At 45.4% G+C, this 72,089-nt stretch overlaps 2 protein-coding genes across 2 annotated transcripts in view; one reads left to right on the forward strand and one right to left on the reverse strand.

The window, feature by feature from the left end:
• Positions 1-3,126: 3,126 nt before the first annotated feature.
• Positions 3,127-33,036, forward strand: LOC129846207 (protein tweety homolog 3-like; the record flags this gene model as incomplete). The annotated part of the gene is made up of 13 exons (XM_055914210.1): positions 3,127-3,353; positions 12,610-12,721; positions 13,894-14,114; positions 14,389-14,484; positions 15,319-15,391; positions 15,696-15,771; positions 18,627-18,682; positions 19,007-19,099; positions 19,344-19,436; positions 20,146-20,282; positions 22,456-22,638; positions 24,028-24,103; positions 27,517-33,036. Coding segments are annotated over 13 exons (1,578 nt in total), but the record flags the coding sequence as incomplete, so codon positions are not given.
• A 22,655-nt stretch (positions 33,037-55,691) lies between these two features.
• Positions 55,692-72,089, reverse strand: part of LOC129846206 (beta-1,3-N-acetylglucosaminyltransferase lunatic fringe-like) — a 28,976-nt gene continuing 12,578 nt past the window's right edge. The window contains exons 2-8 of the mRNA XM_055914209.1: positions 68,430-68,478; positions 67,361-67,463; positions 66,021-66,174; positions 60,521-60,606; positions 59,448-59,613; positions 58,967-59,052; positions 55,692-58,417 (exon numbers count right to left, since the gene is read on the reverse strand). Coding sequence (XP_055770184.1) covers positions 58,351-58,417; positions 58,967-59,052; positions 59,448-59,613; positions 60,521-60,606; positions 66,021-66,174; positions 67,361-67,463; positions 68,430-68,478 — 711 coding nt within the window. The 3' untranslated portion in view covers positions 55,692-58,350. The remainder of the gene's footprint in view (positions 58,418-58,966; positions 59,053-59,447; positions 59,614-60,520; positions 60,607-66,020; positions 66,175-67,360; positions 67,464-68,429; positions 68,479-72,089) is intronic.

A 72,089-nucleotide genomic window follows, 5' to 3' on the forward strand; every position in this document is an offset into this window, starting at 1 on the left:
GTAGACTATAATTAGTTTGATAGTCTATAGTTTAGGTTTATTAGTTTTGATAGTCTACAGTAGGCTATAGTTTAGGTGTATTAGTTTTGATAGACTATAGTAGACTATAGTTTAGGTGTATTAGTTTTGATAGACTATAGTTTAGGTGTATTAGTTTTGATAGACTATAGTTTAGGTGTATTAGTTTTGATAGACTACAGTTTAGGTGCATTAGTTTTGATAGACTACAGTTTAGGTGTATTAGTTTTGACAGTCTACGGTAGACTATAGTGTAGGTGTATGAGTTTTGATAGTCTACAGTAGACTATAATTAGTTTGATAGTCTATAGTTTAGGTTTATTAGTTTTGATAGTCTACAGTAGGCTATAGTTTAGGTGTATTAGTTTTGATAGACTATAGTAGACTATAGTTTAGGTGTATTAGTTTTGATAGACTATAGTAGACTATAGTTTAGGTGGATTAGTTTGATAGTCTATAGTTTAGGTGTATTAGTTTTGATAGACTATAGTAGACTTCAGCCTTGGAAGGAGGGCGAGAGGGAGGATGATTTTGGGAGAGAGGGAGGATGATTTTGGGAGAGAGGGAGGATGATTTTGGACGAGAGGGAGGATGATTTTGGACGAGAGGGAGGATGATTTTGGACGAGAGGGAGGATGATTTTGGACGAGAGGGAGGATGATTTTGGACGAGAGGGAGGATGATTTTGGACGAGAGGGAGGATGATTTTGGACGAGAGGGAGGATGATTTTGGACGAGAGGGAGGATGATTTTGGACGAGAGGGAGGATGATTTTGGACGAGAGGGAGGATGATTTTGGACGAGAGGGAGGATGATTTTGGACGAGAGGGAGGATGATTTTGGACGAGAGGGAGGATGATTTTGGACGAGAGGGAGGATGATTTTGGACGAGAGGGAGGATGATTTTGGACGAGAGGGAGGATGATTTTGGACGAGAGGGAGGATGATTTTGGACGAGAGGGAGGATGATTTTGGACGAGAGGGAGGATGATTTTGGACGAGAGGGAGGATGATTTTGGACGAGAGGGAGGATGATTTTGGACGAGAGGGAGGATGATTTTGGACGAGAGGGAGGATGATTTTGGACGAGAGGGAGGATGATTTTGGACGAGAGGGAGGATGATTTTGGACGAGAGGGAGGATGATTTTGGACGAGAGGGAGGATGATTTTGGGCGAGAGGGAGGATGATTTTGGACGAGAGGGAGGATGATTTTGGGCGAGAGGGAGGATGATTTTGGGCGAGAGGGAGGATGATTTTGGGCGAGAGGGAGGATGATTTTGGGCGAGAGGGAGGATGATTTTGGGCGAGAGGGAGGATGATTTCGGGCGAGAGGGAGGATGATTTCGGGCGAGAGGGAGGATGATTTCGGGCGAGAGGGAGGATGATTTCGGGCGAGAGGGAGGATGATTTCGGGCGAGAGGGAGGATGATTTCGGGCGAGAGGGAGGATGATTTCGGGCGAGAGGGAGGATGATTTCGGGCGAGAGGGAGGATGATTTCTGGCGAGAGGGAGGATGATTTTTGGCGAGAGGGAGGATGATTTTTGGCGAGAGGGAGGATGATTTTGGACGAGAGGGAGGATGATTTTGGACGAGAGGGAGGATGATTTTGGACGAGAGGGAGGATGATTTTGGACGAGAGGGAGGATGATTTTGGACGAGAGGGAGGATGATTTTGGACGAGAGGGAGGATGATTTTGGACGAGAGGGAGGATGATTTTGGACGAGAGGGAGGATGATTTTGGACGAGAGGGAGGATGATTTTGGACGAGAGGGAGGATGATTTTGGGCGAGAGGGAGGATGATTTTGGACGAGAGGGAGGATGATTTTGGGCGAGAGGGAGGATGATTTTGGGCGAGAGGGAGGATGATTTTGGGCGAGAGGGAGGATGATTTTGGGCGAGAGGGAGGATGATTTTGGGCGAGAGGGAGGATGATTTTGGGCGAGAGGGAGGATGATTTTGGGCGAGAGGGAGGATGATTTTGGGCGAGAGGGAGGATGATTTTGGGCGAGAGGGAGGATGATTTTGGGCGAGAGGGAGGATGATTTTGGGCGAGAGGGAGGATGATTTTGGGCGAGAGGGAGGATGATTTTGGGCGAGAGGGAGGATGATTTCGGGCGAGAGGGAGGATGATTTCGGGCGAGAGGGAGGATGATTTCGGGCGAGAGGGAGGATGATTTCGGGCGAGAGGGAGGATGATTTCGGGCGAGAGGGAGGATGATTTCTGGCGAGAGGGAGGATGATTTTTGGCGAGAGGGAGGATGATTTTGGGCGAGAGGGAGGATGATTTTGGGCGAGAGGGAGGATGATTTTGGGCGAGAGGGAGGATGATTTTGGGCTAGAGGGGGGATGATTTTGGGCGAGAGGGAGGATGATTTTGATACCTGGCTGGTCCTCATTGACTCGACTGCCCCTGCATGGAGAGAAGGAGAACTGCATGTGTATTAGTGAACGTATCTAAATCACGAGGCTAATTTGAATTTCCTGTTGCGCAGGAAAATGATCAGCGACAAAATGAAGATCTGACGTCTGTATGTATAATGTTTAGCTCTACACGAGATTGTACTGTAGGAGTTAGTGATGGGGGACGGGGTGGGGGTTCAGTTGAGGCTGCTTTGTGTTAAGTTACAATCAACTTCCTCTTCTCTTCCTGTACCCTACAATGCTCATTGTGACATCATATGCTCTTTCCTCCCTTTCCCGCCTCTTGTGTTTCTGTCAAAATGGTCCACAGAAAAGGGGAGCAACCCGCTGGGCACAGACGTCAGTTCAACGTCTGGTTTTTGATTTACATTTGATTGAGTTTGTCCACTAGCGTGAATTCAATAATGTGTTGGAACCTGAAGTCAGTTGATTTAGGTGAAAAGGTGAGAGCGAAAAACAGACAAACATTCCCCAGATTCCATTACATTGATGACTTTCTGCTAATCCAATCAGTTTTCCCACGTTAATTCAACGTCATCACATTTTAGGATTTATGTTGTTATTGAAATGACGTGGAAGCAACGTAGACTCAACCAGTTTGTGTCCAGTTGGAAAGGCTTGTTTCTGTACAGGGCCAAAATAGGATTATTGACTTGTCATTTTAGGATCCAGGTGGTTGTGATGTCATATCCTGTCTCTCTCTCCCCAGTCGGTGCTGTTGCTAGGCGGAATAGCGTTGGTGTGTCTGGCTCTGGACCTCCTCTTCCTCCTCTTCTACTCTTTCTGGCTGTGCTGCCGCCGAAGCAAGAACCATGACGACACACACTCTCACTCACACACACACCAGCCCCCCAACCCTGACTGCTGCTGTACCGCCTGGTGCGTCATCATCGCCACGCTCGTCTGCAGGTTAGTGGTAACATACGCACACACACGCACACACACACACACACACACACACACACACACACACGCGCACGCGCGCGCACACACACACACACACACACACACATACACACTCGGGGAGGGAGATTAGACACTGAGTGTGCAAAACATTAAGAACACCTGGTCTTTCCGTGACAGACTAACCAGGTGAATCCAGGTGAAAGGGGGTGGTGCAACTCAATATTAGGAAGGTGTTCTTAATGTTTTGTCCACACAGTGCATAGTATCCTCTATAAGGACATAGTTCAGCTCTATGATGACATTATATAGTATCCTCTATAAGGACATAGTTCTACCAGACTGTTGTAGATCAGCTCTATGATGACATTATATAGTATCCTCGATAAGGACATAGTTCAACCAGTCTGTTGTCGATCAGCTCTATGATGACATTATATAGTAGTCTCTATAAGGACATAGTTCTACCAGTCTGTTGTAGATCCGCTCTATGATGACATTATATAGTATCCTCTATAAGGACATAGTTCTACCAGTCTGTTGTAGATCAGCTCTATGATGACATTATATAGTATCCTCTATAAGGACATAGTTCTACCAGTCTGTTGTCGATCAGCTCTATGATGACATTATATAGTATCCTCTATAAGGACATAGTTCTACCAGTCTGTTGTCGATCAGCTCTATGATGTGTGTGTGTGTCTCTCTCTCTGTCTGTGTGTGTGTGTCTCTCTCTCTGTGTGTGTGTGTCTCTCTGTGTGGTGTGTGTGTCTCTCTGTGTGGTGTGTGTGTCTCTCTGTGTGGTGTCTATGTGTGTGTCTCTGTATATATGTGTGTGTCTGCTTCAAAGGCCCCTACATCTAAACTAAAAAGCGTAAATGTATTTTTGGGGGTAAATCTGTTGAAACCTTTTAAAGGCCTTGGGGGATATTGCCTGTATATAACCTGTATATAGCCTGTATATAACCTGTATATAGCCTGTATATAGCCTGTATATAACCTGTATATAGCCTGTATATAACCTGTATATAGCCTGTATATAACCTGTATATAGCCTGTATATAACCTGTATATAACCTGTATATAGCCTGTATATAGCCTGTATATAGCCTGTATATAGCCTGTATATAACCTGTATATAGCCTGTATAGCCTGACCTGGGAGAACTGGGGGACCTGGGAGAACTGGGGGACCTGGGAGAACTGGGGGACCTGGGAGACCTAGGAGAACTGGGGGACCTGGGAGACCTAGGAGAACTGGGGGACCTGGGAGACCTAGGAGAACTGGGGGACCTGGGAGACCTAGGAGAACTGGGGGACCTGGGAGAACTGGGGGACCTGGGAGACCTAGGAGAACTGGGGGACCTGGGGGACCTGGGAGAACTGGGGGACCTTGGAGAACTGGGGGACCTTGGAGAACTGGGGGACCTCGGAGAACTGGGAGACCTGGGAGAACTGGGGGACCTGGGAGAACTGGGGGACCTCGGAGAACTGGGAGACCTGGGGGACCTGGGAGACCTGGGGGACCTGGGAGAACTGGGGGACCTGGGAGAACTGGGAGAACAGGGGGACCTGTGAGAACTGGGTGAACTGGTGGACCTGGGAGAACTGGGGGACCTCGGAGACCTGGGGGACCTGGGAGAACTGGGGGACCTGGGAGAACTGGGAGAACAGGGGGACCTGTGAGAACTGGGTGAACTGGTGGACCTGGGAGAACTGGGGGACCTGGGAGAACTGGGGGACCTAGGAGAACTGGGGGGACCTAGGAGAACTGGGGGACCTGTGAGAACTGGGTGAACTGGTGGACCTGGGAGAACTGGGGGACCTGGGAGAACTGGGGGACCCGGGAGAACTGGGGGACCTAGGAGAACTGGTGGACCTGGGAGAACTGGGGGACCTAGGAGAACTGGGTGAACTGGGAGACCTGGGAGAACAGGGCGACCTGGGAGAACTGGGCCAGTTTCAGTAGCACAGTTGGAAGCTGAATACTGCTGAACTGTTACAGTATACTGTAAGGTAATCAGTTCTGTATTTTGGGGAAATTCCCTGGAATTTCAATGTTTATAGAACAGTTTTTACACCAAGGTCATTGACCTTGTAACCATAGTAACAGGGCCAGGAGGGGAGAGAGAGAAAGAAAGAGAGAGAGAGAGAGTCCCTGCAGTGACTTGTTTAGGCTCTCTCTCTCTCTCTGCCTCTCTCTGTCTCTCTCTCTTCTCTTTCTCTCATAAACAAGTGTACTCTGTCTGTTCCGTGTGAAGCAGTGTAATAGTGTGATACAGGGTGATGTCAGATTAGCCCAGTGTTTCTGAAATAGATTATTTAGGTCATATTGGACCCTTTGGCTGGCTGGGGTATATACACACACACACACACACACACACACACACACACACACACACACACACACACACACACACACACACACACACACACACACACACACTGACTTGCATCTCCCTTGGCAAACACATTTCAAACACTGCACTCTCTCTCTCTCTTCTCTCTGGTCTAGAAAGGTTGCCATGGAGACAGCAGCAGATTTGATGCAGATGGCATATTCATGATATAGTGAAGAGACAGGGAGCATGGTAGCGATGTGTTTAGCAGGTTTAAATATTTGATGATTAACTGTTATATTTGATGTTAAATATTTGATATTGAGCTCTTTCTCTCTCTCTCTCTCCTATCTCTCTCTCTCGGGCTGTATGTCTCTCGGGCTGTATGTCTCTCTGACTGTATGTCTCTCTGGCTGTATGTCTCTCTGGCTGTATGTCTCTCTGGCGGTATGTCTCTCTGGCGGTATGTCTCTCTGGCGGTATGTCTCTCTGGCGGTATGTCTCTCTGGCGGTATGTCTCTCTGGCTGTATGTGTAGTTCTTCCATTATTTGTTATTGTTAGTTGGTTGTCATGGGAGTTGTTTGCCAGGGCTTTCTGGGCCGATGTGACCAATCACATGGAATCACTGTCATTGGAAGACAGGATAGATTGACTCTGTAAGTCTCTATAGGACTATGACTGTAACTGTCCATGGGCTAACTAATTATATGTAGGGCTTGACATTAGCTTTTTAGCTTTCGGACAAGTAGGACAGATTTCTTACTTGTTCAAAAGCTTAAGTCACTTGTCCAGTCACTTGTAACACAATGTTTACATCATTGTATGATGCAAGAAACCACTTTACAAAATATAATGCATGACTATTTTATTTTTTTTACTATAGAGAATCAGACAGAAATGTAGGCTACACTCAATATGCAAAAAGGCCAGCCTCAAAATACATCACTGCCCCTTTAAGGCTCCCCTTGAGGGACTCCTAGAGTGTCTCCTGGACTAGAGGGTCTCCTAGAGGGTCTCCTAGAGGGTCTCCTAGAGGGTCTCCTGGACTAGAGGGTCTCCTAGAGGGTCTCCTAGATTAGAGGGTCTCCTGGTTTGTCACCCTTGGTAGCCTATAAAATATTGCAACATTACAGTTACAACCAAATACTTTTCATATCTTTATAAAATAATTCCAGGGTTTGAAACTAAGGATGCCCTGTCATCCCTGGGAAATTAAGGATGACCTGTCTTCCCTGGGAAACTAAGGATGACCTGTCATGCCTGGGAAACTAAGGATGCCCTGTCATCCCTGGGAAATTAAGGATGACCTGTCATCCCTGGGAAACTAAGGATGACCTGTCATCCCTGGGAAACTAAGGATGACCTGTCATGCCTGGGAAACTAAGGATGCCCTGTCATCCCTGGGAAATTAAGGATGCCCTGTCATCCCTGGGATGATTAAAAAAACATGTCTGTGGTTCAAAACAGACTCTGGGATGACAGTTCTGGGATGACAGATACACATGTCATACAACCAATGCACATTCACAAATAAAACAATAAGCAATGAGGCTGATGCAACAGATCAGACCGTTTTAGCTTGAAATGTTGATAAAGCTGTTTTTCTTCGTATTATAAGATCAACAATGCGCACGTGGCTGTGGGCAAATGTACCAAAATGCAATTAGCGGGAAAACACCTTCTCAGAGCGCACCGGAACACATCAGCGGTTTCATGTGGCAGAGATGGAAAATATCCATTCGAAATTAAGAAAGGCTAGGTCTAAAGATGCAACAACTAGCATGGGTTGCTAATATGACTAGGATTATCAACAACTAGCATGGGATGCTAATATGACTAGGATTATCAACAACTAGCATGGGATGCTAATATGACTAGGATTATCAACAACTAGCATGGGATGCTAATATGACTAGGATTATCATCAACTAGCATGGGTTGCTAATATGACTAGGATTATCAACAACTAGCATGGGATGCTAATATGACTAGGATTATCAACAACTAGCATGGGATGCTAATATGACTAGGATTATCAACAACTATCATGGGTTACTAATATAACTAGGATTATCAACAACTAGTATGGGTTACTAATATAACTAGGATTATCATCAACTAGCATGTGTTGCTAATATAACTAGGATTATCAACAACTAGCATGGGATGCTAATATGACTAGAATTATCAACAACTAGCATGGGATGCTAATATGACTAGGATTATCAACAATTAGCATGGGTTACTAATATGACTAGGATTATCAACAACTAGCATGGGATGCTAATATGACTAGGATTATCAACAACTAGCATGGATTACTAATATGACTAGGATTATCAACAACTAGCATGGGATGCTAATATGACTAGGATTATCAACAACTAGCATGGGATGCTAATATGACTAGGATTATCAACAATTAGCATGGGTTACTAATATGACTAGGATTATCAACAATTAGCATGGATTACTAATATGACTAGGATTATCAACAACTAGCATGGGATGCTAATATGACTAGGATTATCAACAATTAGCATGGGATGCTAATATGACTAGGATTTAAGCTTTTGGCTGCTGGACAACAAAATCACTTTGATTTGAAAACCAATAGAACATGAGAGAATTGCTGGTTTCCATGGCAGTGTTTCTGAAATCATCCCTTCAACATTGTTATGGTCGTATTTTGGCTAGGCTAGGCTACTTTGAGACAAGGTAAGACACGTCCAGGTTTTAAACAATCAGGTTTATGGTTAAATAGTTTCAAAATGCTGACCGCCTCCGCTCAGATTCAAGGTGGGTGATGTGTGGTGCTCAACAGGCCTTGTCCTTCCCTCTCTGGTCTTCTGACCATGTGATCTGACCGAGCCTCGAGCATGTGGACAGAATCAAGCCTTTAGATGTTAATGTGAATTATCCTTCACGATGTTTGTCAAACATGACTGGCGTTTAGCCTGTGTTTATGTCATGAACAGTCTCATTAAAGTTTGGCTCCATTTTCTGGCGCCTCATCAGTGTTGGGTTGGACATGAGGCTGTAGGCAAATCATCTCCACTTTGACATGTAGGCTTTTTTATTTACGTACCTGGAAAAATAGATTTGAATATTATTCCAATGTTGGCCTCTAATCCAATTTTGATCAGACTAATTGTTTGATATTGTGATTTATTTGTTTTTATTTTGGTTTATTTAAAAATCCTTCTTTAATAATAATATTTTTTCGGGATCGGTGTCCCCCCCACGGGACGGTTAAGCTAACGAAGGCTAATGCGATTAGCATGAGGTTGTAAGTAAGAAGAATATTTCCCAGGACATAGACATATCGGCAGAAAGCTTCCATTCTTGTTAATCTAACTGCACTGTCCAATTTACAGTAGCTATTACAGTGAAAGAATGCAATGCTATTACATTTCCACACACTTCAAAGTGTTTCCTTTCTAATGGTACCAAGAATATATATATCCTTGCTTCAGGGCCTGAGCTACAGGCAGATAGATTTGGGTATGTCAATTTAGGCAAAAATTGATAAAAAGAGGCCGATCCTTAACAGGTTGACTCCTCCCCTTCATCCACACTGATTGAAGTGGATTTAACAGGTGACATCAATAAGGGGTCATAGCTTTCACCTGGATTCACCTGGTCAGTCTGTCATGTTCCTAGTGTTTTATAAACTCAGTGTAAACATGTACACACACACACACACACACACACACTCCTCTGTCCACGTACACTTACATACACACTCCTCTGTCCTCGTACACTTACATACACCCTCCTCTGTCCTCGTACACTTAAATACACCACTACTCTGTCCACGTACACTTACATATACACTCCTCTGTCCTCGTACACTTACATACACACTCCTCTGTCCTCGTACACTTACATACACACTACTCTGTCCACGTACACTGACATATACACTCCTCTGTCCTCGTACACTTACATACACACTCCTCTGTCCTCGTACACTTACATACACACTCCTCTGTCCTCGTACACTTACATACACACTCCTCTGTCCTCGTACACTTACATACACACTCCTCTGTCCTCGTACACTTACATACACACTCCTCTGTCCTCGTACACTTACATACACACTCCTCTGTCCTCGTACACTTACATATACACTCCTCTGTCCTCGTACACTTACATACACACTCCTCTGTCCTCGTACACTTACATACACACTCCTCTGTCCTCGTACACTTACATACACACTACTCTGTCCACGTACACTTACATACACACTCCTCTGTCCTCGTACACTTACACACACACTCCTCTGTCCTCGTACACTTACACACACACACTCCTCTGTCCTCGTACACTTACACACACAGACTCCTCTGTCCACGTACACTTACATATACACTCCTCTGTCCTCGTACACTTACACACACACTCCTCTGTCCTCGTACACTTACACACACACACTCCTCTGTCCTCGTACACTTACACACACACACTCCTCTGTCCTCGTACACTTACATACACACTCCTCTGTCCTCGTACACTTACATACACACTCCTCTGTCCTCGTACACTTACACACACACTCCTCTGTCCTCGTACACTTACATACACACTCCTCTGTCCTCGTACACTTACAAACACACACACTCCTCTGTACTCGTACACTTACACACACACACTCCTCTGTACTCGTACACTTACACACACACACACTCCTCTGTCCTCGTACACTTACACACACACTCCTCTGTACTCGTACACTTACACACACACTCCTCTGTTCTCGTACACTTACACACACACACTCCTCTGTTCTCGTACACTTACACACACACACTCCTCTGTACTCGTACACTTACACACACACTCCTCTGTACTCGTACACTTACACACACACACTCCTCTGTACTCGTACACTTACATACACACTCCTCTGTCCTCGTACACACACACACACTCCTCTGTCCTCGTACACTTACACACACACTCCTCTGTACTCGTACACTTACACACACACACTCCTCTATCCTCGTACACTTACATACACACTCCTCTGTCACTGTTTCTGAGGCAGCAGTGGCACTGACCTCACAGACTGAGAGAACACGCTTTACCTATATCCTTCTCTTTCTCTCTCTAGCTCTCACGCTCGCTCTCAAGCTCGCTCCCTCTCTCACTCGCTCTCTCTCTAGCTCTCTCTCTCTCTAGCTCTCTCTCTCTCTAGCTCTCACGCTCGCTCTCACGCTCGCTCTCTCTCTCACTCGCTCTCTCTCTAGCTCCCTCTCTCTCTAGCTCTCACGCTCGCTCTCAAGCTCGCTCTCTCTCTCACTCGCTCTCTCTCTAGCTCCCTCTCTCTCTAGCTCTCACGCTCGCTCTCAAGCTGGCTCTCTCGCACTCGCTCTCTCGCTCTCTCTCTAGCTCTCACGCTCGCTCTCAAGCTCGCTCTCTCTCTCACTCGCTCTCTCTCTAGCTCCCTCTCTCTCTAGCTCTCACGCTCGCGCTCAAGCTCGCTCTCTCTCTCACTCGCTCTCTCTCTAGCTCTCTCTCTCTCTAGCTCTCTCTCTCTCTAGCTCTCACGCTCATGCTCGCTCTCTCTCTCTCTCTCTCTCTAGCTCTCTCTCTCTCTAGCTCTCTCTCTCGCTCTCTCTCTAGCTCTCTCTCTCTAGCTCTCACGCTCGCTCTCAAGCTTGCTCTCTCGCTCTCTCTCACTCGCTCTCTCTCTCGCTCTCTCAGCTAGCTCTCTTTCTCTCTAGCTCTCACGCTCGCTCTCATGCTCGCTCTCATGCTCGCTCTCTCTCTCTCTCTCTAGCTCTCTCTCTAGCTCTCTCTCTCTCCCCATCTCTCCTCTCTCTCTAAGCGGATGGAGGAAGTCATTAAATCCTCTGGTAGAAGGAGGCATTAGAACAGTGAGAATAAACAGAGTGAGAGCGAGAGCTTAAGAGAGAAAGACAGAGGGAGAGAATTTGTTTGATTCTCCCTCCCCCTTCCTTCCATTATCTAGCATACACATTGTTTCCTCCCTCCCTCTACGCCTCCCTCCCTCCCTCTCTCCATGCCTCCCTCCCTCCCTCTCTGCATGCCTTCCTCCCTCCCTCCATCTCTGTGGTATAACAATATGAGGTCCATCGTAGAACTCTGATTAAACCACAGAGCTCTTTTAATGGGTGGACACACACATACACACACATACACACACCCAGGGTTTAACAGGGGGTAGAGGGGATGGAGGGGGAAGTGTAGTTAATGGAGTAGAATAATGTGCTATGATGATGGTTCTAAATGTGTGTGGACAGTTAGCCTGTAGAAGACATTATTACAGAGACAAACAGAGGACTGGATAGTCCATGTGAGTGAGGCTGTTGTTTAGAGAGAGGGGGGAGAAGGGGGGCAGCGTGAGAAGAGAGGGGCACGGGATGGAGGGAGAGAGGGGTGTGTGTGTGTGTGTGTGTGTGTGTGTGTGTGTGTGTGTGTGTGTGTGTGTGTGTGTGTGTGTGTGTGTGTGTGTGTGTGTGTGTGTGTGTGTGTGTGTGTTCGTGTGTGTGTGCTGGAGCCAGAGCTGCAGAATAATCACATTATGTGTGGTCTGGCGACCCGGCCATTGTCCAGCCATAGTGTGATTCCTGGTAGTCCTATAGCCGTAGGGAGAGCCTCTGTCTGTCTGTCTGTCTACTCCACACTGTCCCCCGCTGTCCTATAGCCGTAGGGAGAGGTTGGGGACAGAGCTCTGTCTGTCTGTCTGTCTGTCTGTCTGTCTGTCTGTCTGTCTGTCTGTCTTACTCCACACTGTCTCCTGCTGGTGGGTGATAGAACAGCAATCACTCACACAGAGGCTGGACTGTGTGTGCTTGCGTGCGCGTGTGTGTGATATGGGCCAATGCGATAACACTTCCTGTAATATCGGCAAATGAGATAACACTTCCTGTTTCCTGTCTTTTCCGCAGTGCCGGCATTGCCGTGGGTTTCTATGGAAACGGGGAGTCATGTGACGGAGCCAACCGCCTGGCATATTCTCTTCGGCACGCCAACCGCACCGTGGCAGGGGTCGACAAACTGGTGGGACAGTCACACACACACACACCAAACACATACACACACACAAGCGCTAACATCCCTCCCCTTTCATCCTACCTCACAGAGCGCTAACATCCCTCCCCTTTCATCCTACCACACAGAGTGCTAACATCCCTCCCCTTTCATCCTACCACACAGAGTGCTAACATCCCTCCACTTTCATCCTACCACACAGAGCGCTAACATCCCTCCACTTTCATCCTACCTCAGAGCGCTAACATCCCTCCCCTTTCATCCTACCTCACAGAGCGCTAACATCCCTCCCCTTTCATCCTACCGCACAGAGCGCTAACATCCCTCCACTTTCATCCTACCACACAGAGCGCTAACATCCCTCCACTTTCATCCTACCACACAGAGCGCTAACATCCCTCCCCTTTCATCCTACCACACAGAGCGCTAACATCCCTCCCCTTTCATCCTACCGCACAGAGCGCTAACATCCCTCCCCTTTCATCCTACCACACAGAGCGCTAACATCCCTCCACTTTCATCCTACCGCACAGAGCGCTAACATCCCTCCACTTTCATCCTACCGCACAGAGCGCTAACATCCCTCCCCTTTCATCCTACCGCACAGAGCGCTAACATCCCTCCCCTTTCATCCTACAACACAGAGCGCTAACATCCCTCCCCTTTCATCCTACCACACAGAGCGCTAACATCCTTCCCCTTTCATCCTACCACACAGAGCGCTAACATCCCTCCCCTTTCATCCTACCACACAGAGCGCTAACATCCCTCCCCTTTCATCCTACCACACAGAGCGCTAACATCCCTCCCCTTTCATCCTACCGCACAGAGCGCTAACATCCCTCCCCTTTCATCCTACCACACAGAGCGCTAACATCCCTCCCCTTTCATCCTACCACACAGAGCGCTAACATCCCTCCACTTTCATCCTACCACACAGAGCGCTAACATCCCTCCCCTTTCATCCTACCACACAGAGCGCTAACATCCCTCCCCTTTCATCCTACCACACAGAGCGCTAACATCCTTCCCCTTTCATCCTACCTCACAGAGCGCTAACATCCCTCCCCTTTCATCCTACCACACAGAGCGCTAACATCCCTCCCCTTTCATCCTACCTCTCAACACCTTCCAGATTGTAAAAAACACTCACAAATGTGCCTCTGTCTCTGTCTCTGTAGGTGACGGACAGTGCCCTGTCTCTGAACCAGACAGTGGAGGGAGGTCTGGTCCAGTTGGAGACGGTCTACTCTGAACAGACTGACTATGTGTCCATCGTCCAGAAGCTCCAGGGTCATCTGGATGAGCTGGTCAGACTCATGGTGGACATCCCCTTCTGGAGTAATTCTGATATCTCCCTAGAAGACCTGGCCTTCCAGACTGAGGTCTTTGACTGGTACAGGTGAGTTACAGCTGTATACATGTACTATACATGGTTAATATCTCCCTAGAAGACCTGGCCTTCCAGACTGAGGTCTTTGACTGGTACAGGTGAGTGACAGCTGTGTACATGTACTATACATGGTTAGCATTACAGTTGTCTCTGCTGGACTAGCTGAAGACCTGCCTTCCTCTTATATATTGTCTCATATATTGTGTTATATTATATATTTGTACCTGACTCTGTTGTATATAGTGTTGTACATAGTGTTGTATATAGTGTTGTATATTTCCAGGTGGCTGGTATACCTGACTCTGCTCCTGTTTGATGTTCTGATCTGTCTGCTGGTTCTGTTCGGACTGATACGCAACTCTAAAGGCACTCTGATTGGGTGAGCCACACCATATGATGACCACAGAGAACTCTGGATGGGTGGATGGATGGAGAGAAAGAGATAGGTCTGAGAGAGAATTGGGAGAAGGAAAATGAGTAGAGATGCGTTACTAGTTGTAGGGGATGAGAAGGGGAGAGAGGAGTTTAGGCTGGTAGAGCGAGGGATGATTAGAGGGAGAGAGGAGTTTAGGCTGGTAGAGCGAGGGATGATTAGAGGGAGAGAGGAGTTTAGGCTGGTAGAGCGAGGGATGATTAGAGGGAGAGGAGTTTAGGCTGGTAGAGCGAGGGATGATTAGATGGAGAGAGGAGTTTAGGCTGGTAGAGCGAGGGATGATTAGAGGGATAGAGGAGTTTAGGCAGGTAGAGCGAGGGAGAGAGGAGTTTAGGCTGGTAGAGCGAGGGATGATTAGAGGAGAGTTGTGGAGTCAGGACATGATGAGAGAAGAAAGGAAAGAGAGAGATGATGAGATTGAAAGAGCGAGAGATGGTAGGAGAGAGAGAGAGGATAGGAGTGAGAGCGAGAGAAAGTGAGGGTAGGGTAGGAGAGAGCGAGCAGGAGAGAGAGAGATTGACAGAGTGGGAGTGAGGACACATTAAGACCATCTTGTGTGCATGACTCACATGTCACAGGTTGTGTGTGTGTTTGTTACATGTCTCTGACTCAACCCCACGTTGTTTTACACACAAACAGTGATTTCACAGCATTGAACATTGTGTTACTCTCTCTCTCTCTCTCTCTCTCTCTCTCTCTCTCTCTCTCTCTCTCTCTCTCTCTCTCTCTCTCTCTCTGTCTCTGTCTCTGTCTCTGTCTCTGTCTCTGTCTCTCTCTCAGGGTGTGTTTGTTGGGTGTTCTGACTCTCATCATCAGCTGGGGGTCTCTGGGACTGGAGCTGGCAGCTGCCGCGGTGAGTGTCTCCATGGAAACGTGTCGCTAGGACAACGGCAGTTTCCTGTGACATGACATCATTTCACTGCATTTCTATTGGCTTAGACAAAGTAGTGTAGATTAATGATTATGTAAAGTCAATCACCCTTAAGACCCAAGATACCTTACTTTTAATTTGCTCTGAACCCGATGTTTGGTTGTGTTTGTGTTGTGTTATGTTGTGGTTGTGGTTGTGTTGTGATACATTTTTTTTTGTGGTTATGGTTGTGTGTGTGTGTGTGGTTGTATTGTGGTTGTGTGATGGTCATATGGTCTCTCCACAGACGGCCAGCGACTTCTGTGTTTCCCCGGATACCTACATCACCAGGGTAACCAAGGAGAACGCTGTCATCGACCAAGGTAGGGGAACGAGGGAAGGACCACGCTGGATGGAAGGAGTTGGAGAAATGTGGGAACAGAAGGAGGGAAGAGGAGAGGCAGGGAAAGAAGAGACTGAAAGATAGATAGAACAACTACAGGAACACGGGCAGGGAATGAAGTAGAGGGGGAAGTGATGGATGGACGCATCTCTGTCCTCTGGGTTCCATCTTTCTGACAGACAGGTCAACATTGACCTTGACACACACACTCTGTTCTCCCCACTGTGTGTGTGTGTGTTCCAGTGGGGAGTGTATATGATTGACAGTTTGCTATCTGTCTCTGTGGCAACGCTCCAGCAACTCTTCTATCTCCGCCCTGCTTTCTCTCTCCTGACTGTGTGTATCCTTTATCTTTTCATTCAAGCTATTGTCTTATTAACGGTCTCTACCTTATTATCGGCCTCCGCCTTATTATCGGCCTACGCCTTATTATCGGCCTCCACCTTATTATCGGTCTCATCTTATCGGCCTCCGCCTTATTATCGGCCTCCTCCTTATTATCGGCCTCCTCCTTATTATCGGCCTCCTCCTTATTATCCGCCTCCGCCTTATTAACGGTCTCCGCCTTATTAACGGCCTCCGCCTTATTATCGGTCTCTTCTTATCGGCCTCCGCCTTATTATCCGCCTCCGCCTTATTATCCGCCTCCGCCTTATTATCCGCCTCCGCCTTATTATCCGCCTCCGCCTTATTATCCGCCTCCGCCTTATTAACGGCCTCCGCCTTATTATCGGTCTCATCTTATCGGCCTCCGCCTTATTATCGGCCTCCGCCTTATTATCGGCCTCCTCCTTATTATCGGCCTCCTCCTTATTATCGGCCTCCGTCTTATTATCCGCCTCCGCCTTCTTAACGGTCTCCGCCTTCTTAACGGCCTCCGCCTTATTATCGGTCTCGTCTTATTAACGGCCTCCACCTTATTAGCGGTCTCATCTTATCGGCCTCCGTCTTATTATCGGCCTCCGCCTTATTAGCGGCCTCCACCTTATTATCGGTCTCATCTTATCGGCCTCCGTCTTATTATCGGCCTCGTCTTATCATCGGCCTCTGTCTTATTAATGCAAGTTAGTCTGTTCAGTGTGATATTCTTATTATTCTACCCTCCCCTTCCTTCCTTATCTCTCTCTCATCTCTTTTTCTCTCTTTTTCTCTCCTCCCTCTCATCTATCTCTCTCTCTCTCCCCTCTTCCCTCCCCCCCTCATCTATCTCTCTCTCTCTCTCCCCCCTTCCCTCCCTCCCTCCCTGTCTGTTTTGAAGCTCAAGGTTGTTCTTCAGTGGTCAACCTTTCAGAGAACCTTCTCCATCCCTCCCTCCCTCCCTCCAGTCTGATGCAACAGATCACAACGTTTCGCTTCAAATGTTGACGAACTATTATTTATTCACATTAGAGAGACAGAGATGGAAAATATCCATTAGAAATGTATACAGAGGGGAGATCTAGTATGCAACAACTAGCATAGGATGCTAATATGACTAGGATTATCAACAACTAGCATAGGATGCTAATATGACTAGGATTATCAACAACTAACATGGGTTACTAATATGACTAGGATTATCAACAACTAGCATGGGATGCTAATATGACTAGGATTATCAACAACTAGCATGGGATGCTAATATGACTAGGATTATCATCAACTAGCATGGGATGCTAATATGACTAGGATTATCAACAACTAGCATGGGATGCTAATATGACTAGGATTATCATCAACTAGCATGGGTTACTAATATAATTAAGATTATCAACAACTAGCATGGGATGCTAATATGACTAGGATTATCAACAACTAGCATGGGTTACTAATATGACTAGAATTATCAACAACTAGCATAGGATGCTAATATTATTAGGATTATCAACAACTAGCATGGGTTACTAATATGACTAGGATTATCAACAACTAGCATGGGTTACTAATATAGCTAGGACTGTGCCTTTGGCTACTGGACAATGAAAGAAAGTTGACATAAAATAATTGCCTCCACGGATATGCTCTGATTTTTGGCTGGGCTACTTTGAAGCAAGACATTCCTCATAATATGTAGTAAAACGTTCAGGTTTAAAACAATTTAAAACATGTTTTCAAAATGCATACTGCCTCCAGCTCATTACAAAGTGGTGTGTGACGCGCTGATAAAGCCCGCCTCCATTGCCTAGGCAACGACTGTTTGAGATTCCTTAGCAGCAGCTGTCTGGCAGATTTTCCGCTCAAAGGCTCTGTATGCTGTGTGGTAAATAACATACATAAGGAATATACTGTCCACACACAGGCCAATTCAATTCCACTAGATGAACCTATAGACCAATAAGCCTGACCGGTCAAATGTATTTCCATCAATGAAGAGGTTAAAAAGACATTATTTAACAAGGTTTTTTTTCTTCTTCTCCCAGACAATTTTATTTATCGCTTTTCAAAAAACAAATATCTGCCAAAAGCCGGCTATTACCATCTAACAGAAGCCCTGGTGGGTGTGTTTACATTGGGGTTCATAGACTTGTTTTTTTGGGTCGCTCAGCGGCCTGTTACAGTTCATGTTTGTTTGTTCCTTATCAGTCCTAGTTTTAATTATTTACTGATTTAGGGTTTGAAGACCTAGGGTGAATGATCCTCTCTCTCTCTCTCTCTCTCTCTCTCTCTCTCTCTCTCATTGTTTAGACGTTCTTATATTGACTGTGTTTGTCCTCATTATCATACTCTATCGTCTATAGAATGTCTTTAGGTATTTTTGTAAATAAGAACTTTTTCCATTTGAATTGATCTACCAGATTCAATAAAGGGGGTAAATAAATACATTATTAATATCAATATGTGTCTGTTTCTCTCCAGATATCCTGCAGTATTACCTGAGGTGCAGCAGTGGCCAATCAAATCCTTTCCAGCATGTATGACTCCACCTCCTCCACACACATTCTAATCAGGAAGAATGAAGTCCTTCCCTTCACTAAAGTCCTGTGTGTGTGTGTGTGTGGTGTGTGTGTGTGGTGTGTGGTGTGTGGTGTGTGGTGTGTGGTGTGGTGTGGTGTGGTGTGTGTGTGTGTGTGTGTGTGTGTGTGTGTGTGTGTGTGTGTGTGGGTGTGTGGGTGTGTGGGTGTGTGGGTGTGTGGTGTGTGGTGTGTGTGTGTGGTGTGTGGTGTGTGGTGTGTGTGTGTGTGTGTGGTGTGTGGTGTGTGGTGTGGTGTGTGTGTGTGTGTGTGTGTGTGTTGCAGAAGCTGTCTGGCAGTCACAAAGCCCTGGTTGAGATGCAAGATGACGTGGCAGAACTACTACAGTCAGCTATACGGGATTACCCCAACACCAAGGTAGGGGTGTGTGAGTGTGTGTGCAGGTGTTCGTGTGTCTGTGTGTGCGGGTGTTCGTGTGTCTGTGTGTGCGGGTGTTCGTGTGTGTGTCTGTGAGTGTGTGTCTGTGCGGGTGTGTGTGAGTGTGTGTCTGTGCGGGTGTGTGTGCGGGTGTTCGTGTGTGTGTCTGTGTGTCTGTGAGTGTGTGTCTGTGCGGGTGTGTGTCTGTCTGAGTGTGTGTGTAACCTCTGCTGTGGTTCTTTAGGGGACTCTGGAACAGATTCAAACTGTATTGAACTCTACGGAGGTTGGCCTTCATCAACTCACCGCTCTGGTCGACTGTCGCAGCCTGCACATGGTGAGATACAGTGTGTGTGAGTGAGAGAGACAGGGGATGAGCTCCTCTCCTTCAAATAAATAAAACAATCTTGGTCCCTCCCCCTGTTCAACTGTTCATTATTTATAGATGGGGTAGCTACTCTCTCTCTTTCTCTCTCTCTCTCTTACTCCCCCACTCTCTGTCTATTTTTCTCCCCTCTCTCTCTCTCTCCTCTCACCCTTCATGATAACGACAGTGATTTTCCTCTTCTTGAAGTCCAGAAAGTGAAAGCTTGTTAAATCCCACCTCTTTTTCACCTTGATTCTTGTGAACCATTTTCAAACAGTGTTGTCGTGTTGTGATGAGTAAGAGTTGTTACCAAGGAGATCTCAAACCACCAGGCTGTCTCTTTCGTCAAATCAAACAACTGACAACAACCCTCATAGGACAATATGACTCACTCCTGCTCCTCTCTCCTCTCCGCCTCTTCTCTTATACTCTTCTCTCTTCACCTCTTCTCTTATCCTCTCCGCTTCTCTTCATCTCTTCTCCTCTTCTCTCTTCACCTCTTCTCTTATCCTCTCCGCTTCTCTTCTTCTCTTCTCTTATCCTCTTCTCTCTTCTTCTCTAACAGGGTGTTGTTGTGTTCCAGGACTATGTCCAGGCTCTAACAGGGTGGTGTTATGTTGTTGTGTTCCAGGACTATGTCCAGGCTCTAACAGGGTGGTGTTATGTTGTTGTGTTCCAGGACTATGTCCAGGCTCTAACAGGGTTGTGTTATGATGGAGTGGAGGGGCTGATCTACCTGGTGCTGTTCTCCTTCGTCACAGCTCTCATGTTCTCCTCCATCGTCTGCAGTGTGCCACACACCTGGCAGAGCAAGAGGTAACACACCTGAACACACACCTGAACGCACACAACACAAACACCTTAAAACACACAACACAAACACCTAAACACACACATGGCAGAGCAAGAGGTGACACACCTGAACACACACATCTGTCCTATTCCCTGCTAAGACATTAATCAAATCTTACTGCTACTACTACTAATAATACTACTACTAATACTGCTACTAATACTGCTACTACTACTGCTACTACTAATACTACTACTAATACTACTGCGGCTACTACTACTATAACTAATACTACTACTGTACACAGCCTTCATGTTTAGTATAGTGCATCTGTCTGTCCGTCTATCAGACTCTCTCGTCCGTCTTTCTGTATGCACCCGTCTCCCAGTTCTTTTACATCTTCTAATTGGTTCAACACCGTTATTTTCTGTCCCCCCCTTCATCCCTCCTTCTGTTTCTTCTCCTCTTCCTCGTCCTCCTTTCTCCTACCAATGTTCTGATTTGTAAAAACCTGTGACTCGGAATGGGACGATGGAATCCTCCGTAACAGTTGATGGGAACACGGATCATATCATATATAGATTAAGGGTCATTGACGGTTTGGCCCGTGGCGTAATATATTTTGTACTAATACATTGACTTCTCAATGGACATCTGTATAGCGACAGAGATTCTATGTGGCCCTCATCGACCTCCTCCTGTGTCTCTATCATCTAGAAGAGAGGCCCTGGCAGAGTGCCTCATGTAGGAGCAGTCCTGCTTTTGAGCTCTGTGTGTGGATGAGTTTTGGGCAGCGTTATAGTGTGGCAGCATGAGAACCTATGATGAAATAGTACTGCTGCCCCCTGGTGGTGTGAAGCGATGGCAGCTGAATCTTCTCGGTAAACCAGTGCTTGCCTCTTCACTGCGATCTAAGGACCGATCTGAAGTTATGCATGTTTTATATCCTGTGTAGTTTACCTGCACTCCACTACCTTCCCAATAAGCACACGTCCTCTCTGATTATTTCATTCTTTTTCGTAGACTATTGTTTTTTGTTTTTTTATCATTGTATGTCACAGCAGAAAATGGTTTACCAGCAGCGGCCATTTTTTTAACCTGATTTTATTTATTTTTGTGACATTTTTGTATTTTTATTTTTATGGTGCACTCAGATGCATGAATCAAATAACCTGAAATGAATGATTCAATTGGCTTGAAATAAATGAATCAAATGGCTTTATTTATTTATTTAACCTTTATGTAACGAGGCAAGTCAGTTAAGAACAAATTCTTATTTACAATGACGGCCTACCGAGGAACAGTGGGTTAACTGCCTTGTTCAGGGGCAGAACGACAGATTTTTACCTTGTCAGCTCGGCGATTCGATATAGCAACCTTTCGCTTACTGGCCCAACGCTCTAACCACTAGGCTACCTGACGCCCCACTTCCTCCTGAAGTGTGCTTGAAATGAATGAATCAAATGGCTTGAAATGAATGAATCAAATGGCTTGAAATTAATGCTCACTATGGGGAGTCAGTCATTGCCTGCAGTTCAGCAGAATCGATTCCGATGATTCCTTTCTAAATAAGCTATAAGCTTGGCTCCTTTCCTCTTGCTGTATATCTCTGCTGCTGAGACAAAGCTGCTACTGATGATGGTGAGGATGATGATGGTGAGGATGATGGTGAGGATGATGCTGAAAACTGCATGATATCTCTGGTTCCTTCTACAATTGGCTGAAATTGTCAAATCTGACCCCTGACTTCTGATCTTTGACCCCTGACAGTGTTCTGCAGTGTTCTGTGACCTGATGTGCACCTGTGCTTTGTGGTGGGGTGGTGCCTGGGGGTTGATGGTGGTGGGGGTGTTTTGGGGATATTCTTGCCTGGCGTCTCTCTGTTGCACAATGCCAATACAAGGGAATTAGGTGGTTTAGTGTGGACTTGCCCCTAGACCCTGATCTTGGGTCAGTTTTTCCTTTTCCACACTAATTGGTAAAGGTCAGGTTTGTGGGAGGGGAAGCTGATCCTAGATCTGTGGGTTGAGGGGTGTATTATCCTCCTTCAGGGGTCCTATGAGTCTGAGTTGACCCTCTATCAGCTCCTCTCTCCTCTGTTCTCACTCTCACTGTCTCTCTCGGATCTCCCCTCCCATCTCCCCTCACCCCTACTTCCCCTCCCCCGGCCCCTCCCCTTGGCCCTGGCCAATGAAGGACGGATGATGAGGATCGAGAAGATGAGTCTGCTGCCCAAGGCAATCGGGGGGCGGGTCCTCATGATAACCTGTACCGCGTGCACATGCCCAGTCTCTACAGCTGTGGTAGCAGCTACGGCAGCGAAGCTAGCATCCCCGCTACGGCCCACACTGTCAGCAATGCCCCTGTCACTGAGTACATGTGAGTTAGCACCCCACCGGTAGCCGCTAGCTGAAACAACATACTGCCTGCTACACAAGCTAGCCACGCGAGCGCCATTGCCTGCCATACATTATTGTAGCTAGCGAGTGAGTTAGCCTGCTAGCCACATGTCAGTTAGCACTGCTAGCAGAATCGACACACTGCCTGCTATACAAGCACAAGTTAGCCACGTGATCGCCATTGCCTGCCATACATTATCGCTAGCTAGCGAGTGAGTTAGTCTGCTAGCATAAACAAAACACTGCCTGCTATCAGTTAGCTATTGGTTACCTAAGTGAAGCTACACTGCCTGCTCAGTGATATACATTAAGCTACTTGTGATTAAGCCTGCTAGCCATATCGGAGTAAGCTTTTACACATTGCCTGCCTGCCATACAAGTTAGCTATTGCCTGCTACCAATTAGCCACGCAATTGCCATTGACTGGTATCGGCCTACCGTAAGCTACAGCTAGGTGTGAGTTAGCCTGCTAGCCGCTAGCGGGAACCCATTGCCTGCCAGTCACTAGCTAGCACATGCTGTTACAGATCATGGTAAGCATAATACTCAGTAGTGTTTGGCTAAGGTGAAACACATATCAATCTGCATGGTTTAATGCTGTGGCCTTACAAGGTTTTACACCCTTCATCCACACACATCATGTTTCTCCTCCTCGTCCACTTCAATAACGCACTTCAGTCAACGTAATTGGCCTACATACCTTTCAAATAGTCAAGTAAGTTTAAGTTATGCATTCATTTATCCCATTAAGTATACCACTGATACAACTACATACAAAACAATACATTATGTATAAAAAAAAAAGATATTATCACATGCACCGGATAGGTGCAGGGAAATGTGTTGTTTTACATGGTCGGCCATCTTAGTATGGCACCCCAGGAGCACATTAAGTGCTTTGCTCAAGGGCACATCAACCTTTTGGTTACTGGCCCAACGCTTTAACAAGTCAACAACCAGCGCTAGGACAATAAAATAGCAGACAAGGTGCTGTTGTTGTGGACGCCGACCACATACTGCGGGTCTGAGGCTAAGTTCCAATCATCTCTCCTTCCTCTTGAAGTGTGCACTCATTCACCACTCCCCACAATTGTAAAAAAGCATTTGATTGATGTTGGCATGGATACTAGAATACTAGATGGCGTTTCCATATTCCAGTCATATACATGAAGTGGAAGTGAACAAGTGCACACTTCGGGAGAAAGGAGAGATCATTGGGACGCAATCTAGTTGTTGTAGGGAGGACTAGTGCAGGAAGTGACAACAGTAACCAGGAAGTGACAACAGTAACCAGGAAGTGGCAACAGTAACCAGGAAGTGACCTCAGTAACCAGGAAGTGACCTCAGTAACCTCTCATTTGTGACGCAGGACCCAGAACGCAAACTTTCAGACCCCCAGGTGTGAGAACACGCCTCTGATTGGCAGGGAATCCCCTCCACCCTCTGTAAGTGCACAATTTCTAGTATACACTCTACTACAGTATGCCCCCTCTGAACCCTGAAGGTTTTTTACCTTCGAGTGGCGAAATACCATCGCAAAGGTCATTTTGGCAGCCTGGCTTTAAATTTTTTTTTTTATAGATTGTATTCAAAACAGGTGTTTAGTCTGACAGATCACAGATGAAAAAAGACAGTCTCTAATTCTGATGTAAACTCTGGTTAGTCTATTTTGCATCTCAAATGGAACCCTATTCCCTATGAGCCCTGGTCAAAAGCAGTGCACTATATAGGGAGTAGGGTGCTATTTGGGACGCGGTCAATTATTTGAAGCATGTTCCCACAAGATCTCGGTAAGAGGAGAAAACAGAGGTGAAGTTTCAAGCTATGGGCTTTTCATTCCATCCAACTGGGCCAGTGGGGCTAACCATTTGGTGGTACAAGACTGGGTCAGTGGTGCTAACCATTTGGTGGTACAAGACTGGGTCAGTGGTGCTAACCATTTGGTGGTACTAGACTGGGCCAGTGGTGCTAACCATTTGGTGGTACAAGACTGGGCCAGTGGTGCTAACCATTTGGTGGTACAAGACTGGGCCAGTGGTGCTAACCATTTGGTGGTACAAGACTGGGCCAGTGGTGCTAACCATTTGGTGGTACAAGACTGGGCCAGTGGTGCTAACCATTTGGTGGTACAAGACTGGGCCAGTGGTGCTAACCATTTGGTGGTACAAGACTGGGCCAGTGGTGCTAACCATTTGGTGGTACAAGACTGGGCCTCTTGTACCTCTCCTTGAATCAGACTTCATCACGGCATCACCAGGTGTAACTGTACTCTCAATAAGACGTACAGAGACTGGGTTTGGCCTTGAAGAGCTCTCGTATATCTTCCTCTTTATAGGAAAACAAATGGGTTTTGGCTTGTGCTCTTTCTTTTGAGACTCTTGGTGTCTGACGCCGGGCTTTCCTTTATTTACGTTGTATCTCTTGAGTCTGTGGACGGGGCGACGCTGTCTTTCCAGTACAGCCATTGGTTAAAACTGGTTGTTTTCCCGAAGGCGTTTACCGTGAAGTCACCCGGAGTGACTTACTATCCACGTCCGTTCTTAATTCGTGTCCCCCTAGTAAACCACAGCCAACGCTCCTTTAGTCCTGTCCCCATAGTGTGTCTGTGTGTATACGTCCTCTAGATGCATGTGTCCTATGTATCTGTTCCCCCTGTCATCACTAAACATCACTACTAGTTCTTCACCTGGGGTGTATTCATTATGGAAACCGTTTACCATTTTAAGAACCAAACGGGGGCAAAGCAGCAAAACGTGAGTTTCTATCGGGACAAATTCAGGTAGGTCCCTCCCAGTTTCGTTCCGTTTGCTTCTGTTTCAGAAGCATTTCGCAACAGAATCGGAGGAATGAATACATCTCTGATTCACAGGGCCACTGCTGCAAACCACCCATAGAGGTGGATAGAGGGCACACTTTCCACAAAGGCTGGTTTAGAAGAAAAATATGTGCCCTCTATCCAACTCTATGACATCATGTCATCCACCATCACCGTCTAGCTGTAGACACCACCTCGGTTTGGTGATGCACGGCGGCCATTTTGTGCCTCATGGCTCACCAAGCACTAGTTTCCACATTAGAGATGGGGAAACTGGGAAACCCAGCGCTACAGTACTCCCTCACTAAGACCACTGACTAATACCAGGCTAACCTAACCATCTACATCAGAATTAGAGCACTAATACAATTGATCAATTCCATATTTGATACTATTTCCTGTCTAATAATAATCTTGAGTTGAGTTCTAACGCCTGTCAAAAACCCTGCAGGACTATAATCCTAATCCTAATCAATCTCTGTGGTGATAATTGTTGTTTTTAATCCACTACCTCAGGCTGTCCAAATGACTAGTGAAGTGTGTGTGTGTGTGTTGGTTGTTTACCATAGTGTTTCACTCTACCAACCCCCTCACCCTGTCCTCTACTCTCTGTCTCTCTCTGTCTCTGGACACTTGTAAGCAGCATATCTCTACATACCCTTCCCTACTCCCTCCCCCTTTTGAAGGACACTAGTATACATACTCTTCCCTACTCCCTCCCCCTTTTGAAGGACACTAGTATACATACTCTTCCCTACTCACTTCCAGTTGATATGGCTGGAAAATGAGTCAGAGTTGGGCAGTGTTGATGGTTACACAATATTTCCTTTTTGTTATTTTCTTTTCTTTCTTTTTCTCTCTCCCCCCTATCACTCCCTCTCTCTTCCCCTCCCTCTCTCTCTCCCCCCTATCACTCTCTCTCTCTTCCCCTCCCTCTCTCTCTCCCCCTACCTCCCTCTCTCTCCCCCTACCTCCCTCTCTCTCCCCCTACCTCCCTCTCTCTTCCCCTCCCTCTCTCTCTCTCTCTTCCCCTCCCTCTCTCTCTCTCTTCCCCTCCCTCTCTCTCTCTCTTCCCCTCCCCCTCTCTCTCTCTTCCCCTCCCCCTCTCTCTCTCTCTCTTCCCCTCCCTCTCTCTCTCTCTTCCCCTCCCTCTCTCTCTCTCTTCCCCTCCCTCTCTCTCTCTCTCTTCCCCTCCCTCCCTCTCTCTCTCTTCCCCTCCCTCTCTCTCTCTCTTCCCCTCCCTCTCTCTCTCTCTCTTCCCCTCCCTCCCTCTCTCTCTCTTCCCCTCCCTCCCTCTCTCTCTCTTCCCCTCCCTCCCTCTCTCTCTCTTCCCCTCCCTCCCTCTCTCTCTCTTCCCCTCCCTCCCTCTCTCTCTCTTCCCCTCCCTCCCTCTCTCTCTCTTCCCCTCCCTCCCTCTCTCTCTCTTCCCCTCCCTCCCTCTCTCTCTCTTCCCCTCCCTCCCTCTCTCTCTCTTCCCCTCCCTCCCTCTCTCTCTCTTCCCTTCCCTCCCTCTCTCTCTCTTCCCTTCCCTCCCTCTCTCTCTCTTCCCTTCCCTTCCCTCCCTCTCTCTCTCTCTCTTCCCTTCCCTCCCTCTCTCTCTCTTCCCTTCCCTCCCTCCCTCTCTCTCTCTTCCCTTCCCTCCCTCTCTCTCTCTTCCCTTCCCTCCCTCTCTCTCTCTTCCCCTCCCTCCCTCTCTCTCTTCCCCTCCCTCCCTCTCTCTCTTCCCCTCCCTCCCTCTCTCTCTTCCCCTCCCTCCCTCTCTCTCTCTCTCTTCCCCTCTCTCTCTTCCCCTCTCTCTTCCCCTCTCTCTCTCTCTCTCTTCCCCTCTCTCTCTCTCTCTCTTCCCCTCTCTCTCTTCCCCTCTCTCTTCCCCTCTCTCTCTCTCTCTCTTCCCCTCTCTCTCTCTCTCTCTTCCCCTCTCTCTCTCTCTCTCTTCCCCTCTCTCTCTCTCTCTCTTCCCCTCTCTCTCTCTCTCTCTTCCCCTCTCTCTCTCTCTCTCTCTCTCTCTCTCTTCCCTACCGCTCTGCCTGTCTTTCTCTCCAGTACACCTCGAGTATGAGGGCCAAGTATCTGGCCACCAGTCGACCGGACGAGAACCGACGGTCAGTCCCCAATGACCAGTTGGACCCGGCCAGCCGACCACATCCCCTCACCAGACCACAGTCATCTGTCCACTAGAACCTTCCAGAACCTACCAAAACCTTCTAGAACCTATTATAACCTACCAGAATATTCTAGAAAGAACTCATCAACCAATAAAGAATGGGAACAAACCAGAACCAATTCTTCATTCCACTAAAGAACCACAACCCACTAGAACCACCAACTCCTTAGAACCTGTTGACACAGTAGTCCACTTATAGAACCAGTAAGGATCATAACCACCTCCTCAGCCCATAGGAACCACTAAAATAATACGTCTCAGATTCACCAGAACAGACCACAGTGGGTTGGAAAGCAGAGCCAACCAACGGACCAACCAGCCCAACTCACCAGAACAGAACCTCAACTCATCAGCCGACCAACGGACCAACCAGCCCAACTCACCAGAACAGAACCTCAACTCATCAGCCGACCAACGGACCAACCAGCCCAACTCACCAGAACAGAACCTCAACTCATCAGCTGACCAACGGACCAACCAGCCCAACTCACCAGAACAGAACCTCAACTCATCAGCCGACCAACGGACCAACCAGCCCAACTCACCAGAGCAGAACCTCAGCTCATCAGCCAACCAACACCAACCTACCTACAGACTCCAGAAGATCACCATGAACCTTGTAGATCTCACCCCCCCCCCCCCCCACCCCACCTCAGCTCCATCTTCCCTACAACCGTCCCACAGTCCCACTCAGCTCTACACCATCTCAAGCTGGATCCTCCACCTCTTTACCAAGTATACTGCCCTCCGGTGGTGACTGCCGGTATGAGCCTGTTTATTAAGTATACTGCCCTCCGGTGGTGACTGCCGATATGAGCCTATTTATTAAGTATACTCCCCTCCGGTGGTGACTGCCAGTATGAGCCTGTTTATTAAGTATACGGCCCTCTGGTGGTGACTGCAGGTATGAGCCTGTTTATTAAGTATACTGCCCTCCGGTGGTGACTGCCGATATGAGCCTATTTATTAAGTATACTCCCCTCCGGTGGTGACTGCCAGTATGAGCCTGTTTATTAAGTATACGGCCCTCTGGTGGTGACTGCAGGTATGAGCCTGTTTATTAAGTATACTGCCCTCCGGTGGTGACTGCCGGTATGAGCCTGTTTATTAAGTATACTGCCCTCCGGTGGTGACTGCCGGTATGAGCCTGTTTGTTAAGTATACTGCCCTCCGGTGGTGACTGCAGGTATGAGCATGTTTATTAAGTAGACTGCCCTCCGGTGGTGACTGCCGGTATGAGCCTGTTTATTAAGTATCCTGCCCTCTGGTGGTGACTGCCGGTATGAGCCTGTTTATTAAGTATACTGCCCTCCGGTGGTGACTGCCAGTATGAGCCTGTTTATTAAGTATACTGCCCTCCGGTGGTGACTGCAGGTATGAGCCTGTTTATTAAGTATACTGCCCTCCGGTGGTGACTGCCGGTATGAGCCTGTGTATTAAGTATACTGCCCTCCGGTGGTGACTGCAGGTATGAGCCACACACACACACACGAGGCCTGTACGTGTGTGTACCTCTCTCTACTCTACCTGCCTCTGTAAACAACCCTCCTGCCGTCTAATCTACCAAGCCACTAGGACACAGAATCTGACTGCAAAACGGCCCCTGCACTCTGCAAAACGCTCCAACATTCCTGTAACATCTGGTGTTTTTAACTTTCCTGCAAAGGGCTGTTGTGCAGACGGACCATGTGGCCTGAAACTGATTCAGAAAGCCATGTTGTGGAGGAACCACTCTCTGTAATGTCTGAATTAAACTGTCGATAGATTTAGCCACAACTGTACAGCAGTGTTACATTTAGCCTGTGTTAAGAGCCACGTTAACTAACTACATGTATGACTAGAACTTGAATCGTGAGCTCTCTCTCTCTTGAGTGTGCTCATGTGTTCTGTGTGTGTTTGCGTGCGTCTAACGCACATGTAAATATGAGTCCAGGACCGAACGGAACATGGTGGAATTCCAAATATTCTGGAATCAGATTCCAGAGAAAGAGTTTGCGTTCCCAAACTAACTCTGGGACTGAATGAAAAGACTAAAGGACATGGGAGAGCTCACCTGTGGACTCATAACTCTGTATAATGAGGGATGTTGAACTCTCCTAAACTAAAGGACATGGGAGAGCTCATAACTCTGTATAATGAGGGATGTTGAACTCTCCTAAACTAAAGGACATGGGAGAGCTCACCTGTGGACTTATAACTCTGTATAATGAGGGATGTTGAACTCTCCTAAACTAAAGGACATGGGAGAGCTCACCTCTGGACTCATAACTCTGTATAATGAGGGATGTTGAACTCTCCTAAACTAAAGGACATGGGAGAGCTCACCTGTGGGCTCATAACTCTGTATAATGAGGGATGTGAACTCTCCTAAACTAAAGGACATGGGAGAGCTCACCTGTGGGCTCATAACTCTGTATAATGAGGGATGTGAACTCTCCTAAACTAAAGGACATGGGAGAGCTCACCTGTGGGCTCATAACTCTGTATAATGAGGGATGTGAACTCTCCTAAACTAAAGGACATGGGAGAGCTCACCTGTGGGCTCATAACTCTGTATAATGAGGGATGTGAACTCTCCTAAACTAAAGGACATGGGAGAGCTCACCGGTGGGCTCATAACTCTGTATGATGAGGGATGTTGAACTCTCCTAAACTAAAGGACATGGGAGAGCTCACCTGTGGGTTAATAACTCTGTATAATGAGGGATGTTGAACTCTCTTAAACTAAAGGACATGGGAGAGCTCACCGGTGGGCTCATAACTCTGTATGATGAGGGATGTTGAACTCTCCTAAACTAAAGGACATGGGAGAGCTCACCTGTGGGTTAATAACTCTGTATAATGAGGGATGTTGAACTCTCTTAAACTAAAGGACATGGGAGAGCTCACCTGTGGGCTCATAACTCTGTATAATGAGGGATGTTGAACTCTCCTAAACTAAAGGACATGGGAGAGCTCACCTGTGGGCTCATAACTCTGTATAATGAGGGATGTTGAACTCTCCTAAACTAAAGGACATGGGAGAGCTCACCTGTGGGTTAATAACTCTGCATAATGAGGGATGTTGAACTCTCCTAAACTAAAGGACATGGGAGAGCTCACCTGTGGGCTCATAACTCTGTATAATGAGTGATGTTGAACTCTCCTAAACTAAAGGACATGGGAGAGCTCACCTGTGGACTCATAACTCTGTATTATGAGGGATGTTGAACTCTCCTAAACTAAAGGACATGGGAGAGCTCACCTGTGGGTTAATAACTCTGCATAATGAGGGATGTGGAACTCTCCTAAACTAAAGGACATGGGAGAGCTCACCTGTGGGCTCATAACTCTGTATAATGAGGGATGTTGAACTCTCTTAAACTAAAGGACATGGGAGAGCTCACCTGTGGGCTCATAACTCTGTATAATGAGGGATGTTAAACTCTCCTAAACTAAAGGACATGGGAGAGCTCACCTGTGGGTTAATAACTCTGTATAATGAGGGATGTTGAACTCTCCTAAACTAAAGGACATGGGAGAGCTCACCTGTGCCAAAATAACTGAAGGGATGCTCAACTCTCTTTACCGCGTCATTCCTTTTTTTAGTTCCTTAATTCTCAGAAAGGGAAAATAAATCCTGGATAATGTTGGATCATACGGTGAAAGACAGAGAGACTTTTAAAATAAAATGTGTTTTTAATTTAGTTTAAAAAATGTAACTTGATAATGAAGAATTGGGTGCTGTGACCAACTATCTTTAAAAAATAATGTTTACTTTTTTATTATTTAATCAAACAGGGATCTTCTTTAACGACCTCAGACTAAAGGTCACGATGAGGTTAGAGGTCACAACCTTTCTCAAACAGGAAGTTTTTTCTTCTTCTTCTCAGAAGCACAAGCGATCTACGAGGTGACTATGGGAGACGGAAAAGAAGAACGCCCACACGTGGATGTAAAGTGTGTGTGTTTGTGGGAACACTTAAAGCCTCGTGAAAACATGCCTGATCTCGCGGTAGCTCTTGTTCTGTTTCACGGTGAAGTGAAAGGAAACGTGAGCGGTGCAGCGGTCTAACCTAGGTTAGGGGCCAACCATAGTTAGACAGAGGACTCTCTAAAGACCCTCTTAGGTACTCTATCTAACTCTATGGGGCTGCCAGTAGTTCTCTCTCTCGCTACTATGTGCTGTGAAGTGTATGATGACAATAGTGTAGCTGTAATCTCTCTCATCACTCTTGTGTGTGATGGCTCGTCCAGTGTAGTCTTGGTATTGCTCTCTTCTCTCCTGTGTGTGCTGTCTGTCTGTACGTACAGTACAGTGGTCTGTGTGTGCGGTTGCCAGCAAATTAAGGGTCGTAATTATTATCTAATCTTCATCTAAGAAACACACACACACACTAGCATTCATTGCAGACCCACACATTGCAGACCCACACATTGCAGACCCACACATTGCAGACCCACACATTGCAGACCCACACATTGCAGACCCACACACACTATTCTTTATATCTAGCCATTGTCCTGTGAACTGTCACTCACACACCATAGAACTACAGTACCCATACACCCTCACTCCTGTAAATTTGACACGGGTTAGCATTTGCATCATGGGAAATGTGGTGTATTAACTAGAGGGATTTCCAGTTAATGGGAATGACCGTTCAAACGATCTTGATTAACTCGCTCCGGGTAGAAGTTGCCTTTAACCACAGATCTTGGATCCAATTTACTCTCCCATTATCCTGATCTTAACCATTAGGCGGAACACAAAACATTTCTTAGATCAGTGTCTAGGAAGCAAATTCATCCTACCATGACAAGCTCAGTGTGTGTGTGTGTGTGTATGTGTGTGTAGATAATTTACTGTGAATGAAAGACCACTTCTCTGTCGTTTTCAGCGAGACAATCGTAACTGGCGTGATTCCACTCGTTTTTAATATTCTGTTTATCACGTCACCATGACAACGCTACCTATACTACGGCGTTTGCACGACGGGAGAGGACAAAAAAAATACTGTTGGAAACTAAGAACCAATGGCCTTTTCTTATACTTGTAACAATCTAACAACTCTTCATATCACACGTTTTAATTTGTCTTCTAAAAAATAAATCATAAAAAAACAAACAATAGCTAGCTCTTTTTGTAGGGTAATAATCATTATTATTATGGCAAGAGCACCATTTTGTTTTCTGTTTTTCTTTATAATAATGATGAATGACTGTCTTGAATTGCATTTTTTTTTTTTTATAAAACCGTACTGTAGACTTGTTAAATTTTTGTTGATTGTTGTTTTTATGTATCCGGCGACAACAACGGTTTACTAAGATGATAATACTGTCTGTTCTAAACTGTGGTGGTGACACTATTGAGCCTGGAATCCATGTTTTAAAAACAGAATTAAAACAACTTTAACTGACTCAGAACAACCGGAGTGGTTTGTTATTGAATGTGACACATCTCCCTCTCTCTCTCTCTTCCCAGGTAAAAGAGTGTGTTTCTCTTGAGTCTAGACAGTGTTTTCTGAAAGTAGATGAAGTAGCCAGCCAAATAGAAACAGCAGCCAGGCACATAGAAACAGCAGCCAGGCACATAGAAACAGCAGCCAGGCACATAGAAACAGCAGCCAGGCACATAGAAACAGCAGCCAGGCACATAGAAACAGCAGCCAGGCACATAGAAACAGCAGCCAGGCACATAGAAACAGCAGCCAGGCACATAGAAACAGCAGCCAGGCACATAGAAACAGCAGCCAGGCACATAGAAACAGCAGCCAGGCACATAGAAACAGCAGCCAGGCACATAGAAACAGCAGCCAGGCACATAGAAACAGCAGCCAGGCACATAGAAACAGCAGCCAGGCACATAGAAACAGCAGCCAGCCACATAGAAACAGCAGCCAGCCACATAGAAACAGCAGCCAGCCACATAGAAACAGCAGCCAGCCACATAGAAACAGCAGCCAGCCACATAGAAACAGCAGCCAGCCACATAGAAACAGCAGCCAGCCACATAGAAACAGCAGCCAGCCACATAGAAACAGCAGCCAGCCACATAGAAACAGCAGCCAGCCACATCGAAACAGCAGCCAGCCACATCGAAACAGCAGCCAGCCACATCGAAACAGCAGCCAGCCACATCGAAACAGCAGCCAGCCACATCGAAACAGCAGCCAGCCACATCGAAACAGCAGCCAGCCACATCGAAACAGCAGCCAGCCACATCGAAACAGCAGCCAGCCACATCGAAACAGCAGCCAGCCACATCGAAACAGCAGCCAGCCACATCGAAACAGCAGCCAGCCACATCGAAACAGCAGCCAGCCACATCGAAACAGCAGCCAGCCACATCGAAACAGCAGCCAGCCACATCGAAACAGCAGCCAGCCACATCGAAACAGCAGCCAGCCACATCGAAACAGCAGCCAGCCACATCGAAACAGCAGCCAGCCACATCGAAACAGCAGCCAGCCACATCGAAACAGCAGCCAGCCACATCGAAACAGCAGCCAGCCACATCGAAACAGCAGCCAGCCACATCGAAACAGCAGCCAGCCACATCGAAACAGCAGCCAGCCACATCGAAACAGCAGCCAGCCACATCGAAACAGCAGCCAGCCACATCGAAACAGCAGCCAGCCACATCGAAACAGCAGCCAGCCACATCGAAACAGCAGCCAGCCACATCGAAACAGCAGCCAGCCACATCGAAACAGCAGCCAGCCACATCGAAACAGCAGCCAGCCACATCGAAACAGCAGCCAGCCACATCGAAACAGCAGCCAGCCACATCGAAACAGCAGCCAGCCACATCGAAACAGCAGCCAGCCACATCGAAACAGCAGCCAGCCACATCGAAACAGCAGCCAGCCACATCGAAACAGCAGCCAGCCACATCGAAACAGCAGCCAGCCACATCGAAACAGCAGCCAGCCACATCGAAACAGCAGCCAGCCACATAGAAACAGCAGCCAGCCACATAGAAACAGCAGCCAGCCACATAGAAACAGCAGCCAGCCACATAGAAACAGCAGCCAGCCACATAGAAACAGCAGCCAGCCACATCGAAACAGTAGCCAGCCATATAGAAACAGTAGCCAGGCACATAGAAACAGTAGCCAGGCACATAGAAACAGTAGCCAGCCACATAGAAACAGTAGCCAGCCACATAGAAACAGTAGCCAGCCATATAGAAACAGTAGCCAGCCACATAGAAACAGTAGCCAGCCACATAGAAACAGTAGCCAGCCACATAGAAACAGTAGCCAGCCACATAGAAACAGTAGCCAGCCACATAGAAACAGTAGCCAGCCACATAGAAACAGTAGCCAGCCACATAGAAACAGTAGCCAGCCATATAGAAACAGTAGCCAGCTATATAGAAACAGTAGCCAGCCATATAGAAACAGTAGCCAGCCATGAAGAAACAGTAGCCAGCCATATAGAAAGAGTAGCCAGCCATATAGAAAGAGTAGCCAGCCATATAGAAAGAGTAGCCAGCCATATAGAAACAGTAGCCAGGCATATAGAAACAGTAGCCAGCCATTTAGAAACAGTAGCCAGCCATATAGAAACAGTAGCCAGGCAGGGAGTTCCGGGCTGTTGGGGGCTCTATATTAAGGGCTTCTGGTACATTCTACTACCTTGATTTCATCCCATTTACACAGCTCAATACTCAATACTCGATACCCAATACCCATTAAATACTTTAATAACTTTACCTCCCAGCTTGGTAACATGAGTTGTGGTATTGAGTAGAAAGACATGACTTTCCCGTGAAAATGACCTGAAAATGTATGAATTCAATGTGTTAGTTGTTTTGGATATCTAAGCCCAGGCTTGTATGATCAGGACTAATGTTGTAAGTAGGATTAAAAAACATTAACGCTGCACCTGTCTTCTCTTGAGAAAGTCATTACAGTTTTACTGAAATACGTTCGTTACCATAGTGATATTCGTTCAAATTACAATGAACAAAAAAATATAAAAATGGAACACGCAACTATTTTGAAGATTTGACTGAGTTACAGTTCATATGAGGAAATCAGTCAATTTATATACATGAATTAGGCCCTAATCTATGGATTTCACATGCCTGGGAATACAGATATGCACCTGTTGGTCACAGATACCTTTAAAAATAAAAAGTAGGGGCTTCTGACCACCACTTGCCTCATGCAGCACGACACACCTTCTCATAGAGTTGATCAGGCTGTTGATTGTGGCCTGTAGAATGTTGTCCCAGTACTCTTCAATGGCTGTTTGAAGTTGCTGGATATTGGCGGGAACTGGAACACGCTGTCGTATATGTTGATCCAGAGCATTCCAAACATGCTCAATGGGTGGCATGTCTGGTGAGTATGCAGGCCATGGACAAACTGGGACATTTTCAGTTTCCAGGAATTGCGTACAGATCCTTGTGACATGGGGCCAGGCATTATAATGCTGAAACATGAGGTGATGGCAGCGTATGAATGGCACGACAATGAGCCTCAGGATCTCGTCACGATGTCTCAGTGCATTCAAATTGCCATCGATAAAATTCAATTGTGTTTGTTGTCTGTAGCTTATGTCTGCCCATACCATAACCCCACCTACACCATGGGACACTCTCTTCACAACATTGACATAAGCAATTTGCTTACCCACACGATGCCATACACGTGGTCTGCCATCTGCCCAGTACAATTAAAACCGAGATGAATCCGTGAAGCGTGCCATTGGCCAGTGGCCATCAAAGTTGAGCATTTGCCCACTGAAGTCAGTTACAATCATGAACTGCGGTTTCTGAAAGTTTGTGCAAAAATGATTTGCTTGTGCAAACCAAACCTGGCCTTTTATTGTCCCCAGCACAAGGTGCACCTGTGTCATCATCATGCTGTTTAAATCATCTTCTTGATATTCCCCATTCCCCAGGTGGATGGATTATCTTGACAAAGGAGAATGTTCGCTAACAGGGATGTAAACAAATGTGAACAAAATTTGAGAGAAATACGTTTTTTGTGCTTATGAAACATTTTTCTGGGATGTTTTATTTCAGCTCATGAAACATGGGACCAACACTTTACATGTTACGTTTTATATATTGGGTTATATTGTTGTATCATTAACATTAGGGCCCACACATTGGGTTATATTGTTGTATCATTAGGGCCCACACATTGGGTTATATTGTTGTATCATTAGGGCCCACACATTGGGTTATATTGTTGTATCATTAACATTAGGGCCCACACATTGGGTTATATTGTTGTATCATTAGGGCCCACACATTGGGTTATATTGTTGTATCATTAGGGCCCACACATTGGGTTATATTGTTGTATCATTAGGGCCCACACATTGGGTTATATTGTTGTATCATTAGGGCCCACACATTGGGTTATATTGTTGTATCATTAACATTAGGGCCCACACATTGGGTTATATTGTTGTATCATTAGGGCCCACACATTGGGTTATATTGTTGTATCATTAACATTAGGACCCACACATTGGGTTATATTGTTGTATCATTAGGGCCCACACATTGGGTTATATTGTTGTATCATTAGGGCCCACACATTGGGTTATATTGTTGTATCATTAGGGCCCACACATTGGGTTATATTGTTGTATCATTAACATTAGGGCCCACACATTGGGTTATATTGTTGTATTATTAGGACCCACACATTGGGTTATATTGTTGTATCATTAGGGCCCACACATTGGGTTATATTGTTGTATCATTAGGGCCCACACATTGGGTTATATTGTTGTATCATTAACATTAGGGCCCACACATTGGGTTATATTGTTGTATCATTAGGTTCCACACATTGGGTTATATTGTTGTATCGTCAGGGCCCACACATTGGGTTATATTGTTGTATCATTAGGGCCCACACATTGGGTTATATTGTTGTATCATTAACATTAGGGCCCACACATTGGGTTATATTGTTGTATTATTAGGGCCCACACATTGGGTTATATTGTTGTATCATTAGGGCCCACACATTGGGTTATATTGTTGTATCATTAGGGCCCACACATAGGGTTATATTGTTGTATTATTAACATTAGGGCCCACACATTGGGTTATATTGTTGTATTATTAGGGCCCACACATTGGGTTATATTGTTGTATCATTAGGGCCCACACATTGGGTTATATTGTTGTATTATTAGGGCCCACACATTGGGTTATATTGTTGTATTATTAGGGCCCACACATTGGGTTATATTGTTGTATCATTAGGGCCCACACATTGGGTTATATTGTTGTATTATTAGGGCCCACACATTGGGTTATATTGTTGTATTATTAGGGCCCACACATTGGGTTATATTGTTGTATCATTAGGGCCCACACATTGGGTTATATTGTTGTATCATTAGGGCCCACACATTGGGTTATATTGTTGTATCATTAACATTAGGGCCCACACATTGGGTTATATTGTTGTATCATTAGGTTCCACACATTGGGTTATATTGTTGTATCATTAGGGCCCACACATTGGGTTATATTGTTGTATCATTAGGGTCCACACATTGGGTTATATTGTTGTATCATTAACATTAGGGCCACACATTGGGTTATATTGTTGTATCATTAACATTAGGGCCACACATTGGGTTATATTGTTGTATCATTAACATTAGGGCCCACACATTGGGTTATATTGTTGTATCATTAGGGCCCACACATTGGGTTATATTGTTGTATCATTAGGTTCCACACATTGGGTTATATTGTTGTATCATTAACATTAGGGCCACACATTGGGTTATATTGTTGTATCATTAACATTAGGGCCCACACATTGGGTTATATTGTTGTATCATTAGGTTCCACACATTGGGTTATATTGTTGTATCATTAGGTTCCACACATTGGGTTATATTGTTGTATCATTAGGGCCCACACATTGGGTTATATTGTTGTATCATTAGGGCCCACACATTGGGTTATATTGTTGTATCATTAACATTAGGGCCCACACATTGGGTTATATTGTTGTATCATTAGGGCCCACACATTGGGTTATATTGTTGTATCATTAGGGCCCACACATTGGGTTATATTGTTGTATCATTAACATTAGGGCCCACACATTGGGTTATATTGTTGTATTATTAGGACCCACACATTGGGTTATATTGTTGTATCATTAACATTAGGGCCCACACATTGGGTTATATTGTTGTATCATTAGGGCCCACACATTGGGTTATATTGTTGTATCATTAGGGCCCACACATTGGGTTATATTGTTGTATCATTAGGGCCCACACATTGGGTTATATTGTTGTATCATTAGGGCCCACACATTGGGTTATATTGTTGTATCATTAGGGCCCACACATTGGGTTATATTGTTGTATCATTAGGGCCCACACATTGGGTTATATTGTTGTATTATTAACATTAGGGCCCACACATTGGGTTATATTGTTGTATCATTAGGGCCCACACATTGGGTTATATTGTTGTATCATTAGGTTCCACACATTGGGTTATATTGTTGTATCATTAGGGCCCACACATTGGGTTATATTGTTGTATCATTAGGGCCCACACATTGGGTTATATTGTTGTATCGTTAGGGCCCACACATTGGGTTATATTGTTGTATCGTCAGGGCCCACACATTGGGTTATATTGTTGTATTATTAACATTAGGGCCCACACATTGGGTTATATTGTTGTATCATTAGGGCCCACACATTGGGTTATATTGTTGTATTATTAACATTAGGGCCCACACATTGGGTTATATTGTTGTATCATTAGGGCCCACACATTGGGTTATATTGTTGTATCATTAGGGCCCACACATTGGGTTATATTGTTGTATCATTAGGGCCCACACATTGGGTTATATTGTTGTATCATTAGGACCCACACATTGGGTTATATTGTTGTATCATTAGGGCCCACACATTGGGTTATATTGTTGTATTATTAGGACCCACACATTGGGTTATATTGTTGTATTATTAGGACCCACACATTGGGTTATATTGTTGTATCATTAACATTAGGGCCCACACATTGGGTTATATTGTTGTATCATTAGGGCCCACACATTGGGTTATATTGTTGTATCATTAGGTTCCACACATTGGGTTATATTGTTGTATCATTAACATTAGGGCCCACACATTGGGTTATATTGTTGTATCATTAGGGCCCACACATTGGGTTATATTGTTGTATCATTAGGGCCCACACATTGGGTTATATTGTTGTATCATTAGGGCCCACACATTGGGTTATATTGTTGTATCATTAACATTAGGGCCCACACATTGGGTTATATTGTTGTATCATTAGGGCCCACACATTGGGTTATATTGTTGTATCATTAACATTAGGGCCCACACATTGGGTTATATTGTTGTATCATTAGGACCCACACATTGGGTTATATTGTTGTATCATTAGGACCCACACATTGGGTTATATTGTTGTATCATTAGGTTCCACACATTGGGTTATATTGTTGTATCATTAGGGCCCACACATTGGGTTATATTGTTGTATCATTAACATTAGGGCCCACACATTGGGTTATATTGTTGTATCATTAGGGCCCACACATTGGGTTATATTGTTGTATCATTAGGGCCCACACATTGGGTTATATTGTTGTATCATTAGGGCCCACACATTGGGTTATATTGTTGTATCATTAACATTAGGGCCCACACATTGGGTTATATTGTTGTATCATTAGGGCCCACACATTGGGTTATATTGTTGTATCATTAACATTAGGGCCCACACATTGGGTTATATTGTTGTATCATTAACATTAGGGCCCACACATTGGGTTATATTGTTGTATTATTAGGGCCCACACATTGGGTTATATTGTTGTATCGTTAGGGCCCACACATTGGGTTATATTGTTGTATTATTAGGTTCCACACATTGGGTTATATTGTTGTATCATTAGGGCCCACACATTGGGTTATATTGTTGTATCATTAACATTAGGGCCCACACATTGGGTTATATTGTTGTATTATTAGGACCCACACATTGGGTTATATTGTTGTATCATTAGGTTCCACACATTGGGTTATATTGTTGTATCATTAGGGCCCACACATTGGGTTATATTGTTGTATCATTAACATTAGGGCCCACACATTGGGTTATATTGTTGTATCATTAGGGCCCACACATTGGGTTATATTGTTGTATCATTAACATTAGGGCCCACACATTGGGTTATATTGTTGTATCATTAGGGCCCACACATTGGGTTATATTGTTGTATCATTAGGGCCCACACATTGGGTTATATTGTTGTATCATTAACATTAGGGCCCACACATTGGGTTATATTGTTGTATCATTAGGGCCCACACATTGGGTTATATTGTTGTATCATTAGGGCCCACACATTGGGTTATATTGTTGTATCATTAACATTAGGGCCCACACATTGGGTTATATTGTTGTATCATTAGGGCCCACACATTGGGTTATATTGTTGTATCATTAACATTAGGGCCCACACATTGGGTTATATTGTTGTATCATTAGGGCCCACACATTGGGTTATATTGTTGTATCATTAGGGCCCACACATTGGGTTATATTGTTGTATCATTAGGGCCCACACATTGGGTTATATTGTTGTATCATTAGGGCCCACACATTGGGTTATATTGTTGTATTATTAGGGCCCACACATTGGGTTATATTGTTGTATCATTAGGGCCCACACATTGGGTTATATTGTTGTATCATTAGGGCCCACACATTGGGTTATATTGTTGTATCATTAACATTAGGGCCCACACATTGGGTTATATTGTTGTATCATTAGGGCCCACACATTGGGTTATATTGTTGTATCATTAGGGCCCACACATTGGGTTATATTGTTGTATCATTAGGGCCCACACATTGGGTTATATTGTTGTATTATTAGGGCCCACACATTGGGTTATATTGTTGTATCATTAGGGCCCACACATTGGGTTATATTGTTGTATCATTAGGGCCCACACATTGGGTTATATTGTTGTATCATTAGGGCCCACACATTGGGTTATATTGTTGTATCATTAACATTAGGGCCCACACATTGGGTTATATTGTTGTATCATTAACATTAGGGCCCACACATTGGGTTATATTGTTGTATCATTAACATTAGGGCCCACACATTGGGTTATATTGTTGTATCATTAACATTAGGGCCCACACATTGGGTTATATTGTTGTATCATTAGGGCCCACACATTGGGTTATATTGTTGTATCATTAGGGCCCACACATTGGGTTATATTGTTGTATCATTAACATTAGGGCCCACACATTGGGTTATATTGTTGTATCATTAGGGCCCACACATTGGGTTATATTGTTGTATCATTAACATTAGGGCCCACACATTGGGTTATATTGTTGTATCATTAACATTAGGGCCCAAACATTGGGTTATATTGTTGTATCATTAGGGCCCACACATTGGGTTATATTGTTGTATCATTAGGGCCCACACATTGGGTTATATTGTTGTATCATTAGGACCCACACATTGGGTTATATTGTTGTATTATTAGGGCCCACACATTGGGTTATATTGTTGTATCATTAGGGCCCACACATTGGGTTATATTGTTGTATTATTAGGGCCCACACATTGGGTTATATTGTTGTATCATTAGGGCCCACACATTGGGTTATATTGTTGTATCATTAGGGCCCACACATTGGGTTATATTGTTGTATTATTAGGGCCCACACATTGGGTTATATTGTTGTATCATTAGGGCCCACACATTGGGTTATATTGTTGTATCATTAGGGCCCACACATTGGGTTATATTGTTGTATTATTAGGGCCCACACATTGGGTTATATTGTTGTATTATTAGGGCCCACACATTGGGTTATATTGTTGTATCATTAGGGCCCACACATTGGGTTATATTGTTGTATTATTAACATTAGGGCCCACACATTGGGTTATATTGTTGTATTATTAGGACCCACACATTGGGTTATATTGTTGTATTATTAGGGCCCACACATTGGGTTATATTGTTGTATCATTAACATTAGGGCCCACACATTGGGTTATATTGTTGTATCATTAACATTAGGGCCCACACATTGGGTTATATTGTTGTATCGTCAGGGCCCACACATTGGGTTATATTGTTGTATCATTAGGGCCCACACATTGGGTTATATTGTTGTATTATTAGGGCCCACACATTGGGTTATATTGTTGTATCATTAGGGCCCACACATTGGGTTATATTGTTGTATCATTAGGGCCCACACATTGGGTTATATTGTTGTATCATTAACATTAGGGCCCACACATTGGGTTATATTGTTGTATTATTAGGGCCCACACATTGGGTTATATTGTTGTATTATTAGGGCCCACACATTGGGTTATATTGTTGTATCATTAGGGCCCACACATTGGGTTATATTGTTGTATTATTAACATTAGGGCCCACACATTGGGTTATATTGTTGTATCATTAGGGCCCACACATTGGGTTATATTGTTGTATCATTAACATTAGGGCCCACACATTGGGTTATATTGTTGTATTATTAGGGCCCACACATTGGGTTATATTGTTGTATTATTAGGGCCCACACATTGGGTTATATTGTTGTATCATTAACATTAGGGCCCACACATTGGGTTATATTGTTGTATTATTAACATTAGGGCCCACACATTGGGTTATATTGTTGTATCATTAGGGCCCACACATTGGGTTATATTGTTGTATTATTAACATTAGGGCCCACACATTGGGTTATATTGTTGTATCATTAGGGCCCACACATTGGGTTATATTGTTGTATTATTAGGGCCCACACATTGGGTTATATTGTTGTATCGTCAGGGCCCACACATTGGGTTATATTGTTGTATCATTAGGGCCCACACATTGGGTTATATTGTTGTATCATTAGGGCCCACACATTGGGTTATATTGTTGTATCATTAGGGCCCACACATTGGGTTATATTGTTGTATCGTCAGGGCCCACACATTGGGTTATATTGTTGTATCATTAGGGCCACACATTGGGTTATATTGTTGTATCATTAACATTAGGGCCCACACATTGGGTTATATTGTTGTATTATTAGGGCCCACACATTGGGTTATATTGTTGTATCATTAGGGCCCACACATTGGGTTATATTGTTGCATCATTAACATTAGGGCCCACACATTGGGTTATATTGTTGTATCATTAACATTAGGGCCCACACATTGGGTTATATTGTTGTATCATTAGGGCCCACACATTGGGTTATATTGTTGTATCATTAGGGCCCACACATTGGGTTATATTGTTGTATCATTAACATTAGGGCCCACACATTGGGTTATATTGTTGTATCATTAGGGCCCACACATTGGGTTATATTGTTGTATCATTAACATTATAACCCAATGTGTGGGCCCTATTGTGGTTTGGTGTGAGCGGTCGCATTCGCACTTCGCTCCGCAGGTAGTATAACTTTTCATTACATTTCATTACATTTCATTATAGTAGAACGGTTTGATTTGTCTAATCTTAGCAATTTCTTCTTAGCTAGCTACATAGCCGTCTTTGTATCAAAGATAATTGCGTAATTATCGTATTTCGTCGTCCTAACGTAGTCCACACTGCTATCTGCCCAGCAGCTAGCCAGCTAGCCAGCTAGCAAACGTCCACCGCCTACCGAATAGTAGTATAACTTTTCATTACATTTCATTACATTTCATTATAGTACAACGGTTTGATCTGTCTAATCTTAGCAATTTCTCCTTAGCTAGCTACATAGCCGTCTTTGTATCAAAGATAATTGCGTAATTATCGTATTTCGTCGTCCTAACGTAGTCTACACTGCTATCTGCCCAGCAGCTAGCCAGCTAGCAAACGTCCACCGTCTACCGAATAGCAGCACTGTAGAAACTATTTACACTCAACGGAACGACTTGATTAGTGTAGTGTTAGCTAGCTACATAGTTGTCTTTGCTGTCTTCGTATCCAAGATAATTGGGTAGTTCAGAGTGTGTAGTTTTAGAGTGATTATCTTAATTTACCGAGGTTAGCTAGCCAGCTATTTGTCGTCCTTAACGTAGGAAACACTGCTAGCTAGCCAACAGCTAGCCAACGTCTACCGAATAGAACTTCCGCACTCAACAACCCGGTCGCATTCCGCTTCGCTCCACAGGTAGTATCACATTTTCATTTCATTTCATTACAGTACAACGGTTTGATTTGTTTGATCGTAGCTAGCTACATAGCTAGCTACATAGCCGTCTTTGTATCAAAGATAATTGTGTAGTCTAGAGCGATTTCCTAGGTTAGCTAGCCAGCTATTGTCGTTCTTTTAACGCAACGTAAAGTAATCAACACTGCTAGCTAGCCAGCTAGCCACCGAATAGCAGCACTGTAGCAGCACTGTAGAAACTATTACACTCAACGGAACGACTTGATTAGTGTAGTGTCAACACCGCAGCCACTGCCAGCTAGCCTACAAAGTCACCAACGCAGCCACTGCCAGCTAGCCTACTTCAGCAGTACTGTATCATTTTAATCATTTCAGTCAATAAGATTCTTGCTACGTAAGCTTAACTTTCTGAACATTCGAGACGTGTAGTCCACTTGTCATTCCAATCTCCTTTGCATTAGCGTAGCCTCTTCTGTAGCCTGTCAACTATGTGTCTGTCTATCCCTGTTCTCTCCTCTCTGCACAGACCATACAAACGCTTCACACCGCGTGGCCGCGGCCACCCTAATCTGGTGGTCCCAGTGCGCACGACACATGTGGAGTTCCAGGTCTCCGGTAGCCTCTGGAACTGCCGATCTGCGGCCAACAAGGCAGAGTTCATCTCAGCCTATGCCTCCCTCCAGTCCCTCGACTTCTTGGCACTGACGGAAACATGGATCACCACAGATAACACTGCTACTCCTACTGCTCTCTCTTCGTCCGCCCACGTGTTCTCGCACACCCCGAGAGCAGCTGGTCAGCGGGGTGGTGGCACCGGGATCCTCATCTCTCCCAAGTGGTCATTCTCTCTTTCTCCCCTTACCCATCTGTCTATCGCCTCCTTTGAATTCCATGCTGTCACAGTTACCAGCCCTTTCAAGCTTAACATCCTTATCATTTATCGCCCTCCAGGTTCCCTCGGAGAGTTCATCAATGAGCTTGATGCCTTGATAAGCTCCTTTCCTGAGGACGGCTCACCTCTCACAGTTCTGGGCGACTTTAACCTCCCCACGTCTACCTTTGACTCATTCCTCTCTGCCTCCTTCTTTCCACTCCTCTCCTCTTTTGACCTCACCCTCTCACCTTCCCCCCTACTCACAAGGCAGGCAATACGCTTGACCTCATCTTTACTAGATGCTGTTCTTCCACTAACCACATTGCAACTCCCCTCCAAGTCTCCGACCACTACCTTGTATCCTTTTCCCTCTCGCTCTCATCCAACACTTCCCACACTGCCCCTACTCGGATGGTATCGCGCCGTCCCAACCTTCGCTCTCTCTCCCCCGCTACTCTCTCCTCTTCCATCCTATCATCTCTCCCCTCTGCTCAAACCTTCTCCAACCTATCTCCTGATTCTGCCTCCTCAACCCTCCTCTCCTCCCTTTCTGCATCCTTTGACTCTCTATGTCCCCTATCCTCCAGGCCGGCTCGGTCCTCCCCTCCCGCTCCGTGGCTCGACGACTCATTGCGAGCTCACAGAACAGGGCTCCGGGCAGCCGAGCGGAAATGGAGGGAAACTCACCTCCCTGCGGACCTGGCATCCTTTCACTCCCTCCTCTCTACATTTTCCTCTTCTGTCTCTGCTGCTAAAGCCACTTTCTACCACTCTAAATGCCAAGCATCTGCCTCTAACCCTAGGAAGCTCTTTGCCACCTTCTCCTCCCTCCTGAATCCTCCTCCCCCTCCCCCCCCTCCTCCCTCTCTGCAGATGACTTCGTCAACCATTTTGAAAAGAAGGTCGACGACATCCGATCCTTGTTTGCTAAGTCAAACGACACCGCTGGTTCTGCTCACACTGCCCTACCCTGTGCTCTGACCTCTTTCTCCCCTCTCTCTCCAGATGAAATCTCGCGTCTTGTGACGGCCGGCCGCCCAACAACCTGCCCGCTTGACCCTATCCCCTCCTCTCTTCTCCAGACCATTTCCGGAGACCTTCTCCCTTACCTCACCTCGCTCATCAACTCATCCCTGACCGCTGGCTACGTCCCTTCCGTCTTCAAGAGAGCGAGAGTTGCACCCCTTCTGAAAAAACCTACACTCGATCCCTCCGATGTCAACAACTACAGACCAGTATCCCTTCTTTCTTTTCTCTCCAAAACTCTTGAACGTGCCGTCCTTGGCCAGCTCTCCTGCTATCTCTCTCAGAATGACCCTCTTGATCCAAATCAGTCAGGTTTCAAGACTAGTCATTCAACTGAGACTGCTCTTCTCTGTATCACAGAGGCGCTCCGCACTGCTAAAGCTAACTCTCTCTCCTCTGCTCTCATCCTTCTAGACCTATCGGCTGCCTTCGACACTGTGAACCATCAGATCCTCCTCTCCACCCTCTCCGAGTTGGGCATCTCCGGCGCGGCCCACGCTTGGATTGCGTCCTACCTGACAGGTCGCTCCTACCAGGTGGCGTGGCGAGAATCTGTCTCCTCACCACGTGCTCTCACCACTGGTGTCCCCCAGGGCTCTGTCCTAGGCCCTCTCCTATTCTCGCTATACACCAAGTCACTTGGCTCTGTCATAACCTCACATGGTCTCTCCTATCATTGCTATGCAGACGACACACAATTAATCTTCTCCTTTCCCCCTTCTGATGACCAGGTGGCGAATCGCATCTCTGCATGTCTGGCAGACATATCAGTGTGGATGACGGATCACCACCTCAAGCTGAACCTCGGCAAGACGGAGCTGCTCTTCCTCCCGGGGAAGGACTGCCCGTTCCATGATCTCTCCATCATGGTTGACAACTCCATTGTGTCCTCCTCCCAGAGCGCTAAGAACCTTGGCGTGATCCTGGACAACACCCTGTCGTTCTCAACTAACATCAAGGCGGTGGCCCGTTCCTGTAGGTTCATGCTCTACAACATCCGCAGAGTACGACCCTGCCTCACACAGGAAGCGGCGCAGGTCCTAATCCAGGCACTTGTCATCTCCTGTCTGGATTACTGCAACTCGCTGTTGGCTGGGCTCCCTGCCTGTGCCATTAAACCCCTACAACTCATCCAGAACGCCGCAGCCCGTCTGGTGTTCAACCTTCCCAAGTTCTCTCACGTCACCCCGCTCCTCCGCTCTCTCCACTGGCTTCCAGTTGAAGCTCGCATCCGCTACAAGACCATGGTGCTTGCCTACGGAGCTGTGAGGGGAACGGCACCTCAGTACCTCCAGGCTCTGATCAGGCCCTACACCCAAACAAGGGCACTGCGTTCATCCACCTCTGGCCTGCTCGCCTCCCTACCACTGAGGAAGTACAGTTCCCGCTCAGCCCAGTCAAAACTGTTTGCTGCTCTGGCCCCCCAATGGTGGAACAAACTCCCTCACGACGCCAGGACAGCGGAGTCAATCACCACCTTCCGGAGACACCTGAAACCCCACCTCTTTAAGGAATACCTAGGATAGGATAAAGTAATCCTTCTGACCCCCCCCCCCCCTTAAAAGATTTAGATGCACTGTTGTAAAGTGGCTGTTCCACTGGATGTCATAAGGTGAATGCACCAATTTGTAAGTCGCTCTGGATAAGAGCGTCTGCTAAATGACTTAAATGTAAATGTAATTAGGGCCCACACATTGGGTTATATTGTTGTATCATTAGGGCCCACACATTGGGTTATATTGTTGTATCATTAGGGCCCACACATTGGGTTATATTGTTGTATCATTAGGTTCCACACATTGGGTTATATTGTTGCATCATTAGCGCCCACACATTGGGTTATATTGTTGTATCATTAGGGCCCACACATTGGGTTATATTGTTGTATCGTTAGGGCCCACACATTGGGTTATATTGTTGTATCATTAGGGCCCACACATTGGGTTATATTGTTGTATTATTAGGGCCCACACATTGGGTTATATTGTTGTATCATTAGGGCCCACACATTGGGTTATATTGTTGTATCATTAACATTAGGGCCCACACATTGGGCCACACAGACACACAGCCAGGGAAGTCCCTGGAAAGAGAGGACTAGAATAATCCTCCCACACATCCAGGGAAGTCCCTGGGAAGAGAAGACTGGAATAATCCTCCCACACAGACAGGGAAGTCCCTGGGAAGAGAAGACTAGAATAATCCTCCCACACAGACAGGGAAGTCCCTGGGAAGAGAAGACTAGAATAATCCTCCCAACAGCCAGGGAAGTCCCTGGGAAGAGAAGACTAGAATAATCCTCCCACAGACACACATCCAGGGAAGTCGCTGGGAAGAAAGGACTAGAATAATCCTCCCACACAGCCAGGGAAGTCCCTGGGAAGAGAAGACTAGAATAATCCTCCCACACAGACACACATCCAGGGAAGTCCCTGGGAAGAGAAGACTAGAATAATCCTCCCACACAGACACACATCCAGGGAAGTCCCTGGGAAGAGAAGACTAGAATAATCCTCCCACACAGACACACATCCAGGGAATTCCCTGGGAAGAGAAGACTAGAATAATCCTCCCACACACACACACACATCCAGGGAAGTCCCTGGGAAGAGAAGACTAGAATAATCCTCCCACACAGACACACAGCAAGGGAAAAGAATACTAGAATAATCCTCCCAAACAGCCAGGGAAGTCCCTGGGAAGAGAAGACTAGAATAATCCTCCCACACAGACACACAGCAAGGGAAGAGAAGACTACAATAATCCTCCCAAACAGCCAGGGAAGTCCCTGGGAAGAGAAGACTAGAATAATCCTCCCACACAGACACACATCCAGGGAAGTCCCTTGGAAGAGAAGACTAGAATAATCCTCCCACACAGACACACATCCAGGGAAGTCCCTGGGAAGAGAAGACTAGAATAATCCTCCCACACAGACACACAGCCAGGGAAGAGAACACTAGAATAATCCTCCCAAACAGCCAGGGAAGTCCCTGGGAAGAGAAGACTAGAATAATCCTCCCACACGGACACACATCCAGGGAAGTCCCTGGGAAGAGAAGACTAGAATAATCCTCCCACACAGACACACAGCAAGGGAAAAGAATACTAGAATAATCCTCCCAAACAGCCAGGGAAGTCCCTGGGAAGAGAAGACTAGAATAATCCTCCCACACAGACACACAGCAAGGGAAGAGAAGACTACAATAATCCTCCCACACAGCCAGGGAAGTCCCTGGGAAGAGAAGACTAGAATAATCCTCCCACACAGACACACATCCAGGGAAGTCCCTTGGAAGAGAAGACTAGAATAATCCTCCCACACAGACACACATCCAGGGAAGTCCCTGGGAAGAGAAGACTAGAATAATCCTCCCACACAGACACACAGCCAGGGAAGAGAACACTAGAATAATCCTCCCAAACAGCCAGGGAAGTCCCTGGGAAGAGAAGACTAGAATAATCCTCCCACACGGACACACATCCAGGGAAGTCCCTGGGAAGAGAAGACTAGAATAATCCTCCCACACAGACACACATCCAGGGAAGTCCCTGGGAAGAGAAGACTAGAATAATCCTCCCACACAGACACACATCCAGGGAAGTCCCTGGGAAGAGAAGACTAGAATAATCCTCCCACACAGACACACAGCAAGGGAAAAGAATACTAGAATAATCCTCCCAAACAGCCAGGGAAGTCCCTGGGAAGAGAAGACTAGAATAATCCTCCCACACGGACACACATCCAGGGAAGTCCCTGGGAATAGAAGACTAGAATAATCCTCCCACACAGACACACAGCAAGGGAAGAGAAGACTACAATAATCCTCCCACACAGCCAGGGAAGTCCCTGGGAAGAGAAGACTAGAATAATCCTCCCACACGGACACACAGCCAGGGAAGTCCCTGGGAAGAGAAGACTAGAATAATCCTCCCACACAGACACACAGCCAGGGAAGTCCCTGGGAAGAGAAGACTAGAATAAGCCTCCCACACAGACACACATCCAGGGAAGTCCCTGGGAAGACAAGACTAGAATAATCCTTCCACACAGACACACACCCAGGGAAGTCCCTGGGAAGAGAAGACTAGAATAAGGATCTCTTCTAGAAGGACACCTATTATTATGTACCTCTGGGATGCCAAGGGTGGGGCATCTGAGACCAGCTATTATCCCACCAACATAACACAGAGCCTGACAGACAGACAGCCTGACAGACAGACAGCCTGACAGACAGACAGACAGCCTGACAGACAGACAGCCAGACAGACAGCCTGACAGACAGACAGCCTGACAGACAGACAGCCTGACAGACACACAGACAGCCTGACAGACAGACAGACAGCCTGACAGGCAGGTATGAACGCTCCCACCGCATCCTGCTGTTAGATCCACACATTCCTTCACTGAGTCTGTCTGTGTCTCTGTCTGTCTCTCGCTGTGTGTGTGAATCTTACGTGGCCTGCAAAGGATTAAAAGAAGCTTAGGCAGTAATCTGCCCCCCCCCCCCCCCCCCCCCCCCACACACACACACACAGAGTTCAGGTCAATAAGGCATTGTTAGGCTGAATATGGCATTATCAGGCTTTATTAAAAAAGCAGAGAATAGCAACCACTGTGGTGAGACATAAGGCAATATATTCAGCGTTCAAACCCCATGAGACACTACCGTCTTTCTATAGTCCAGATACTGGAGAATACATACAACAACAACAGACAACAACAACAATGCAGTAAAATTCAAATCAGAAACCGTCCTGATCAAAAGAGTAACATAAAAACACATTACTAAAGCAGGTTTTAATCTAAAGGCCCAGTTGAGGAAGAAGAATCTCCAATCAGAAACCCATTATGGGTCAGTTAATACCTCACAGAGAGAGAGGGGTCATCAGAACACTTATTAAGGACATGAGAACATGTACGTGTTCCGCTCATAGAACCGGTCTCCCCATTATGATGGCATAATGGGGGGACTGGCAGCCAATGTGAGAGTCCCCATGAGTCAAATGACCAGGGTTAAAGGTTCCAACAGCGTTCTAGTCCTTCTATTTCTGTTTCCACCTCTCTGACCCCCCCCAACATGCTCCATGATACTACTACTAAACATAGAACTAGAACGGCTGCCTGTCTGCACATTATGACATGAAAGGGGAGGCCTGTTCTACTCCTTCTTAAATTCCTCTGATTACAAGTGTACAGAGATATATATTGTAATGATAACAAAATGCATAGTCTGTCTTCAATACAGTATGACGTTGGGTTTAAAGTCTTTTGGCCCCCCAATGTGATTTCTGGAACCATATTCATAAAGAATCTCAGAGTCAGAGTGCTGATTTAAGATCAGTTTGGCCTTTTAGATTATAATGAATAAGAGAGGGCACTGATCCGACACCAGCAGCCCTCTTCTGAGACCTGCTTTATGTACACAGTCCCTGGTGCTTCATTACTCCCAGAAAAGTGCTAGTTCTACTCAGTCATTCTAACTGTTGTCTGATTGACAGCTGTCTGATGGAATAACGTGATAATACTGAAAAGTTATAAACAATCAACTGTTAACAATGAGAATTAAAACACACCACTTCACTGGTCTGTAGAGATCCAGAGTCTGAGCATTAAAACACACCACTTCACTGGTCTGTAGAGATCCAGAATCTGAGCATTAAAACACACCACTTCACTGGTCTGTAGAGATCCAGAGTCTGCTGACATTAAAACACACCACTTCACTGGTCTGTAGAGATCCAGAGTCTGAGCATTAAAACACACCACTTCACTGGTCTGTAGAGATCCAGAGTCTGCTGACATTAAAACACACCACTTCACTGGTCTGTAGAGATCCAGAGTCTGCTGACATTAAAACACACCACTTCACTGGTCTGTAGAGATCCAGAGTCTGAGCATTAAAACACACCACTTCACTGGTCTGTAGAGATCCAGAGTCTGCTGACATTAAAACACACCACTTCACTGGTCTGTAGAGATCCAGAGTCTGCTGACATTAAAACACACCACTTCACTGGTCTGTAGAGATCCAGAGTCTGAGCATTAAAACACACCACTTCACTGGTCTGTAGAGATCCAGAGTCTGACCATTAAAACACACCACTTCACTGGTCTGTAGAGATCCAGAGTCTGCTGAGCATTAAAACACACCACTTCACTGGTCTGTAGAGATCCAGAGTCTGAGCATTAAAACACACCACTTCACTGGTCTGTAGAGATCCAGAGTCTGAGCATTAAAACACACCACTTCACTGGTCTGTAGAGATCCAGAATCTGAGCATTAAAACACACCACTTCACTGGTCTGTAGAGATCCAGAGTCTGAGCATTAAAACACACCACTTCACTGGTCTGTAGAGATCCAGAGTCTGCTGAGCATTAAAACACACCACTTCACTGGTCTGTGGAGATCCAGAGTCTGACCATTAAAACACACCACTTCACTGGTCTGTAGAGATCCAGAGTCTGACCATTAAAACACACCACTTCACTGGTCTGTAGAGATCCAGAGTCTGAGCATTAAAACACACCACTTCACTGGTCTGTAGAGATCCAGAGTCTGCTGACATTAAAACACACCACTTCACTGGTCTGTAGAGATCCAGAATCTGAGCATTAAAACACACCACTTCACTGGTCTGTAGAGATCCAGAGTCTGACCATTAAAACACACCACTTCACTGGTCTGTAGAGATCCAGAGTCTGAGCATTAAAACACACCACTTCACTGGTCTGTAGAGATCCAGAGTCTGCTGACATTAAAACACACCACTTCACTGGTCTGTAGAGATCCAGAGTCTGAGCATTAAAACACACCACTTCACTGGTCTGTAGAGATCCAGAGTCTGCTGACATTAAAACACACCACTTCACTGGTCTGTAGAGATCCAGAGTCTGAGCATTAAAACACACCACTTCACTGGTCTGTAGAGATCCAGAGTCTGCTGACATTAAAACACACCACTTCACTGGTCTGTAGAGATCCAGTCTGAGCATTAAAACACACCACTTCACTGGTCTGTAGAGATCCAGAGTCTGCTGACATTAAAACACACCACTTCACTGGTCTGTAGAGATCCAGAGTCTGACCATTAAAACACACCACTTCACTGGTCTGTAGAGATCCAGAGTCTGCTGACATTAAAACACACCACTTCACTGGTCTGTAGAGATCCAGAGTCTGAGCATTAAAACACACCACTTCACTGGTCTGTAGAGATCCAGAGTCTGAGCATTAAAACACACCACTTCACTGGTCTGTAGAGATCCAGAGTCTGACCATTAAAACACACCACTTCACTGGTCTGTAGAGATCCAGAGTCTGAGCATTAAAACACACCACTTCACTGGTCTGTAGAGATCCAGAGTCTGAGCATTAAAACACACCACTTCACTGGTCTGTGGAGATCCAGAGTCTGCTGACATTAAAACACACCACTTCACTGGTCTGTAGAGATCCAGAGTCTGAGCATTAAAACACACCACTTCACTGGTCTGTAGAGATCCAGAGTCTGAGCATTAAAACACACCACTTCACTGGTCTGTAGAGATCCAGAGTCTGAGCATTAAAACACACCACTTCACTGGTCTGTAGAGATCCAGAGTCTGCTGACATTAAAACACACCACTTCACTGGTCTGTAGAGATCCAGAGTCTGAGCATTAAAACACACCACTTCACTGGTCTGTAGAGATCCAGAGTCTGAGCATTAAAACACACCACTTCACTGGTCTGTAGAGATCCAGAGTCTGCTGACATTAAAACACACCACTTCACTGGTCTGTAGAGATCCAGAGTCTGCTGACATTAAAACACACCACTTCACTGGTCTGTAGAGATCCAGAGTCTGAGCATTAAAACACACCACTTCACTGGTCTGTAGAGATCCAGAGTCTGCTGAGCATTAAAACACACCACTTCACTGGTCTGTAGAGATCCAGAGTCTGAGCATTAAAACACACCACTTCACTGGTCTGTAGAGATCCAGAGTCTGAGCATTAAAACACACCACTTCACTGGTCTGTAGAGATCCAGAGTCTGCTGAGCATTAAAACACACCACTTCACTGGTCTGTGGAGATCCAGAGTCTGACCATTAAAACACACCACTTCACTGGTCTGTAGAGATCCAGAGTCTGAGCATTAAAACACACCACTTCACTGGTCTGTAGAGATCCAGAGTCTGCTGACATTAAAACACACCACTTCACTGGTCTGTAGAGATCCAGAATCTGAGCATTAAAACACACCACTTCACTGGTCTGTAGAGATCCAGAGTCTGACCATTAAAACACACCACTTCACTGGTCTGTAGAGATCCAGAGTCTGAGCATTAAAACACACCACTTCACTGGTCTGTAGAGATCCAGAGTCTGCTGACATTAAAACACACCACTTCACTGGTCTGTAGAGATCCAGAGTCTGAGCATTAAAACACACCACTTCACTGGTCTGTAGAGATCCAGAGTCTGAGCATTAAAACACACCACTTCACTGGTCTGTAGAGATCCAGAGTCTGAGCATTAAAACACACCACTTCACTGGTCTGTAGAGATCCAGAGTCTGCTGACATTAAAACACACCACTTCACTGGTCTGTAGAGATCCAGAATCTGAGCATTAAAACACACCACTTCACTGGTCTGTAGAGATCCAGAATCTGAGCATTAAAACACACCACTTCACTGGTCTGTAGAGATCCAGAGTCTGACCATTAAAACACACCACTTCACTGGTCTGTAGAGATCCAGAGTCTGAGCATTAAAACACACCACTTCACTGGTCTGTAGAGATCCAGAGTCTGAGCATTAAAACACACCACTTCACTGGTCTGTAGAGATCCAGAGTCTGCTGACATTAAAACACACCACTTCACTGGTCTGTAGAGATCCAGAGTCTGCTGACATTAAAACACACCACTTCACTGGTCTGTAGAGATCCAGAGTCTGCTGACATTAAAACACACCACTTCACTGGTCTGTAGAGATCCAGAATCTGAGCATTAAAACACACCACTTCACTGGTCTGTAGAGATCCAGAATCTGAGCATTAAAACACACCACTTCACTGGTCTGTAGAGATCCAGAGTCTGACCATTAAAACACACCACTTCACTGGTCTGTAGAGATCCAGAGTCTGAGCATTAAAACACACCACTTCACTGGTCTGTAGAGATCCAGAGTCTGCTGACATTAAAACACACCACTTCACTGGTCTGTAGAGATCCAGAATCTGAGCATTAAAACACACCACTTCACTGGTCTGTAGAGATCCAGAATCTGAGCATTAAAACACACCACTTCACTGGTCTGTAGAGATCCAGAGTCTGAGCATTAAAACACACCACTTCACTGGTCTGTAGAGATCCAGAGTCTGCTGACATTAAAACACACCACTTCACTGGTCTGTAGAGATCCAGAGTCTGAGCATTAAAACACACCACTTCACTGGTCTGTAGAGATCCAGAGTCTGCTGACATTAAAACACACCACTTCACTGGTCTGTAGAGATCCAGAGTCTGCTGACATTAAAACACACCACTTCACTGGTCTGTAGAGATCCAGAGTCTGCTGACATTAAAACACACCACTTCACTGGTCTGTAGAGATCCAGAGTCTGACCATTAAAACACACCACTTCACTGGTCTGTAGAGATCCAGAGTCTGAGCATTAAAACACACCACTTCACTGGTCTGTAGAGATCCAGAGTCTGACCATTAAAACACACCACTTCACTGGTCTGTGGAGATCCAGAGTCTGAGCATTAAAACACACCACTTCACTGGTCTGTAGAGATCCAGAGTCTGAGCATTAAAACACACCACTTCACTGGTCTGTAGAGATCCAGAGTCTGCTGACATTAAAACACACCACTTCACTGGTCTGTAGAGATCCAGAGTCTGCTGACATTAAAACACACCACTTCACTGGTCTGTAGAGATCCAGAGTCTGCTGAGCATTAAAACACACCACTTCACTGGTCTGTAGAGATCCAGAGTCTGAGCATTAAAACACACCACTTCACTGGTCTGTAGAGATCCAGAGTCTGCTGACATTAAAACACACCACTTCACTGGTCTGTAGAGATCCAGAGTCTGCTGACATTAAAACACACCACTTCACTGGTCTGTAGAGATCCAGAGTCTGCTGACATTAAAACACACCACTTCACTGGTCTGTAGAGATCCAGAGTCTGAGCATTAAAACACACCACTTCACTGGTCTGTAGAGATCCAGAGTCTGCTGACATTAAAACACACCACTTCACTGGTCTGTAGAGATCCAGAGTCTGCTGACATTACTCTTTTAAAATCCACAATAAACGTTACTATTGGGAAGAATATAGAGAAGAAGAAAAAAACAAAAACAGTAGACAATTTGTATTTCCTTCAGTCTCCAAGATGCAGGAAGAGAAATGTTGAACCCCAAAGAGGATGTAGAACCATTGTCCTTAGCAACCAAGGGGGGGAAAAGATGACAACTTCTACTCACACAATAGATAACCTGGTCCCAGATCTGTTTGTATTACCATGCCAACTACACTGCTGTCATGGACGAGCCGAACGTGACATTGAGTTAGTGACAAGGAGTTGATGACAGCACAAAGAATACTGGCACTCAGGCTACAGAGACACAACAGCACCGTGGCTTTAAACAGTCCCTCTGTTAGAGCTGCACCGTCGGCCAACACAGAGCCATCTGCAATCAGCAACTTCACAACGACATCGCGCTCTTCTCCCCACCAGGCCTCTCTGGGAGGGACTAGGGGTTAGAGGTCAAGGGTTAGAGGGCGTAAGGATCCGGTGACGGAGAGATCCAGTGTCGTCCCACGAGGTGCCCCAGAGGCCCTAGGAACCCCAAAACTATTTGACACCAAATAGGACATGAGAGCTTGAGAAAACCGTTCTATGGTCAGAAGGAACCGTATCATGACATCAGGGTCTCATTCTGAATCCATACAGAGGGACAATAATGACTTTGTTTCTCCTCTTCTCTCCTCTGTCTATCCATTCATCTATATCTCTAGTCCCTCTTCTCCTCCTCTGTCTATCCATTCATCTATATCTCTAGTCCCTCTTCTCCTCCTCTGTCTATCCATTCATCTATATCTCTAGTCCCTCTTCTCCTCCTCTGTCTATCCATTCATCAATATCTCTAGTCCCTCTTCTCCTCCTCTGTCTATCCATTCATCAATATCTCTAGTCCCTCTTCTCCTCCTCTGTCTATCCATTCTTCAATATCTCTAGTCCCTCTTCTCCTCCTCTGTCTATCCATTCATCAATATCTCTAGTCCCTCTTCTCCTCCTCTGTCTATCCATTCATCAATATCTCTAGTCCCTCTTCTCCTCCTCTGTCTATCTATTCATCAATATCTCTAGTCCCTCTTCTCCTCCTCTGTCTATCCATTCATCAATATCTCTAGTCCCTCTTCTCCTCCTCTGTCTATCCATTCATCTATATCTCTAGTCAGTCTTCTCTCCTCTGTCTATCCATTCATCAATATCTCTAGTCCCTCTTCTCCACTTCTCTCTCCTCTGTCCATCGCTCCCTCCGTGTCTTTGCTCCCTCTCTCGTCTTCTCCCCTCTTTCTGTGTCTCTGGATTGGTGGGGTCAGTACCTCAGTACCAGGTCAGGGCTGAACACCACGGAGTGTCTGGGTATAAGACACAATGGACAGACCTGAACCTGAGAGAGAGAGACGGGGGAGGGGGGAGAGAGAGAGGGGCAGAGAGAGGGAGGGAGAGAGAAGGAGGAGAGGGGGAGAGAGAGCGAGAGAGACGGAGGAGGGGGGAGAGAGAGAGGGAGTCACTTAGACAAAGTAGGCTCTCAAACACTAACACAGTCACTTAGACAAAGTAGGCTCTCAAACACTTACACAGTCACTTAGACAAAGTAGGCTCTCAAACACTTACACAGTCACTTAGACAAGTAGGCTCTCAAACACTTACACAGTCACTTAGACAAAGTAGGCTCTCAAACACTTACACAGTCACTTAGACAAGTAGGCTCTCAAACACTCACACTTACACAGTCACTTAGACAAAGTAGGCTCTCAAACACTCACAGTCACTTAGACAAAGTAGGCTCTCAAACACTTACACAGTCACTTAGACAAAGTAGGCGCTCAAACACTTACACAGTCACTTAGACAAGTAGGCTCTCAAACTCACACTTACACAGTCACTTAGACAAAGTAGGCTCTCAAAATTCACACACACACACACCCTATAGTACCTGGTAGGGTCTTCGTCCAATGAGAGCGCTCCTCTTACGTTGATTATGTTTCTCTTACTATCAAACGTTCCATAACTCAGAGTCACCTGGAACGGCAATACACACACGCACGCACACACACACACACACACACACACACACACACACACACACACACACACACACACACACACACACACACACACACACACACACACACACACACACACACACACACACACACACACACACACACACACACACACACACACACACACACACACACACACACACACACACACACACACACACACACACTTTAGCGCTGTGTTCCATTGGCTAGTATTTATCGCTGTGTTCCATTGGCTAGTATTTATCGTTGTATTCCATTGGCTAGTATTTATCGCTGTGTTCCATGAAAGCTTAACAGGTGTGTGTGTGTGTGTGTGTGTGTGTGTGTGTGTGTGTGTGTGTGTGTGTGTGTGTGTGTGTGTGTGTGTACCTGGTGTTGTATCTGTGTCGGTGACACCAGCTGAAGGTTCTCCAGGTGAGAGTGGAACAGTGGGGAGCGGATAAGACCCACCCCTAGCAACGCCTCGATGATGTAACCAACCGTACAGTCGTCAGGGAGACGAATACGATCAGCTGTTGTCATGAAATTACCGCCACTGGGGACCGGGAGAGAGAGAGAGTGGATAGAGGAGAGAGAGAGACAGAGAGAGACACAGCAATAGATAGAGATAGAGATAGAGGAGAGAGACAGAAAGTGAGGGAGAGCGTGAGAGAGAAAGAGAGAGAGAGAGAGAGAGAGAGAGAGAGAGAGAGAGAGAGAGAGAGAGAGACTGTTACTGTTAATTCGTTTTATTTGTTTCACTTTTGTGTATTGTCTACCTCACTTGCTTTGGCAATGTTAACACATGTTTCCCATGCCAATAAAGCCCCTTGAATTGAATTGAATTGAATTGAGAGAGAGAGAGAGAGAGAGACAGAAAGTGAGGGAGAGCATGAGAGAGAGAAAGGGAGGGAGTGAGAGAGAGAGAGAAAGAGTGAGAGAGAGAGAGAAAGGGAGAGAGAGAGAGAGAGAGAGAAAGGGAGAGAGAGAGAGAGAGAAAGGGAGAGAGAGAGAGAGTGAGAGAGAGAGAGAGAGAGAGAGAGAAAGGGAGAGAGAGAGAGAGTGAGAGAGAGAGAGAGAGAGAGAGAGAGAGAAAGGGAGAGAGAGAGAAAGGGAGAGAGAGAGAAAGGGAGAGAGAGAGAGAGAGTGAGAGAGAAAGGGAGAGAGAGAGAGAGTGAGAGAGAGAGAGAGAAAGGGAGAGAGAGAGAGAGAGAGAGAGAGAGAGAGAGAAAGGGAGAGAGAGAGAGTGAGAGAGAGAGAAAGGGAGAGAGAATATGTCATGTGTGGAAACTGCCTACTGACTTCCAAAATAAACACACTTATGTACGCAAACTCACAGACAAGCAGGAGAATATCCCACTGTGAGTCTCAACACACACACACACACACACACACACACACACACACACACACACACACACACACACACACACACACACACACACACACACACACACACACACCTGGCCCAGGGGCTCATCTTGAGGGCGAGACCTCGACTAACACAGAACCCTGCACCTCCTGTGGCAAACCAGAAACGCACTGGACGCTGAAAGCACACAAAATCAAATCACATTTTATTTGTCACATACACATGGTTAGCAGATGTTAATGCGAGTGTAGCGAAATGCTTACATAATACAGACAATATTACATGTTAGTAATATTGTAATAAACACAATGTATGGCATTATATAGGCAGATACATACAAATATACATGGAAACTCACACATACATTCATATTCAATATTATTATTATATATATCTATATACAGTATAGAACCACTCAACTAGCACATAACGTTCTGAGAACCACCCAGCTAGCACATAACGTTCTGAGAACCACCCAGCTAGCACATAACGTTCTGAGAACCACCCAACTAGCACATAACGTTCTGAGAACCACCCAGCTAGCACATAACGTTCTGAGAACCACCCAGCTAGCACATAACGTTCTGAGAACCACCCAACTAGCACATAACGTTCTGAGAACCACCCAGCTAGCACATAACGTTCTGAGAACCACCCGGCCAGCACATAATGTTCTGAGAACCACTCAACTAGCACATAACGTTCTGAGAACCATATGTTCCCTTTCAGTCAGTCAACTTTGGTACAACATACTACGGGGAGTCGTACTCTCGCAACTTTGGTTGACGGATCTATAATCACATCTGACAAAGCCAATCAAATCTGCGCTTCGCTGGAAGCCCCGCCTTCCACATGTGATAAGCATGAGGCTCGGATTTATTCCTTCAATTATTCCGCTCTTCACCTCAGTGTGAACAGGAACAATTCACCATACTAAAACAAACAATTGTAAGACGAGACTGTCTTAGTTGCACCAACTACACCGTGGCGTTGTGGTAGAGCGTGCTCACCCCCTGGACGTTCTCATAGTTTCATAATCAGAAACAATTTGTTTCTCTTAAGGTTTCTTGCCGTTGCTATAACAATGAGTAAGATGACAAAAAAATGGGAGCTAGATGGTGAAGGCTGAGCCCGGTTAGGGTTCGCGACCATGCCCAAACAAGTAAAGAGATACTCAAGTTTGTTGACTTGTATGTCACGGCTCGGTGCTGCTCTGGCAGGCCTTTACTCAAATCAGTTCATGTGCAGGACTGGCACTGTTTCCCTACTTGTCTACGCCAGGTTCTCTTGACACTCATGTAGCATTCTATAGGGGCCTTCGTGTTTCAGATAGTCACTTCCTCTCCCGGGTGACCATACCTCAGCTGAGTCTGAGTATTGGGACGCCGACATAGATTGTTGTCTTTGGTCGGAGCAAATGCCTTGTCTGCCTGGACGTGGTGTGTACGGTGGCTGCCCGGCGCTAAACCCGGCTCCTGTGCGCTCTGTCACCGGTTACGGAAGGCTACTCAAAGCGAGAGCACAGCCAGTTTCTGTCTCAGTCAAGCACTGTTTGCCTCTCTTACTTGTGGATGAAGGGTCCGGTCTCTCCTCTGTGGTCCGGTCCTACATAGAGACTTTCAAGACCAGGGCAGCTAACAAGCTCTGCATAGCGTGCTAGCTATTCCTCCCCACGGTGGAGTTGCTCTGCGTAGCGTGCTAGCTATTCCTCCCCGCGGTGGAGTTGCTCTGCGTAGCGTGCTATCTATTCCTCCCCACGGTGGAGTTGCTCTGCGTAGCGTGCTAGCCATTCCTCCCCACGGTGGAGTGGCTCTGCGTAGCGTGCTAGCTATTCCTCCCCACGGTGGAGTTGCTCTGCGTAGCGTGCTATCTATTCCTCCCCACGGTGGAGTTGCTCTGCGTAGCGTGCTAGCTATTCCTCCCCACGGTGGAGCTGCTCTGCGCAGCGTGCTAGCTATTCCTCCCCACGGTGGAGTTGCTCTGCGCAGCGTGCTAGCTATTCCTCCCCACGGTGGAGTTGCTCTGCGTAGCGTGCTAGCTATTCCTCCCCACAGTGGAGTTGCTCTGCGTAGCGTGCTATCTATTCCTCCCCACGGTGGAGTTGCACAGCGTAGCGTGCTATCTATTCCTCCCCACGGTGGAGTTGCTCTGCGTAGTGGGCTACCTATTCCTCCCCATGGTGGAGTTGGTCTGCGTAGCATGCTATATATTCCTCCACACGGTGGAGTTGCACAGCGTAGCGTGCTATCTATTCCTCCCCACGGTGGAGTTGCTCTGTGTAGCGTGCTAGCTATTCCACCCCACGGAGGAGTTGCTCTGCGTAGCGTGCTATCTATTCCTCCCCACGGAGGAGTTGCTCTGCATAGCGTGCTAGCTATTCCTCCCCACGGTGGAGTTGCTCTGCGTAGCGTGCTAGCTATTCCTCCACACGGTGGAGTTGCTTGGGGTAGCTCTCTTGTGTAGTATACGTAACGTTAAGTTGCTTGGTTATTCTAAACGGACCGTGCTGCGGTCAAAGATGCTAGCTAGCCGAGCTTAGACTAAAGAGCCTCCTGGCTAATATCTAGCTAGCATGCATACCTTCCGGTGAATGAAGCTTACTAGTGTTCCCCGTCGTTATAGCAACCCAATTACTATTTTCAATTCCTGGAGTTGGAGGGAGTGGAGAAAGCGCGGCTTGCATGCTCCTCCGATGAGGAAGCAGCCCCAGAGGATCTGGCTTGGGTAACCTGGAGAGATGGGCCTTAGCACGGGTCTGAGCGACATGTGCACCGCTCCACAAAACCATTACTGTGACGACAGTGTCCCCATGTTTTGTTACGTCAAACGGGGCACTACGTCAGCTATTACCCTCGGTGCCCATAGGGGAGTCGGGATTCATGCAGACTATACAGTGTCACTGAAGCACAACGTGTGTTGGAAGCTTGTCCATGTTTAATGCCCCTCTGGTACCCCTCGTTCAAATGGTGTTCAAGGGGTTTATCAATCACCCCAGGGTGGGAGTAATACGTTGGGTGATTCGCTCTCTGTCCACAAGGGGGCACCCCTCCCCATAGATGGCCCATTACTGGGATTCATTGCTGATTCCTGCCTGTAGCTCCCTCACCATGCGTTAAGATCTACATCGGCCCTGCATCAACACAACTTTATCTATCTCGTTAAGTGCATTCAGGTGTGCTGGGCCCTGCCCACTAATGCCGTTTGTTTGAATAGACTAAAAGTAACAGCTTTGTATGAGTTAAAAAACACGGCATGCTATCTCCATCTTGGTGGACTAATTCCATGGATAGAGAACAGAAGATCATAGGTTCAAAACTCACACAATAATAAAGAAATGGGTTTGCATGATTAAAGCCTTAGCAAACTCATTTCCATGTGTCCTATCTATACTTGGAGTTCCAAACAGTTAACCTAAACTAAGCTAGCGGTGTTGAAACCTTCAGTGAAAAGTTATTTGAAAATACTCCAAATACACTTTTAACCTGTCTAGGATCAGCGTGGCGCTAGCGGCACACCCCCCCCCCCCCACTGAAAAACCAGTGCCGCGAAATTCAAAAAAAATATTTTTTTTAAATATTTAACTTTCACACATTAAAGTCCAATACAGCTAATGAAAGACACAGATCTTATGAATCCAGTCAACATTTCCGATTTTTAAAATGTTTTACAGGGAAGACACAATATGTAAAGATGTACATCTATTACCTAAAAACACATTAGCATATTCCACCATCTTTTATTTGTCCACCAACACCAGTAGCCATCACCAATTCGGCTAAACTAAGATATTTATAGCCCCTAACCAACAAAAAAACTCATTAGATGACAGTCTGATAACATATTTATGGTATGGGATAGGTTTTGTTAGAAAAAAGTGCATATTTCAGGTAGACTTCATAGTTTACAATTGCACCCACCATCACAAATGGACTAGAATAATTACAATGAGCAACGTGTTTACCTAACTACTAATCATCAAACATTTCGTAAAAATACACAGCATACACGAATCGAAAGACACAGATCCTGTGAATACAGACAATATTTCAGATTTTCTAAGTGTCTTACAGCGAAAACACAATAAATCGTTATATTAGCTTAGCACATAGCAATTAGCAGCCCAGCATTGATTCTAGCCAAAGTGAGCGATAAAAGTCAACATCGCCAAAAGATATTAATTTTTTCACTAACCTTCTCAGAATTCTTCCGATGACACTCCTGTAACATCACATTACAACATGCATATACAGTTTGATCGAAAATGTTTATATTTAGCCACCAAAATCATGGTTAGACAATGTGAAATGTAGACAAGCTGGTAAAGAAAACGTCCTTGCGCCACTTAGACAGTGATCTACTCTTATACATAAATACTCATAAACGTGACTAAAAAATATAGGGTGGACAGGGATTGATAGACAATTTAATTCTTAATACAATTGCGTTATTACATTTTTTAATTTATCCTTACTTTTCAATACAGTTTGCGCCAAGCGAAGCTACGTCAAAAAACATGGCGTCCTAAGCCACTAAAATGTTTCGACAGAAACACGATTTATCATAATAAAAATGTCCTACCTTGAGCTGTTCTTCCATCAGTATCTTGGGCAAAGGATCCTTTCTTGGGAGAAATCGTCTTTTGGTGGAAAGCTGTCCTCTTGCCATGTGGAAATGTCAACTACGTTCGGGATGAACTGAAAAGCGCACCCAACTTTTCACATCGTTGCAAAAATAAATGTCCCAAAATCGCACTAAACGGATATAAATTGCTATAAAACGCTTTAAATTAACTACTTTGTGATGTTTGTAACTCCTATAACGAGTGAAAAGATGACCGGAGAAATATAACAGGCTAAACTAACGCTTGGAACAGGAGAGGGTCGGTGTCTTCCACGCGCGTTACGCAGCAAGAAAAGACTTGCTAGCTAAAGGTTTTTTTCATTTGTAGGGCCTGTGAACGAGCAATCGAGCCCGTTGGAATCGTCATCACGTAAAGGCATCCAGGGGAAGACGTAAGAAGTGTCCGTATAGTCATAGCAACGACAGAGCCCTTTTAAATGACTTCAGAAAAGTGGCCAACGTTTCTCAAATCTGACTCCATGTCAGGGAAATTGCTGTAGAATGGGCTCTGTTCCACTTAGAGACAAAATTTCAACTCCTATAGAAACTATAGACTGTTTTCTATCCAATAATAATAATAATATGCATATTGTACGATCAAGGATTTTGTGGGAAGCCGTTTAAAAAATTAGCCACATTAGCATAAATAGTCTAAACAGCGCCCCCATCCCCAACAGGTTAAGCATTTAGAGAATGTTCTCAGAACGTTATTTAGTTAACAAAAAGAAAACAATAAATCCATTCTCAGAACATTATTAAAAGCTCCCAGGAAAACTTTCAGGGAACCATAGTAACCATAGCAAAACGTTCTCAGAACATCCCTGCAACCTCAAAATGTACGTTCCCACAACTTCCAAGGAACCAAAATGTGCTTGCTGGATTATTATATAGTCACAAAAACAAAATAATGGTTAAAATGAGAAGAGAAACATGTTTTAGGTTAGTGAACACATTACTTCCTGGTTCCTTACCGTGTGGGAGTCGCCAAACCTCTCGGTGGCTTCTAGTGGTCGGTCGAGGCTAGGCCGGCCAATGTAGACATCGTGGGCGTGGCTGTAGTGAGACAGGAGCTTCACAAGGGGACGTATGTTCACGTAGTTATCATCATCCACGTGGCAGAACCACCTAGAAGGGTTAACCACAATCAGTATCCACATGGCAGAACCACCTAGAAGGGTTAACCACAATCAGTACCATTATCCACATGGTCAGAACCACCTAGAAGGGTTAACCACAATCAGTATCATTATCCACATGTTCAGAACCACCTAGAAGGGTTAACCACAATCATTATCCACATGGTCAGAACCACCTAGAAGGGTTAACCACAATCAGTATCATTATCCACATGGTCAGAACCACCTAGAAGGGTTAACCACAATCAGTATCATTATCCACATGGTCAGAACCACCTAGAAGGGTTAACCACAATCAGTATCATTATCCACATGGTCAGAACCACCTAGAAAGGTTAACCACAATCAGTATCATTACCCACATGGCAGAACCACCTAGAAGGGTTAACCACAATCAGTATCATTATCCACATGGTCAGAACCACCTAGAAGGGTTAACCACAATCAGTATCATTATCCACATGTTCAGAACCACCTAGAAGGGTTAACCACAATCATTATCCACACGGTCAGAACCACCTAGAAGGGTTAACCACAATCAGTATCATTATCCACATGTTCAGAACCACCTAGAAGGGTTAACCACAATCATTATCCACACGGTCAGAACCACCTAGAAGGGTTAACCACAATCAGTATCATTATCCACATGGTCAGAACCACCTAGAAGGGTTAACCACAATCATTATCCACACGGTCAGAACCACCTAGAAGGGTTAACCGCAATCAGTATCCACATGGTCAGAACCACCTAGAAGGGTTAACCACAATCAGTATCATTATCCACATGGTCAGAACCACCTAGAAGGGTTAACCACAATCATTACCCACATGGTCAGAACCACTTAGAAGGGTTAACCACAATCAGTATCATTATCCACATGGTCAGAACCACCTAGAAGGGTTAACCACAATCAGTATCATTATCCACATGGTCAGAACCACCTAGAAGGGTTAACCACAATCATTATCCACATGGTCAGAACCACCTAGAAGGGTTAACCACAATCATTATCCACATGGTCAGAACCACCTAGAAGGGTTAACCACAATCAGTATCATTATCCACATGGTCAGAACCACCTAGAAGGGTTAACCCCAATCAACCTGACTTTGATTCTTCAGCCATCAACTGCCAATTTTGTCATTGCGGTTGGTGTGTGTGTGTGTCTTACTTCTTGCCAGAGCTGATGAAGGTGTCGTATTCGACGGCCATTTTACAGGACAGAGCCTGGCGACTGTGAGCCGCTGAACAGTTAGTATTGATCATGTGACTCCCTGTAGGAATAACATCAATCAATCAGTCAGACAGTCAGTAAATGAGCCCTGGGGTCAAATGATGCACAGCACACATTTCAGCACAACACAGTATGTGACTCTGTATGAGTCAGAAATATTAGCTTCCTTTTATAGTCTGGCACCTCTAGCATAACAATTTTAGCTTCCTGTTATAATCTGGCACCTCCAGAATAACAATATTAGCTTCCTGTTATAATCTGGCACCTCTAGAATAACAATATTAGCTTCCTGTTATAATCTGGCACCTCTAGAATAACAATATTAGCTTCCTGTTATAATCTGGCACCTCTAGAATAACAATATTAGCTTCCTGTTATAATCTGGCACCTACAGAATAACAATATTAGCTTCCTGTTATAATCTGGCCCCTTTAGAATAACAATATTAGCTTCTTGTTATAATCTGGCACCTCCAGAATAACAATATTAGCTTCCTGTTATAATCTGGCACCTCTGGAATGACAATATTAGCTTCCTGTTATAATCTGGCACCTCCAGAATAACAATATTAGCTTCCTGTTATAATCTGGCACCTCCAGAATAACAATATTATCTTCCTGTTATAATCTGGCACCTACAGAATAACAATATTAGCTTCCTGTTATAATCTGGCACCTCTAGAATAACAATATTAGCTTCCTGTTATAATCTGGCACCTCCAGAATAACAATATTATCTTCCTGTTATAATCTGGCACCTACAGAATAACAATATTAGCTTCCTGTTATAATCTGGCACCTCCAGAATAACAATATTATCTTCCTGTTATAATCTGGCACCTACAGAATAACAATATTAGCTTCCTGTTATAATCTGGCACCTCCAGAATAACAATATTAGCTTCCTGTTATAATCTGGCACCTCCAGAATAACAATATTAGCTTCCTGTTATAATCTGGCACCTTTAGAACGTGTGTATGTATGTGTTTTTATTTTTGAATCTCACCCATCCTCTTCCTCAGCCTGTCATCTTCTCCGTCGGTGAATACGTACGTCTGAAAACACACACACAAAGAGAAGGTCAGTGTGTGTGTCTGTCATTAATGTAGTGTGAATAGTGAGCCCACGCTACTCTGTAGAACAATAGTCAGACAGGATGAGTCCCATATAGTACACTATTCCCTATAGGGGAAGGACGGCTCATTGTAATGGCTGGAACGGAGGCAAATGGAATGTCATCAAACACATGGACACCATGGAAACCATGTGTTTGAAACCATGTGTTTGGTGTCTTGGATACCGTTCCACTGATTCCACCCCAGCCATTACCATGATCTAATCCCCAATCAAGGTGCCACCAACCTCCTGTGATATATATGTATATACACACACACACACACAGTGCGTTCTCCAAGTATTCAGACCCCTTGACTTTTTCCACATTTTGTTATGTTACAGCCTTATTCTAAAATTGATTACATCGTTTTTCCCCCTCACCAGTCAACACATAATACCGCATAATGAAAAGGCAATTTTATTTTTATTTTTTAATTGTAGCAAATGTACACAATATTAAAAACTGAAATATCACATTTACATAAGTATTCAGACCCTTTACTCAGTACTTTGTTGAAGCACCTTTGGTAGCGATTACAGCCTTGAGTCTTATTGGGTAGGATGCTACAAGCTTGGCACACCTGTATTTGGGGAGTTTCTCCTATTATTCTCTGCAGATCCTCTCAAGGTCTGTCAGGTTGGATGGGGAGCGTCGCTGCACAGCTATTTTCAGGTCTCTCCAGAGATGTTCGATCGGGTTCAATTCCGGCTGGTCCACTCAAGAACATTCAGACACCTGTCACGAAGTCACTAATGCATTGTCTTGGCTGTGTGCTTAGGGTAAGGTGAACATTGGAAGGTGAACCTTCGCCCCAGTCTGAGGTCCTGAGCACTCTGGAGCAGGTTTTCATCAAGGATCTCTCTGTACTTTGCTTCGTTCATCTTTCCCTCAATCCTGACTAGTCTCTCAGTCCCTGCCGCTGAAAAACATCCCCACAGCATGATGCTGCCACCACCATGCTTCGTGGTGCCAGGTTTCCTCCAGACGTGACACTTGGCATTCAGGCCAAAGAGTTCAATCTTGGTTTCATCAGACCAGAGAATCTTGTTTCTCATGGTCTGAGAGTCCTTTAGGTGCCTTTTGGCAAACTCCAAGCGGGCTGTCATGTGCCTTTTACTGAGGAGTGGCTTCCTTCTGGCCACTCTAACATAAAGGCCTGATTGGTGGAATGCTGCAGAGATGGTAGTCCTTCTGGAAGATTCTTCCATCTCCACAGAGGAACTCTGGAGCTCTGTAATGGTGACCATCGGGTTCTTGGTCACCTCCCGACCAAGGCCCTTCTCCCACCGATTGCTCAGTTTGGCCGGGCGGCCAGCTCTAGGAAGAGTCTTGGTGGTTCCAAACTTCTTCCATTTAAGAATGATGGAGGCCACTCTGTTCTTGGGGACGTTCAATGCTGCAGAAATTCTTTGGTACCCTTCCCCAGATCTGTGCCTCGATACAATCCTGTCTCGGAGCTCTACTGACAATTCCTTCGACCTCATGGTTTGGTTTTTACTCTGACATTCACTGTCAACTGTGGGATCTTATATAGACAGGTGTGTGCTTTTAAAAAATCATGTCCAATCAATTGAATTTACCACAGGTAAGTAAAATTAAAACTACTTTCCGAATGTACTGTAGTACACTATATAGGAGTGAAGACAAGGGGTCTGGATGTATTGTAGTGCACTATATAGGAGTGAAGACAAGGGGTCTGGATATACTGTAGTGCACTATATAGGAGTGAAGACAAGGGGTCTGGATGTATTGTAGTGCACTATATAGGAGTGAAGACAAGGGGTCTAGATGTACTGTAGTGCACTATATAGGAGTGAAGACAAGGGGTCTGGATGTATTGTAGTGCACTATATAGGAGTGAAGACAAGGGGTCTAGATGTACTGTAGTGCACTATATAGGTGTGAAGTCAAGGGGTCTGGATGTACTGTAGTGCACTATGAAGGAGTGAAGACAATTTGGGCCCCAGTCATCCGGTTTCATCAGGTTATTGTTAGAGAAATTAAACTGAAAACATTGTTCCAGCTGACTGGTCTAAAACAGATCAACATTCTGTTCCATCATTGTTCCAGCTGACTGGTCTAAAACAGATCAACATTCTGTTCCATCATTGTTCCAGCTGACTGGTCTAAAACAGATCAACATTCTGTTCCATCATTGTTCCAGCTGACTGGTCTAAAACAGATCAACATTCTGTTCCATCATTGTTCCAGCTGACTGGTCTAAAACAGATCAACATTCTGTTCCATCATTGTTCCAGCTGACTGGTCTAAAACAGATCAACATTCTGTTCCATCATTGTTCCAGCTGACTGGTCTAAAACAGATCAACATTCTGTTCCATCATTGTTCCAGCTGACTGGTCTAAAACAGATCAACATTCTGTTCCATCATTGTTCCAGCTGACTGGTCTGAAACAGATCAACATTCTGTTCCATCATTGTTCCAGCTGACTGGTCTGAAACAGATCAACATTCTGTTCCATCATTGTTCCAGCTGACTGGTCTGAAACAGATCAACATTCTGTTCCATCATTGTTCCAGCTGACTGGTCTGAAACAGATCAACATTCTGTTCCATCATTGTTCCAGCTGACTGGTCTAAAACAGATCAACATTCTGTTCCATCATTGTTCCACAGTGTTGTTTTTCACTACAGGTGAAACTGCACCTGTTTCCTTCCTCTGACACATGTCATCATGTAATGTTACACACACACACACACACACACACACACACACACACACACACACACACACACACACACACACACACACACACACACAGACACAGACACAGAGGGTAAGGGTAGTTTATCCACCACAGCCACAGTATTGAGTGGAGACAGACAATAGTTCTGATACTGGATCTGAGCCAAGACTAAGGTAAACCACTCAGCACCATAACAGCTGCTGACCAGTCCAGTGGTGTGTGTGTGTGTGTGTGTGTGTGTGTGTGTGTGTGTGTGTGTGTGTCTGCTAGTGTGACATTCAATGATAGACCATACACATACAGTCTCAGTCAACAGTTTGGACACACCTACTCATTCCAGGGTTGTTCTTCATCTGGACTATTTTCTACATTGTAGAATAATAGTGAAGACATCAACACTATGAAATAACACATATGGAATCATGTAGTAACCCCAAAAAAGTGTTAATTAAACAAATCAAAATGTATTTTATACGTTAGATTCTTGAAAGCCCCCCTCCCTCCGAGGTATTAGCATACAGCTGCTGTAGTTAACTAGAGAAGGCTCCCTGGGACAAAATCTTTGTTCCAACTCTCTCTGACACATTCCTCACATTACCCCCACTGCCGTGTGTGTGTGTGGTTGTGTGTGTGTGTGTGTGGTTTTGTGTGTGTGTGGTTTTGTGTGTGTGTGTGTGTGGTTGTGTGTGTGTGTCTCCCACTTCAACAGTTCCCACTGTATAATGAGTTGGCATTACTGTGGGATAATAAATATGTCCCGACCAGTTAAAAGCCCTAGAACGTTATTATATTGTACAAATTAATTCAAATAAATTAATGGTTACTATTATTAAATAACCACA

Source organism: Salvelinus fontinalis, unplaced genomic scaffold, assembly GCF_029448725.1.
Source record: "Salvelinus fontinalis isolate EN_2023a unplaced genomic scaffold, ASM2944872v1 scaffold_0478, whole genome shotgun sequence".
In the NCBI taxonomy this organism is placed as follows: Eukaryota; Metazoa; Chordata; class Actinopteri; order Salmoniformes; family Salmonidae; genus Salvelinus; species Salvelinus fontinalis.